The sequence below is a fragment of the Euleptes europaea genome, chromosome 1 (genome assembly GCF_029931775.1).
Source record: "Euleptes europaea isolate rEulEur1 chromosome 1, rEulEur1.hap1, whole genome shotgun sequence".
NCBI lineage: Eukaryota > Metazoa > Chordata > Lepidosauria > Squamata > Sphaerodactylidae > Euleptes > Euleptes europaea.
In genome coordinates, this window is record NC_079312.1 from 51,104,699 (window position 1) to 51,161,397 (window position 56,699).

A 56,699-nucleotide genomic window follows, 5' to 3' on the forward strand; every position below is an offset into this window, starting at 1 on the left:
GGCTATTGTTGACTGTAGTCTTTGTTAGTCTTTGTTAGTCACTTGACACTGAGAGACACTGTCCTTCAGTGTTACTCCTCTGAAGATGCCGGCCACAGCTGCTGGCAAAACGTCAGGAAAGAAAATACCAAGACTACGGTTACACAGCCCGGATAACCTACGAGAACCAATGAACTCTGACCGTGAAAGCCTTCGACAATATTCTGGAGAACCAGGTTTGATTCCCCACTCTTCCACATTAGCGGCAGACTCTAATCTAGAGAACCAGGTTGGTTTCCCCACTCCTACACATGAAGCCAGCTGGGCGACCTTGGGCTAGTCACAGATCTCTTAGAGCTCTTTCAGTCCCACCTACCTCACAGGATGTCTGTTGTGGGGAGGGGAAGGGAAGGTGGCAGCCATTTTGTGGTCAGCTCCACCTCTCAAGGTAGCCATTTTGTTGTTGCACCTACCACCTTGTAAGCCAGCTTGATTCTTCCTTAAGTGGTAGAGATAGTCGGCATATAAAAACCAACTCTTTCTTCTTCTTCTTCTTCTTCTTCTTCTTCTTCTTCTTCTTCTTCTTCTTCTTCTTCTTCTTCCTGCCTATTCCTTTGGCTAGTGGAGTGTCTCATCATGCATTACAGCAAACTGCTTCCCTCATCTTCCTAACTGAAAAATACTGCTAAAATCCACCATGAAACCACGTATGTCGGTCTGAGAATTCTGAACTCTTTGATAGTAGTAAACTCCTGTAAGTGACTGTGAAGAGCAAGCAATTGGGAGTCTCTGTGCTGCACACTGTCCTTGTATCACATGACTGAGCAGCAGCACTTCCCTGGGTAGTCTTTGGCATACACTTTCTTCTCATTGCCAAATACATAGAAGGAATGGTGCGTCCCTTTCCATTCATATTCCACCTTCGACACAGGAACCACCTCAACAGTTTGTTTCTGAAACAGAAAATAAAAATCCTAGAATATAGTCTGATTCCTGCACCAAAGAACAAGTCTAGAGGAGGAGCCATGGTGGAGCAGGGGTCCCCAACGTGGTGCCCATGAGCATCATGGTGCCCACCAAGACTTTTCTTGGCACCGACCAAGTGCTTTTAGAAACTGGGTGGGGTCAGGTAGGGCTCCTGCCAAGTTGGGCTTCTGATTTACCACTGAAGATCTGATTGGCAGCTGCCACCACAGTGTTTGTTTTATTCTCTTTTACCCCTCATTCCTAGTATGTTTTTAATTACCCCTATTCTCCCTTGCATTTGGGCTTCTTCTGAGTGAGTGGTTCTGCCTCCCATGGCAGCCATTTTGTGGTCGGCTCCACCTCCTGAGGTAGCCATTTTGTGGTTGCACCTACCACCTTGTGTCAGAATTCCAAAGCTGCTGACAGTCTCAAAAATGTTGAGGACCCCTATGCTAGAGAATGTGCTAAGCATGCAGAGTGGTCTCAGGTTCAATTCCTGGCATGTTCAGCTAAAAAGGCCCAGGTAGCAGGTGATGTGAAGGTAGGGTTGCCAGGTCCCTCTTCGCCACCGGCAGGAGGCTTTTGGGGCAGAGCCTAAGGACAGTGGGGTTTGGGGAGGGGAGGGATTTCAATGCCATAGAGTCCAATTGCCAAAGTAGCCATTTTCTCCAAGTGAACTGTTCTCTGTTGTCTGGAGATCAGTTGTAATAGCAGGAGATCTGGAGGTTGGAAACCTTATGTGAAAGACCTATACCTGAGATCTTGGACAACTGTGACCAGGCAGAACAAACCTTGGCAGGCCAATGATCTGCCTTAATATAAGGCAGCTTCCTGGGACCAAAATCTAATCTGTCATGAACATTTTGCTCCACTAGTAGCTTCATTCTCTTTCTTAGGCTGAAATAGCTGGTGTCTGCCATACCAACTGTCTGAAGGCTTATCTGATTGTCTGTGGGTCTCCTGTAGTTCAGCGCTGCAAAATAATTGCAGTGTGCAGGTTACAGACTGTGGTCTGTCATCACTAGGCTGCCAGGCAGGCAGCAGAACTGGCAGGTTTATCAAGTTCACAGCAGGCTGTCTCGGCTGAGCAGTGGGCTGCAGTCGGCCTGGTGGGTTGCAAGGTGAATTAACGACAGGTCTAAAAAGCTATGGAGCATAGAATCATAGAATCACAGAGATGGAAGGTACCACCAGGGTCATCAAGTCCAACCCCTTGCACAATGCAGGAAATTCCAAACTACCTCCCCCCCACACCCCCAATGACCAGAAGATGGCCAAGATGCCCTCCCTCTCATCATCTGCCTAAGGTCATAGAATCAGCATTGCTGATGGACAGAGGCGGATCTACTGTGAAACTAATGAAGCTTAAGCTTCAGGGGCCCCAATCCTGGAGGGGGCCCCGAAGCAACTTTTTTATAATGAGTGAATTTCTCTACAAAATCGATGGAGTTTTTTAGTGATAGAATCATAAGCCAATGGGTTGAAGTACTTAATATTGACTTTAGAATATGCTCTACTAATACCCATTTCACATGGCCTCAAAATGTCCCTGTAATTGGTCAAATTTCAAAATGTTCTTGGGGGCTTGCAGTGCTCGAACCCCGAGCTGTAAGGGCTCACTGAGCTCACCAGAATCTATTCATAGCCTACATTTTGGCAGCTGGGTTGTCAAATCCTTCGTTGGTGCACAGCTTAATAATTCTATAGCTCAGCTCTTAGGCTAGAGCCAGTCAGAACCATAAAAAGACATCTGAATTCTCAATTCAGGCTGCATTAATTTTGCTTGTGCATTTTAACACCAAAAGATCAGATTTTCACCTCTTTATCCTAACATCCCCCCTCTGATTTGTAGCCCACCTTCATTCCCGGTCAAAGCCCGGCTCAGGGTGGGTGTCATGATCCTAGGCCTCAAGTGCAGCCTACAGGCCCTAGGGAGGCCTATATTAAAGTAGTTACCAGGCCTACATCTCCCAGGTACCCTCTGGGGCTTGCAATTGGTGGAAGAGGATTTGGAGGGAAGCCTAGGGCCAATCAGGGGTAAGGGAGTGGGGCCTGGAGAGAAGGAATAAAAAGCCTTGCCTGAACAGGGAAGGGGTTCGCTCCTAGGGAGCAGGGCTGGGGAGAGGCTGCTGCAGACGGAGGGATCCCTCATCCAGGAAGGGGTGAGTTAGCCTGAGGCCTAATGCCAGGAGACGGCTAGGGACAGTAAAGATAGATGTGTTAGGGGTTTTATTTGTTTGATTGCCTGCCTTTACTGGTTTTGTCGTCCTATTGGGGCTTGAGTTATCGTTATTATTAGACCTTTTTAATAAAGCGTTTGTTATTCTGCCCTGGGTCCTCATGCCTATTGGGAGAAAAAGCAGCCAGGGGCAGGGAGGGTGCTCTGGGCCTTCTTGAGTTATGCTCACACCAGAGTCGTGGCAGCTACTGAAGATCCCCATTCCTCTCTCTTACCTGACAGCAGGTAACAACAATCATAATAAAATTATATATATCTAAAATTCTTAAGTAATAAATAAAATTAATAAAACCATTCCATACAGTTAACAAGATGGTACTCATATAATTACAGGGCCATTGGAGGCCCGACCAAGCAGCCAAATCCTCATATCAGAAGCCCAGAGGGAGAGGAGAGGGAGGCCAGTAAAGATGACAACCTGTGGTTGCCCTCAATTGTAGGCCTGGTGGAAAAGCTCTGTTTTACAGGCCCTGCAGAACTTCTGAAGGTCCCATAGGACCCTGATGTTACTTGGAAGAACATTCCATCAGGCTGGTTGAGGACAACCACACACTTTTAGAGAATGAACCAATACTTTTTTCCACACATTGATGTTGGGTTGTGTGACTTTCATTCCTCCAAATTTTATTTTCCTTCTTTTTTGGTAAGCTTTTGATTATACCTTTGCTAGTGTTTAGTGTTAAAGATGTATAGGTCAAGGTGTGCTTATAAGCTTGGTCCATAGTTAGCATGGATGATATTTTTATGTGTATATTTCTACAGGTTTCATTAACTAGCAACTAGTCCTTTGGTTCCCATATTTACCATGATATTTCTGTTTTCTAGCATAAAATTTTTATATTTTGCTTATTCAGTTGAGTTTTTTGGAAGTGGCAGACCTGGCTTATTTCTCATTTACTGTATTTCTACTGGTAGAGTTCTTTGTAGACAGTGCAACATTCACGTGGGTCATGTCAAGAGTAATGTCTTTACAATGGTTTACCCGAGTCATGGCATCTTCAGGCCTCCCCAGTGCCATCTGTTAAGTTTTTATATAACTATTATTTCACTTCTACAACTTTTTCTCCATTCCATATTAATTTTGCAGAATGTGATTGGTTTGGGGCATTTTTGAGGACAGTACTGTTTGAATAAAATATATATTTGATAAGGAATAAAGTAATAAAGTAAAATAATTGGTTCTTGTAGGTTAACCGGGCTGTGTGACCAAGGTCTTGGTATTTTCTTTCCTGAAAATTTCGCCAGCAGCTGTGGCAGGCAACTTCAGAGGAGTAACACTGAAGGACAGTGTCTCTCAGTGTTAAGTGTGTAGGAAGAGTAAAACAAACTTTCAGTTAGGTCACAAACTTTCAGTTAGGTCACAAGGTCTACCGGAAACCAACTCACACAGATCGCTACTTACACAAAAACTCCAACCACCACCCCCGACAGAAAAGAGGAATAATCAAAACATTAATGGACCATGCAAGACGGATCTGTGAACCACAGTTTCTCAAGGAAGAAATTAATCATCTAAATCACACACTGCTAGCAAACGGCTATTCCAGAAATGAAATCAGAAGGGCCATTAAACCAAACAAAAATCAGAGATCTCAGGAAAAACAGTCTCCCATAGGAAAGGTATTCTTGCCATTTATTAAAGGAGTCACTGATAGGATGGAGAAACTTTTGAAAAAACATAACCTACAAACAGTGTTTAAACCCACCAAGAAAATACAACAGATGCTACGATCAGCAAAAGACAAAAGAGATCCCCTCACTTCTGCAGGAGTATATCGTATACCTTGCAGTTGCGGACAAGTTTATATCGGGACCACAAAACACAGCATACAAACAAGGATAAAAGAACATGAAAGATACAGCAGACTTGGCCAACCTGAGAAATCAGCAGTGGCTGAACATGGACTGACCCAAACAGGACACAGGGTCTTATCCCAAGACACTGAAAGACTGGACAATTCTACCAACTATTTTGTCAGATTTCACCAAGAAGCCATTGAAATTCATAAACATCAGCACAACTTTAACAGAAAAGAAGAGAGTTTAAGAATGAATAAGGCTTGGCTTCCTGTCCTGAAAACCTCTAAACTAACAAAGACTACAGTCCACAATAGCCATGCAGATTAGCTTTGGATTTCACACATTAACAGATCACTTCAGGATACAATGGTTCCAGATTAACATACCACACCCTCATTAGCACATTATCTTGATACTTACAGGACAATGATTAGCACATTACCTTTGATACCCTTTCTGACTATGTATGTACCCTTTCTGACTATATATTACTCTTCCTACACACTTGACACTGAGAGACACTGTCCTTCAGTGTTACTCCTCTGAAGATGCCTGCCACAGCTGCTGGCGAAACATCAGGAAAGAAAATACCAAGACCACGGTCACACAGCCCGGATAAACCTACAAGAACCAATGAACTCTGACCGTGAAAGCCTTCGACAATAAAGTAAAATAACTTTAAAGGAACAACTTTATGGCTGTAATTGTATTCCTTTTTTATGTATTAGTCAATGTTTTGGCCTTTGGGTACATTTTATATTTAACTGATCAATCGTTACAATATTACCCTGTATCTATACATTTGTGTTTGCTTGTATGTATATTATTACCATATTATTATTTTATCATTGTTATTATTATTTTTACTGTATGTACAGTATGTTATTTACTGCAATAGTAATTTTGGTAATGTCGTAGTTTACGTTCATAAAATCAAATGCGAGTTGCGCGCCAATATTGTATATTTTACTTTTGAAGGGAATACTTTGTCCACATTCTGCCATAACTCTAACCACCTAATCTAACTTAACCTAACTTTTGCAGAATATAGACAAATTTTTTCCTTCACAAGTAACAGTGACGGACATGTGAGATAACCCAGTACAGCAATTTTAATCAAAATCTGAGATGTAGTAGTTAATTTTTTAAAAAAATTGTGGTGATCTGCCATAGAACAACCCTACTGAAGAAGATAACAGTGGTTACTCATTGCTGCTGGGAAAGGGCTCACTGTATGGCCCATTTTCAAGGACTCCACCCCACCACCCTGTTTTCCACCATTTGGGCCTCAAGATCCTTGCAAGGGCAGCAAGGACCTTTGGAAGTTGGATGTTGCCCTATTGTTGCTGGTTGTGAAGCTTCAGGGCCCCAAAAATGTAGGTCCGCCACTGCTGACAGATGTCCATCTAACCTCTTCTTAAAAACCTGCATGGAAGGAGAGCTTACCACCTCCCGAGGAAGCCTGTTCCACTGAAGAACCGCTCTAACTGTTAGAAAATTCTTCCTAATGTCTAGAAAATTCTTCCTAATGTCTAGAAAGAGCAGTTATGGGAGGATCTATTCCTATTGTTCAACTCCTTGAGTGGCGATCCGTTGTGACTCCTAAGAATACCTGAAGAATGAAGTTGCGTTCCCTGACCAGCCTCATGTGCCAGTGTTAATGGGTGTAACCGCTACAAATTTAGCATGATTGTTTGTCCGTTTTTAACCTTTGAAACACATATCACCCAGCATTGAATCTCAAAAGCGCACCATGTGAAAAGCTACTTCCTTTAGATTCAGAACTTTGTCTATTAATTCTTACAGGTCCCTCCTTTAAGCTTTCAACTTGCTTAAAAAAGGCAGAGTGAATCTGTTTCTGTTATCCACATATAAATTATAGTTATTAAAAATTTATTTCTGGAGAGTCAAGTTAACTGGTGGTTTATTAAGCTGGGATATTTTCAAATTTGAGTAGGTTTGGTCTTAGAGATTTCAGATGACTTGCTAACATTGTTATCAGATTATTCTCATGCTCTTTATTTTGCTGTTTACTGCTTTTATTGGTGACATCCCATGGAGTATTTTCATCTGCTGCTTTTGAGCTCTTATTATTTTCACTATATATCTGCTGCCTGTAGTATTTATTTTTGGATTTTATTATTTTAGTTATTGTATTTTATACAAATTGCGTTATTGTTATTAACAGCAACAGCCACTCTCAAGAATAGTTTTACACCTTTGGAACTCTGACACAAGGGGGTGAGCGCAACCACAAAATTGCTGCTACAAAAGGTGGAGCAGACCTCAAAAACTTTTGCATTTCAGGATACATTTCAAAGTGAACGTATTGTATAAAATTATTTTCTTGCACACGCGTTCAGTCACACAGTGAAGATCTTTGTGTCGTGGTGGCAGCTGCTGCCAAAGCAACTTTAAAAGAAATCTGCATAGTCAAGCAGATGTCCTATGGCCCTCAGAACCCCTGATGGGCAAAAGCCCCATCTGGCCCCACACCAGGAAAGGTGTCATCAGGTATCACGATGTTGGGGACCTCTGTTTTATAGGGAATGTTCCCCACCCAGTTCTGTATTTCATTCTTGTTCCCAATTCTTTATTTTATTTTCATTCTGCTCACCTGTCTTAAGATGTGACATTCCGATGCAAATTGCATTTTGTGTTGTTCAATGCACACTCGTGAACCCTCATTAATCGATGGCTCAGGGAAATTAACAATGGGGTATACCTGGAGAACAAACAAATAGACTGCTTCAAATACTTTTTGTGATTTTTTTTACACATTTGAGAATAATCAACATATGATGGTAACATTCCTTTGTTTTAAGTGACTGACGGATGACAGGCCATACTCATGGACAGCTGTAGCTTAAATGCTGCTGAAAGGCCGGAAAGTCTAGTGAAAAAAAACAAAATATCTCTAGTAATCCCATTTCCATTCCGGGTTACATACCACCCCTTTCGGAGCCTTTACGGTAGCAAAGGGGATGATCTAAAAATGAGATTCAGAATGGGAAAAAGAAGGTTTGTATCGTCTCAGGGACCTGTGTCATAATGCAAAGTGGCATAACAGGAATTCAGTGTGACAATCAAGGTCTAAATAAGGAGTATGGTTTCTTCTTGATTACAAAAGCTGAGAGTAACATTATTTTTGTAATCGTGACTTCCCCTTGTGTAAACCTTAGTGGCAAGTGGAGACACATGTGGATTTTTGCAAGAGGTAAAATCCTTTTCCACCCTGCCAGCCCCCTTTTACGAACTGGCTTGGTTCCCCTCCTTTTCTGTCTTACGCTTTCCCCCAGCCCCACCCCTGCGAGCCCTAAACTTGCCCCCCCCCAACATCTAGTTCCTCACTTCCTCCCCCCCCATTACTGATTGCTGCTTTTTCTTTCCCCTCCCTTCTCACCAGCTCTCCTGCTCACACCCTGCAGCTCAGTGCTGTCTCTTTTTCTATCCCATGTTCTCCTGGTTTCAGCTGTCCCGACAGTCAACTCTTTCTGGAGGGGGACATGATTTTTAGGGTGGTCAGCTCCAGCTTGGAAAATACCTGGAGATTTTGGGGGTGGAGCCTGAGGAGGGCAGGGTTTGGGGAGGGGAGGGACTTCAATGCCATAGAGTCCAATTGCTAAAGCGGCCATTTTCTCCAGGTGAACTGATCTCTGTCTGCTGAAGATCAGTCCTAATCACAGGAGATCTCCAGCTAGTACCTGGAGGTTGGCAACCCTAATGATTTTTCAGCATGAATTTGACTTGCTACAACTTGAAATGCTAAAGTTTTTTTTAATGTCTGAACGTGCACATGTCAGTGTTTACATTGTAGTGTTTACATTCCCCATATATATATAAATGTGTTCTATAGATAACACACACATACATATAAACACACACACACACACACACACACACATCTGTATATATAAACTCTTTTTAAAAACAATTAGGGATTCCCCTGGATTTGTAGAAACCTATATCTTAATTCTGTGCATCCCATAGGTTTTTTGACTGCATGGGGGCTGTACTTGTTTGCCCTTTTAAGAATTCTTTCTTGCACAAGGAAATTTTAGGCAGGCTCCAACCCAAAAATATCAACCCAGATCCCTCAGACTCATGCTACTCTTCAAAATGGGCAACCTTGTATGAGAAACCAAATTATTAATCCTCCCCAATGCAGCCAGAATAGAATAGAAAAATCTTTGAATGACAATTTCTCCATAAACACATAAGAATAAATAGTACCTAAGAATATAGGAAGATACTGTTATGATAAGGAAGGCAGGATACTTGTTTAACCCAAAAGACAGACTGGCCCCCAGATAGACAGATAGACAGATAGCCTCTTTCCTGGGAATGAAGCCATAAACTCCTAGGATTTAAAGATAAGAGGAGGTGGGTTCTTTTTTCTTTTTTTTGAGCCAGGCAGGATATTGATGACCATTTGCCCACCTGCCAGAATGAAGTAAAACAGATTGCTGGTTTGGAAATCCAGAGTTAGAGCCACAGAAACGTGCCTTATTATCATTGGGCAAATATTCAGGGCAGCACACGTGGGAATTCAACTCCCAGCTCAGGATAAGTTAGAGAGAAATCTTCCCAGTGGGGAGGAAAGAGTTAAGGTTTAGCACGCCTAAACAAGAGGGAGGGCACAGTCAAAGCCCTCTCACACACATGTAGCTCCCCCACTGTCTCTTGGGTACTATTGAGCAAGGAGAGTTGTATGGGAGGTGGATCATGAGAAAAATGACCATGGAAAAGCTCACCATCTAGATGCCCTTAGGAAAAGAAAGAATAAATCCAGATATATTTTATGATAGTCATATTCTCCAATAATCTCTAAAAGGTGTTAAAGCCGGCCATATATTGCTATAACTGTGACCTTCTGTATGAATAGTTATCCCTTGTCCTCACTGTCTGTAGTTCATATTCCTCTGTTCTTATTATATGCTAGGGAAAAAAACTTTTGCAATGTAAGACTATTTTTTTTAAAAAATCACTCATTTACAAGAGGCGGATGGGCCTGGCATAATGCTACGAGGATAAAAGGAGATGCTCCTACTAAAACAAATGCTGCCAAATAGGGGTGTGCACCATTTCCTCCCGGGTACTTTTTAAGGTTTGGGTTTAATAAATCTGGGGGGGAAATTGCGGGGGGGGGGAGACACCCAAAAAGCCGAATCCCCTTATCACCTTTTTCCAAAACGTTTGCCGGTCTATTAAACCCAAACCCGAAAAATTCAAGCCGCCTGCCACCTCTGAGCCCACATGGCATTCGGAGGTGGCAGGAAGCAGAGAGCTAAACACGGCTCAGCCCAGATGAAGAGCTTTTGCTGAATGCACACCCTTACTGCCTAGTGCTGCTGGTGGCTGCATTAGAATGGCCAGACAGCATGTGGTCTTTTTGTCCTGTTCATTAGAAAAGGCAGTAAACAACCTACACCTGTACCACCAGTGATTTTTAACACCCTCCAGATATTGTTTTAATGGGTTACCGAAGAGTGCTCATCAGTGAATATTTCTTTCCCAGCCACTTCTTGCAAACGGTACACTGCAAAGCCTGCGTTCTTGTCTACTACATGTTCTAATTTGTTGTTCTTCCTGTTGAGAAAAGAGAGAAGTAAAGAATGGTTGGTTTTCTTGTTGTGATACAAATTTAAGGATGAGCAAATTTGTTCATTGCTGATCCATGTCAGCCTCCACCCCCGATGGCACTCAAAAGATATATTAAATGATGGTTCAGACTGTATCCAACTTCTATGGTTATCATTTTGATGACTTACAGCACCGTCCTAAGCAGAATTACATTCTTCTAAGGTCATTGCCTTAATTGGATTTAGATGGGTGTAACTCTGTTTAGGATTGCATCATTGGTGGAAGTGTTCTGTTCAGATTTTGGATCCAAATATCTGAGATAGGGAGGCTATCCTGCTCTCTAGTCAGCTTAGCTATTTACTCATGAGAGTCCTAAGCCACAAATACTACATTGGCAAATCTGAAATACAGAGAAATCTACTTTGAAATATCACACCAGATTGTTTGTTGATTGATTGTCCACTCGTTTAAGTATTCCCTGAATGGTAATTAATATATAAGCAAACATGCACAAGATGAAGAAAGCTGTGTACTGATCTGTATTGGTACTGTATACAGGTAATATGCCTGTATATTACTTCAGAATGTTTAAGAGTTATATAAAAATCACACATCCTATTTATTAAAACATTTTTGTTAGGGTTTTTTTACTTACCAAGTTATTGTTAGCTCAGTATGAAACAGCAAGGTGCCACTCCCGTTGCAACGATAACACTTCAGCCATCCATTGCCATGGCACTTGAAACAACTGTGGAAGGGGGAAAATACTTAATCTGAAAGGGTTTGCTCTTGTGACGCCCTGCTGCTAAATTGGATCTCATGACTCTCTTCTGCTAAATTGGATCTCATGACTCTCTTCTGCTAAGATGTCCTTCAAAGGAGAAATATTTCCTCCAATGGAGAATAGCTTTTTTCATGGTAAAAGGCTGATGAGCCCTGACCTGGATGGCCCAGGCTGGCCTGATCTCGTCAGATCTCAGAAGCTAAGCAGGGTCAGCCCTGTTTAGTATTTGGATGGGAGACCACCAAGGAATAACAGGGTTGCTGTGCAGAGGAAGGCACTGGCAAACCACCTCTGTTAGTCTCTTGCCATGAAAACCCCAAAAAGGGGTCACCACAAGTCGACTGCGACTTGATGGCACTTTATACACACACACAAAAGGCTGATGAAGAAAAGTCTCTCTTTTGTTGAAGGAAGTCTTTTGTGGCCCCACCAGTAAAGGGGTGAAGAGACAGCGAGGCACCTCCAACCACAGTAAACCCATGTAATGACACAACAACCTTTTGGATTTGAAAATGGCCACAGTTTTATTGGTACAGCAGCTAACAGAGCCTTCATCCTCCATCTACGCCCCCATGGGACTGCAAAATGGGCCCCAGGTAAGCCCAGGGCCCGCTGGCTTTCTGTTGGATGAAGACTTGGTGGAAGGGAGTCATCGGATCCAAACATTTATGTAATAATTGCCTCTTCATGACAATACATTTAAACCTTTTCAAGGCACTAGAATATTGTTTTAAAGTAATGATGTTGGTTACTCATCATCATTTATTTGATCAAATGCAACAATTTAAGATCTTCCATATAGGTTCTTGTAGGTTATCCGGGCTGTGTAACCGTGGTCTTGGAATTTTCTTTCCTGACGTTTCGCCAGCAACTGTGGCAGGCATCTTCAGAGTAGTAACACTGAAGGACAGTGTCTCTCAGTGTCAAGGGTGTAGGAAAAGTAATATATAGTCAGAAAGGGGTTGGGTTTGAGCTGAGTATTGTCCTGCAAAAGTATTGTCCTGTAAGTATCAAGATAATGTGCTAATGAGGGTATGGTATGTTAATATGGAACCATTGTATCCTGAAGTGATCTGTTAATGTGTGTAATCCAAAGCTAATCTGTATGGCTATTGTTGAATGTTGTCTTTGTCTGGAGGTTTTTCAGGGCAGGAAGCCAAGCCTTATTCATTCTTAAACTCTCCTCTTTTCTGTTAAAGTTGTGCTGATGTTTATGAATTTCAATGGCTTCTCTGTGCAATCTGACAAAATAGTTGGTAGAATTGTCCAGTCTTTCAGTGTCTTGGAATAAGACCCTGTGTCCTGTTTGTGTCAGTCCATGTTCAGCCACTGCTGATTTCTCAGGTTGGCCAAGTCTGCAGTATCTTTCATGTTCTTTTATCCTTGTTTGTATGCTGCGTTTTGTGGTCCCGATGTAAACTTCTCCACAGCTGCAAGGTATACGATATACTCCTGCAGAGGTGAGGGGGTCTCTTTTGTCTTTTGCTGATCGTAGCATTTGTTGTATTTTCTTGGTGGGTTTAAACACTGTTTGTAGGTTATGTTTTTTCAAAAGTTTCTCCATCCTATCAGTGACTCCTTTAATAAATGGCAAGAATACCTTTCCTATGGGAGACTGTTTTTCTTGAGTTTTCTGATTTTTGTTTGGTTTAATGGCCCTTCTGATTTCATTCTTGGAGTAGCCGTTTGCTAGCAGTGCGTGATTTAGATGATTAGTTTCTTCCTTGAGAAACTGTGGTTCACAGATCCGTCTTGCACAGTCCATTAATGTTTTGATTATTCCTCTTTTCTGTCGGGGGTGGTGGTTGGAGTTTTTGTGTAAGTAGCGATCTGTGTGAGTTGGTTTCCGGTAGACCTTGTGACCTAACTGAAGGTTTGATTTACGGATGACAAGGGTATCAAGAAATGGGAGTTTACCCTCAATTTCCTTTTCCATGGTAAACTGAATGTTTGGATGGATATTATTAAGATGGTTTAGAAAGTCCATTAATTTTTCTTCACCATGGCTCCAAATGGTAAATGTATCATCTACGAACCTGAACCAGACTGTAGGTTTGTAAGGTGCTGATTCTAATGCTGTCTTTTCAAAATATTCCATGTAAAAGTTTGCTATTACTGGACTGAGTGGACTTCCCATAGCTACTCCATCAATCTGTTCATAAAATTCTTGATCCCATAGGAAATAACTTGTTGTCAAACAATGGTGAAATAAGGCTGTTATATCTTCTGGAAAAATCTGGTTAATCAATGAGATTGTGTCTTTTACTGGAACCTTGGTAAAGAGGGATACAACATCAAAACTGATTAATATATCCTTTGGATTGAGTCTTAACGGACTGATTTTGTTGATGAAGTGAGTTGAATCTTTGATGTAAGAAGTGGTTTTTCCAATGTGGTCCTGTAGGAGGGTGGTCAAATATTTAGCTAATTCATATGTTGGGGAACCAATGGCACTCACGATGGGTCGGAGTGGAACGGAATCCTTATGAATTTTAGGTAGTCCATATAATCGTGGTGGTTGTGCTTCAGTCTTGCATAGTTTTCTGTGTGTGTCGGGATGAAGAGTGGAATTCTTGATCAGAATGCTAGTTTTCCTGGTAATTTTGCAAGTTGGATCTCGTTTTAGTTTTTTGTATGTGGCAGGGTCCAGAAGTTCCTCAATCTTCTTTTTGTATTCTTCTGTTTTCATGATCACTACTCTGAAGATGCCTGCCACAGTTGCTGGCGAAACGTCAGGAAAGAAAATTCCAAGACCACGGTTACACAGCCCGGATAACCTACAAGAACCAATGAACTCTGACCGTGAAAGCCTTCGACAATATCTTCCATATAATTTCTCATCCTCGGTGTTTATTCTATAAAATGGGAATATTATGTGAAATGGGGTACGAATGTCTATTTTTGCAGGGGGTGAAAAAGGTAAATAGTGCAGAGGATCCTAAATTGCATACAGGAGGATTCTAAGTTGTTACATAAATGTCTTAATAAATGACAGCATTCTTCACAATTTCTCCTTGTTGAATAAGCCAAGGATGCAACAAAGTGATAACCTCCTATTGTGCAGGTTACTATAGAAAAACAGTACCAGTGGGTATAATGTATTCCTTACTCACCGAACCTTTCCTGAACCGCCACAGTATGAGCAGATATTGACGTCTTCCTGCCAGGTGGTTCCATTCCCGTTACAAGCAGAGCATGTTTTCTACACATAAAGAAAATGTGTTTGTTTGTAGTGTCTTGTTAAAATAAAATTTTAAAATAAAAAAGAAATAACACTCATTTCATTTTCTCTCTCAGAAAACTCATCCTTTAAATTCAACTCATTTTATCTTATGGGCACATTATTATCTCGTCTAATTTATGTCTAAACTTCAAATGCATTCACTTCATGAAATGTTGGCCCAATAAAAGATATCAAAACCAGAGTATTTTTTAAATAATTTCTCTATATAAAAACAAACACAAAACAATGCAAAAACCTATATATCTATACACACACGTACAAAAGCAACCTATCCTGCTCTTGCATATTTTTAATGATCAGATATATCTATTAAACATCATATTTCAATTGATAAGAAAAATTGAGCTATTTATTATCAATTCAGTTTCAGTTTCATTATAGACAATGGGCTGGATTTTATGACTCCCCACTAAGAAAGGAGCCCTACTTCGTCAGAGAAAAGCTTCTACACTGGTGCATGACTCCTGACTTGTCGTCCTAGTCTATTCTGTGCCATGATTTCTGACTGATGGGCACATTTCCAGTTTTGCACTCTCCTGTTAATTCTTGCAGTCATCAGATTTCTATTACACGATTATCTCCTACATTGCCTCTCACCAGACACAATAAACACAACACTATCATTTGCAAGGAAGTGTATTCTGTTAACCTTTCCATACTCTCTAGGATGGCTTTCCAGTGATCATTTATCATCTTGTAGTCCCACCTAAAATATATCATACTTGGTCCTGCCTAGCCAAATCTCCAGTAATAAACTAAAAAAGTATTGTACTTTTTAAAAAAAATTATCCAATGTATAACGCCACCAACACAGAATTTTATAGAAATTTTCTTTAAACCTTATAGAAATTGAATATTGGATATCACAAACACATATCAGTTACCTTCTAAATGCATGTTTATTTTTTGTTAATGAGATCACCTCATAAAGCACTCTATTTTATAAACACAATGGTTTGGATCCATTAGCGATCTGCATGGGCAGAAGGGATTTTCTTCTTCAGAGCATGATTTCTCCACCACCTACTCCAAAGCAGTTCCTGGAGGAAAGTGGAACAGCATGGGGTAGTTGGAAGTCTGCAGTGGGTTGGGGGTATTGGCGAAATCTGCAGAAATCCTGCATGGGGTCCAAACCTTTGTGTGCCCATTTCCCACAGATTAAAATGATGCATGGAAAGGGACAGACATTTGATAAGAATGTTGTAATGTTTTTGTCATAGAATACCTTGCCAGCTCCTTTACACGATGGGCATACAGTTGAACCACGTCCTTTGCAGTCTGGACAGTTCTAAAATCAGAACAAAGAAGGCATCATAATTGAGCCACTTGCAAAGCTTCTATAGCGCAGATTTTATAACAAAGACAGTTGGACACAGCCATGCAGCTAAACGATGAAATATATTTAGTACAAAGCATTCATGCATACATTAAAAACAAGCCCTTATGGCATCAAATACAGGATTGATAATGTAAAGCCACATGCTAAACATGTTTTGGCCCCTAGGCCTTCTTCAGTGGTCTAGTAAAACATATTATGCACATAGAAACCTTAATTAACAGAACAATTGTATATCAGCTTGGATATGAATTATAAGATATATTCCAAGTGGACTTGGTTGATATTGATATGCACGCTTTGAATGTAATGCCAGCCTGTTCCAGAAAGCAATATTGAGACTTCCGGATTGGGGGGGAATCGCTGCGGCTGAGCGACTGATGGCGGGCCGGCTTGAAGCTGCCGGGGGGCAGGGAAACCGCCCCCCACACACCATCTGGCAAGCGGAACCCCTTGTGCAAGAGGAGATGCTGAACGGGACGCCGGTGAGCTCCCTGTCCTAGGAGAGGTCGTTGCTGCAGAAGCGGAGATGATCACTCGGACGGGTGAACCGAGGAGCGGGCGCCATTATCGTCTTAGGCAGCCAGGAAGAGCGGCGGGGAGACCCTGATTTTCACACAGCAAGTTTTTTTCCCTACATTTCATCTATTACTAAAAATTTACATGACTGAGGTGTCTGACAGAGTATTTGTTTATAAAGGGAAAGCACTCTGGACTTTATCTAAAATGCACTAACAACTCCAAATCGAAACTTGGCTTTTTACCAGCTGTGGCGCACTTAAAATTCAGTTTTGTCAGCTTAGCCAACCATTTTAAAGAGCTCAAATAAGATTTCCGTGGTGAAGAAAAGCTGGTAAATGACAGCAGACTGAAGAAACTGATGTGCTAAAGTGTGCTCTCGGGTCTGGACTATGAACTAAGTTTGATTTCCAGCTCTTTATGTGATTTTTAAACTGATGATTTAAACAACAAGCACCCCTCCCCCTCTGGATTACAAACTGCAGCCAATCTAGGCTTTTTGGAATGGGAGACAAAGACAAAAAAAGATACAGAAAAACATCCTAAAGGACTCCTTAAAGATACTAAGCAGCTCCAGATTCAGCAAACTTCACTATCCCAGAGAAGAGCCTCTGCATCTAATATAACTGTTCCATTAACCACTTCACCAGTCCAAACAGGGATATCTGTGGCTGTAAAGATGACACCTAAACCAAAACCTGAAGTCACCCTGAACTCTTTACATGAACTGATGACTAAAACATTTCAGGAGGTGGCATCAGTAAAGCAGGAGGTGGAATCAGTAAAACAAGAACTGACTCAAAATACAGTGGCTATTGGACAAAATACGGCCGCCATTTCTGCTCTGAAAGATTCCATTTCATCTTTGACAGTGCGACAGGACAAGTTGGAGTCTAAACTTCAGAAACACTCAAAGGATAACAAAGAAACCAGAAAAAGAGTTGATACTTTGGAAATGTCAATGGAAGCAAGCCAAGAGAGAGAAGAAAAGCGTGATGATCACTCAGCGATGTTGGAACTTAAAATAAAGGAAAGTTGCATTCGCATACGTGGCCTCAAAGAAAAATCCAAAGGGAAAGATTTAAAAAATTTCTTAAAGGTGTTGTTGGCTGATTTTCTCCATGATGAAGCAATCGTGGAAGGAATGATCATAACAGCTTACAGAATCAACTCTGCTTACGCAACAAAATATAAAGTTCCAAGGGATTGTCTAGTTCAACTTTTTTCCAGAAGTCACCGGGATCTGATCTTGAATAAGCACTATTCAAATCCACTCATAATAGAAGGTAGACCGGTGAGGCTAATGAAGGAGATTCCTGGAAGACTACTCAGGAAAAGAAAGGATTTTGCAGAGATTGTAAAACGGCTGAGATTCAATGGGATTCAACACAGATGGGAATTTCCACAAGGTATATCTTTTCTCTTCAAAGCTAAAAGATTCAAGATCACAGACACTGTCAAGGCTGAACAATTTCTAAGAAGATACGAAGGGGATCTCCGTAAACCAACATGCCATCCATCCAAAGATCTTTCTGAAAAGGATCTCCCTGAAGAAGATGAGGCGGCAGAAGCAAGTGGTGGGCCAAAGTTACCAGAAACAACTGAGGAGGACTCTCAGTCAGACGATGGCTGAACTATTAAAAATAAAAATGATACTAAAAGAATTAATGGGGGGTGGGAGGGGGGTAAGATTTTTTTAAAAAGAGTTAAGAAATGAGGTTGATTGAACGTTAATATGCTACAAGTATTGTCATGGAATGTTAATGGTTTGAATTCTCCCAATAAGAGGAAGAAGATATTTTACCATTTACAAAAATCTAAGGCTAATGTTTTTTGTTTAAAGGAAACTCATATTTTACCAAAAGATACCATAAGATTGGAACAATCGAAACTGGGTAAACTTTTTACTTCATGTAATGAAAAGAAAAAAAATTAATGGAATAGCAATGTATGTTCCTTTGATATTGGAACCTAAGATTTTATATAAAGATAAAGATGGGAGGATCCTGTTGATAGAAATTGTAAGTGGTTTTCAAAAGATATTGTTGGTGAGTATCTATGCACCTAATACAAACCAAAAAATGTTTTATAATAATTCGGCATCGATATTAGCTGAATATGCTAAAGAAAAAATGATTTGGATGGGAGATTTTAATGGAGTGATGGAACCAAGGTTGGACAGATCTGCAAAGAAAAAAAAGGGTAACTGTGAGGGTAAATTACCTGGTATTTTTAACCATCTTATAGACCAGTGGGAAATGTTTGATATATGGAGATTGGTAAATGGTAATAAAAAGGGATATACATATTATTCATCTAGACATCTTACCCATTCAAGAATAGACATGTTATGACTTTCTAAAGGAAATTATAAGCTTGTCAGAAAATCTGGAAATTTTACCTAAGGTATTATCTGACCATAACACTGTTTCAATTAGAATTAAGATTGGGGACAAGAGAAATAAACCATGGTCTATAAATGAATTTGTATTAAAAATAATAAAATAATAGATAAGATAAAAATAGATATACAAAATTATTTTTCTGAGAATGAAGATAAAGGAATTTCAGATGAAGTAGTATGGGATGCCGGTAAAGCAGTAGTTAGAGGTCTTTTGATACAACAAAATTCAAGATTGTTTAAAGAGAGGGAGGTACAAAAGAAAAAGATATTAGAAGAAATAAACTGGGAGAAAGACAGCTAAGAAAATCACAAGATAAATCATTCAAACAAGAACAGATAGATAGGTTTAAAAAGTTACAATATCAATATGAATTTTAATAACTTCAGAAATAGAGAAAAAATAATGTTTAACAGAGATTTTTTGAACATGCCAATAAACCGGGTAAATTATTAGCTTGGCAGCTTAAACATAAAGAGAAGAAATTACCAATATTAAAAATTAAGAAGGAGGGTAAAATAATAACAGACAAACAAAAAATTATGGAAACTTTCATAGATTATTATTCAAATTTATTTAGACAAAATGTTGTTTCAGAGAGGGAAATGAATGTCTATTTAAATCAATTTGACTGGGATGGAATATCACAAGAGCATAAGGAATTATTGGACTCTAGAATAACTATGGAGGAATTAAAAACTGTTATAGGTAAAAGTAAATTAAATAAATCTCCAGGCGAAGATGGATTTACAGCATTTTATTATAAAACCTTCATAGAACAACTATCTCCACATTTATTAAAGGTGATGAATCACTGCTTGCAGAACGGATCCATCCCACAAACCTGGAAACAAGCAAATATAGTTTTAATACCAAAACCAAACTCGGATTTATTGGATGTCAAAAATTATAGACCAATTTCATTATTGAATGATTATAAACTTTTTGTAGCAAATAGATTAAAAATAGTATTAAATCAGGTTATACATGAGGATCAAGCTGGATTTCTCCCAGGTAGACTGATTAGTCAAAATGTTAGAACAGTAATAGATCTTTTAGAATATGCAGAATCTGTCACTACTCCTATAGCAATGATATTTTTAGATGCAGAAAAAGCGTTTGATAATGTAAATTGAAAATTTATGAAAAAAATATTAGAGTATATGGGCTTGGGGAAAATTTTTAAGTCAGCTATTCGAAATATTTATACTTATCAATCAGCTAGATTGCTGATCAATGGTAATTTGATATCACAATTTGAAATCCAAAAAGGCACTAGACAAGGTTGCCCTCTTTCACCTTTATTGTTTATTTTAGTGTTAGAAGTTTTATTGAGAAAGATTGGAAATATCCCAGATATAATAGGATGTCAATTTGGGAGAAATAATTTTAAGGTTAAAGCTTATGCTGATGATTTAGTTTGTTTTTTGACTAATCCTATTAGTCAAATTGATAATTGGAACAAAACGGTTGAGGTTTATGGAAAACTTGCAGGTTTTAAAATAAATAAAAATAAAAATAAAATATTGGTTAAAAATATGACACTTTTGCAGTAGCAAGAATTATCAAAAAGGACAGGCTTCTCTATTGAACATAAAATAAAATATTTGGGTATTTGGTTAACTTCAAACAACCTTAATTTATTTAAAAACAATTATATTAAGTTATGGCAACTAATTGTTATAGATTTAAAATATTGGGGGAAAATACCCCTATCATTATGGGGTAGAATTTCGGTAATTAAAATGATGGTATTACCTAAAATGCTTTTTTTTGTCGAAGGCTTTCACGGTCAGAGTTCATTGGTTCTTGTAGGTTATCCGGGCTGTGTAACCGTGGTCTTGGAATTTTCTTTCCTGACGTTTCGCCAGCAACTGTGGCAGGCATCTTCAGAGTACTAACACTGAAGGACAGTGTCTCTCAGTGTCAAGGGTGTAGGAAGAGTAATATATAGTCAGAAAGGGGTTGGGTTTGAGCTGAGTATTGTCCTGCAAAAGTAATGTGCTAATCATTGTCCTGTAAGTATCAAGATAATGTGCTAATAAAAAAAAAAAAAAGATAATGTGCTAATGAGGGTATGGTATGTTAATATGGAACCATTGTATCCTGAAGTGATCTGTTAATGTGTGTAATCCAAAGCTAATCTGCATGGCTATTGTTGAATGTTGTCTTTGTTAGTCTGGAGGTTAGAATGAATAAGGCTTGGCTTCCTGTTCTGAAAACCTCCAGACTAACAAAGACAACATTCAACAATAGCCATGCAGATTAGCTTTGGATTACACACATTAACAGATCACTTCAGGATACAATGGTTCCATATTAACATACCACACCCTCATTAGCACATTATCTTGATACTTACAGGACAATGATTAGCACATTACTTTTGCAGGACAATACTCAGCTCAAACCCAACCCCTTTCTGACTATATATTACTCTTCCTACACCCTTGAAACTGAGAGACACTGTCCTTCAGTGTTACTACTCTGAAGATGCCTGCCACAGTTGCTGGCGAAACGTCAGGAAAGAAAATTCCAAGACCACGGTTACACAGCCCGGATAACCTACAAGAACCAATGCTTTTTTTTTGTTTCAAAATTTACCAATTATAAAAGGAGCTCAAATATTTAAAATTTGGAAAAAAATATTTTACATTTTTTATGGGGCAAAGATGGACATAGAATAGCATATAATAATTTAATTGAACTAAAAGAAACAGGAGGTTTGGGGTTACCAGATTTGAGAATGTATTATGAGGCATCTTGTTTTGTTTGGTTAAAGACCTGGATTTTGTTAGAGAATCCCAAAATATTGGAAATAGAAGGTTTTAATTTACGTTTGGATGGCATGCATATTTGTGGTAGGATAAGGAAAAGGTAAACAAAGATTTTAATAGTCACATTAATTAATTAATTTAATTATTTAATAATCAATAATTTAATAATTAATAATTTAATTATTGATTAAAAGATTTGGTTTATTTTAAATTTGGAAAAAATATAAAAGGTTTTTTGAAAATAAAACTCCGGGATGGATTAATCCAGTAGAAGCATTTATGAAGAGAGGGATACAATTAAATTTAGATATGGATGTATAGAGAAATTATAGATTGTAAGGAAGGAGATTGGGCTTTAAGAAGTAGAGAAGAACTTAATATTAAAGACTGGTTTATGTATTATAAATTAAAAGATATATTTAACAAAGATAAGCAAGTTGGATTTAATAAAAATAAATCCAAACTAGAAAATATAATAATAAAGGGAAATAAAGGATTGATAGGAAGGATATATAGATTATTAATTGAAGTAAATTTAGAACAAGAAAGAATTAAACCAGTAATGGTGAAATGGATGAAGGAGTTAGGATATAATATTGATTTGGAAACATGGGAAAACTTATGGAAGAAAGAATTCAAATTTACAATAACCAATGAAATTAGAGAGAACTTATATAAAATGTTTTATAGATGGTATATAACTCCCGTGATGATAAGCAAAATGAAAAAAGGAGACATGGATTTATGCTGGAAATGTGGAAAGGAAAGAGGAACTTTTATGCATGCATTGTAGATATGTAAATTTAAAAAAAAATTCAAAAAAAAGTAATAAGAGAAACTAATAATTTGATTAATACGAGAGTAAAAAGAAATCCTGCATTTTGTTTATTGGGGATTCCTCAAGAAAAAATGGATAGAAATGATAGGGTCATTTGTCAATATAGTTTTGCTGCTGCAAGAATTATAATACCCAAATTTTGGAAGCAAGTAAATAAACCTTCAATTAGTGACTGGAGAGAGAAATTATGGATGTATATGAGGATGGCCAAATTAACAGAATTCCTACATGGAAAAGATATGGAAGAATTTTAAAAAACATGGGCGAAAGCCGTCACATATTGGGATAAACTGGCAAAAATGGATTTTACTATTTTAGTTAATGAATTATAGAAATAAGTTTAACTTTTTTTTTTATCTTACTGTCAATAGTGTAATCTTTAAACTGTTTAGACACTTCTCCGGAAGTCTGGTGACGGGTCACTTTTTATTGTGGGTGGTGGGTCAAAAGGATATTTTGAATTTTGTAATTTTGCAATTTTGATTGTATTAAGCAGATTATATAATTGATACTCTTTTGTATTTTCTTTTTATTATTGTATTTGTTTGTTTTGTTTTATGTGTTATGTTATAAAAAAAATTATATAAAAAAAACCCAGAGAGCAATATTGAAACTGCATTCCTTGGGTGTGTGTTTTTGAAATTCAAAACAAATTTTAGTGACATTCTGGTACTATAGGCACAAAGTCCACTTGGAATATATCTTATAATACGTACCCGAGCAGATAGAGAAGCATTCTGTTTGTTAATGAAGGTTTATGTGTGCATAATAGGTTTTACTAGACCACTGAAGAAGGCCTGGAGTCCGAAATACATTTGGCACATGGTTTTAGATTATCAACCCTGTATTTGTTGCCATAAGGGCTTGTAATAAATATACTTCATTGTTTAATTGAATTTTATTGCACCCAACCTTTCATGTACCCAACTTTGTTTTCAGGCTGGGTCATTTCCCCCTCAGTTTTGTCCATCAAAATGACCCGCTGTGCTGTGGCTCAAGCCCCCCCACCCAAAAAAAAACACGAAACATAGAGGAACTGCCAGTAGCCATGCAAGCTGACTTGGCTGTAGGGTTGCCAGGTCCTTCTTCGCCACTGGTGGGAGGTTTTTGGAGCAGAGCCTGAAGAGGGTAGGGTTTGGGGAGGGGAGGGACTTCAGTGCCATAGAGTCCAATTGCCAAAGCAGTTCCCTAGGTGAACTGATCTCTGTTGGCTGGAGATCTGTCATAATAGCAGAAGATCGCCAGCTAGTACCTGGAGTTTGGCAACCCTACTTGGCTGCCACTAATGAGAGGAGCTTTGAATATCAGGGAAGGTTTGGATGCAGAATGTTTGAATAATCATAAAGATGGAAATACTAGATTCCCTTTCCCCTTCCTGGTTTCCAGCTTGATTTGGGAAATCCTTAGATCTCTGCCTGCTGGGTGATGCTAGCCTGGTTTCAAGCAGCAAGGGGGGAGTGGCACAATATAGTGGGGGATGGCTGTGGTTGAATGCCAACCATGATTGATGGTGCATGAGAGAATCTTGGCAGTGTAAAGGCACTGCCATGCTTTATTTATAATGTAAATCACAATTCACATTTAATTCTCAGTGAAATAAATGGAAGATAATCACTTCACTGTGCATTAAGATCTATCCATTTCAGTGGGGCTTAATTATGTTTAATTTGTCTTACCATAAGGATTTACCTAAGATACTGTATTATCTAAATTAGCTATTGTTAAAAAGAACAGAAAACAAAGGAACATCTTGCATAAAAATAACCCAGCTCTGTTTTCACTGAATAGATACAAATCTCCCCACCGCCCGCCACAGTGTAACTTGCCCATATGGAATGCATAAACCAGACTTTGCAAAGCAGTAAAACAACTCCCTGCTAAAACGCCATACTAATATTTTAGCTTTTTCAGAAAATACTGTCCCACAAACTGTGAAAACAATGTTCTCTGCCAGTGTTAGAAACTGGAGGATGAAACATTTGATACAGAACAATTAGAGATTCTGCTATGGTTAAGAAGAAGAAGAAGAAGAGTTGGTTTTTATAGGCCGACTTTCTCTACCACTTTAAGGGAGACTCAAACCAGCTTAAAATCACCTTCCCTTCCCCTCCCTACAACAGACAGACACCCTGTGAGGTAGGTGGGACTGAGAGAATGTGACTTGCCCAAGGTCAACCAGCTGGCTTCATGTGTAGGAGTGGGGAAACAAATCCAGTTCACCAGATTAATGCCCGCCGCTTGGGTGGAGGAGTGGGGAATCAAACCCTGTTCTTCAGATCAGACTCCACCGCTCCAAACCACTGCTCTTAACCACTACACCACACTGGTTTCAAAAGTGGTATAATATATGTTAACATATACTTTAACTTTAAATATAATATGCAGACCTGACCTGGATGGCCCAGGCTAGCCCAATCTCATAAGCTAAGCAGGGTCGACCCTGCTTAGTTTTTGGGTGGGAGACAACCAAGGATTTCCAGGGTCACTATGCAGAGGCAGACAATGGCAAACCTCCTCTCTTAGGCCCCTTTCAAACAGCCCTTATAATCCATTTGAGAAGCTGGTTGCTAAGGGGTTTTTTGTGTCATTTCAGACACAAATGTTTTGGCTCCCTGCTGCTAATGGATTAAAAAAATATATTTTCAGACAAAGCCGCTTGTGTCCCATTGACATACTAGGACTCAGCCGTTTTTTTAATGAAAACTACTATCTCCTATTATTTAAATACATTTCCAAAAGGACCGCTTTCCCTCTGCCTTTTTCTCATGGCATGTTCTTTTTCAGCTTTTTTTAAAAAATTGTTCTAGGATTAGTGCTATAATGCTATATAGCACCATAGCAATCCAATGCATCAGACTGCTGGTGATATAGCAATTCAGTGCTATATCTCCAGCATTCAGATCCATTGGATTGCTGTCATGCTATAGTTCTATAGCACTAATTTTAGAATGTTTTTAAAAAGAAAAAAAATGCACCACGAAAAAGGTGGGGGGAAAGCATGGTGCTGTTTGAAATAGCCAGAGCGCTTCACAATACTTTAGAGACGGCTCATTAATGGATTGAAATCAGCTGTATGAAACACCCTGTATCGTTTTACTTGGAAACAGCCCAACAATGGATAGCATTTGGTTTAGAACAGTAGTCTGGAAGGGGTCTTAGTCTCTTGCCTTGAAAACCCCATGGAGTCGCCATAAATCAATTGCAGCTTGACAGCACATTCCACCACTACCACCATAATATGTAATCCATCCTTATGATTTAGGACAGGATGTTGGAATGAATGAGCAGTTTCCTTTCACTAGATGAAGGATTATTCTCTAGAACAGTGATGACTAACCTTTTAGAGACTGAGTGCCCAAACTGCAACCCAAAACCCACTTATTTATCGCAAAGTGCCAACACGGCAATTTAACCTGAATATGATAATAAGGAGGTAGCACATACCCATCAGGGCTAGTAACCCGTGATGGACTTTTCCTCCAGAAATTTGTCCAATCCCCTCTTAAAGGCATCTAGGCTAGATGCCATCACCACATCCTGTGGCAAGGAGTTCCACAGGTTAATTACATGCTGGGTAAGTGGGTGTTCCTCTTTTAGTAGGGGATTTCACTGAAAGGTGGGAGGCGCCACAAAGCCTGCGCTGCTCCCCTCCCCTCCAGCTCTGCCACGCTGTGAGCTATGCTCCCTTCCAACCTAGCTCCTCTCCAACCCCACTACGGGAATCACCTTCGCCACAGACTCAACAGGCTGCGCCGCACCCTCACACCCCATGTGAGCCGCCCTGCCACATGTGACAGGGGAGGGAGGAAGAGCTCCCATTGGGCTGCTGGGCAGAGTGGCGGGTGATGTGAGAAATGCCCTCAGGGGCGCATGGAGAGGGGGAGGGGAGCGGCCCAGCCTCGTGTCCCTCTGGCTTTCTAGTAACAAACTCAGGCGAACTCTGTGCTGGGGCAACGGCGTGCATGCGCGTGCCATAGGTTCGCCACCACTGCTGTAGAATAAGCATTGTAAACAGTCCCTTTGAGTTGTTACATTTCCAGATCTCCTATCACACATACTGACAGTTTGCTACATGCAAGTGTCTCAATATGCACAATTGCCATTTTGTCTGACCTGTGTACATATGTTCCAGCTTCCATAAGTGCAAATGTATAACCTAAAAAATAAAGGTTTTTAATCAACTGTACCAAAGTCAGAATATATACATGTTGCCCCACTCAGGCAAAATGGCAACTGTGAGTACTGAGACAATCTCATCTATACACGGTAGGAGTGCTAGAAGGTAATCAATGGAAGGGTTATAGACTCAAAAAACCTGAGCATCATTCTCTATTCAGCCACTGATGTGATACACTACATTGATTTCTAAGCCCTTGTAAGGTACAAAGAAGAAGAGTTGGTTTTTATATGCCAACTTTGTCTACCTTTTAAGGAGAATCAAACTGGCTTACAATCTCCTTCCCTTCCTCTCCCCACAACAGACACCTTGTGAGGTAGGTGAGGCTGAGAGAGCTCTAAGAGAACTGTGACTAGCCCAAGGTCACCCAACTAGCTTCATGTGGAGGAGTGGGGAGACCAACCCAGTTCACCAGATTAGAGTCCACCGTCATGTGGAGGAGTGAGGAATCAAACCCAGTTCTCCAGATTAGAGTCCACCGCTCCTAACCGCTGGAGCACACCTGCTTTAAATAAAATAAACACATCAGGGAAAATCACTTAAACCTGCATCGCACAGGAGTGTCAATGCTAAAGTCCTAAATACAGAAGGCAATGTTTGGTGATTTTACCTCCGCTGAATATGTATGGGGTACTGGGATATGCATTTCACAGTCTGTGAACAACGGAGGAGGATCCACTACTATTTCCCAAGGGGCAGGAGGGGGCGCAACAGCACAAGAGTCTACGAATCCACCTGGAACAAATTTTTAAAATATTACTTTAAAAAATGATGCACATTAAGACAATGTCAACCATGTTCCCGAATTTCCTGGCTTCTACCTTGCTACTGCACCCATGCATCTGGCATTCTTCTGTCAGCATCATAGTGTTCCTGAATCCCATACATCCGGTAAATTGCTTTAAATGTAGTTCCACTACAGCCTCAATTCAGTCCTATTTCCCACTTCTCACTACCACTGCTAGTACAATGGGCTATATACAAAAGTATTTAAAAAAATATGTCAGCAGCTCAACCAAAAAACATTCCTAATTAAAATTGCCAAATAATTTATAATAGACTAAAATTGACCAAATTATAATTTATCTAAATTGCAATTGCCCAACATTAGGGGTCGAACTTTATCTGCTATTGCACAAAATTTGGCTACCTGTTTTCCATCTGGGCATTCCCTTCCCAGAGGTGACTCTTAATTCTCCCTTCATCTGAGCTGACTGCGATTTGGCTGAATACAAAAGTATTTAATGTTTCTGCCCCAAGTTAAGGGAGAACTGTCCAGCTAACTTTAGATAAAGAATCACGGGAACAATGTCTTCCATTCATTCACTGAGTTGCTAAAAGTTTCTACAGGCTTTCAAGATTGGATCTCCTTTACAGATGAATGTTCACAGAAGCATATTTATACTGGCGCTTCGCTCTTTAGCTACCATCGAAGGAAGGAAGTCTCCATATACCTTCCGTTCAGTAGCAAAACTCAAGAATTATCATGGGAAGGCATCTGTAGCACATGATGTCCTTTGAAGGCAGATAGTACATCATTAATTAATTTTCTGTTACAGCAACCCAATTGCTCTCAACCTCCTGGCTCCACTCTTTCCTGAAAGGAAGGATGTTCAAAATCTCATGCTCTGAGCACAGAGTAAACTTAATTTCATTGTACAGGAGCTGATAGGAAATGAGCTGCGTACAAGGAAATGAGAAACCTGCCCACAGCTATTCAGAAACTCACATCTGCCACTGGAAAGAGAAAGAAAAGTCAGTGTTGCAAGGTGGAATCCCTTCTGCAAAAATAAGGCTCGATCTGACTTCCTTCTTATTCCCCATATAACTCACCACCATAAAGCTCACTGGCCCAGTGTGTTTCTCGACGTTCAGTGAAGGTCTCTAGACGATACTGAGAATGCAAAAGAGCAATTACAGTATGTACATAAGCTATAGGAGAAGTGGCACTGAAATGATTTTAATGCAAAAAAAACCCACCCACGCACCCAAAAAAACTTGCTGTCCTGGGGGGGGGGGTGGGCAGAGTGGTAAGCAAAACTGTCTTCTCTCAGTGTGGCCTTAACTGAAGCCAAACTTCCACTGAATATAGGTTTTGACATTCAACTTTGGAACCCATGAAGCTAAGAAGAACAGAGTGTTTTGAGCTTGTGCAAACTGCTTTCTCTCATTAGTAAACATGTCTAAGAGCCAAACTACACATGGTGGCATCCTCAATGGTGCCACAAGGACGCTGCTGCCATTTTAAAGTCATTTAAAAATGCTGTGAGGCGTTATTCTCCCCTGCACCTTTTCAAGTACTGAAACAGCCTGTGGTGGGGGTGTCTGTTTCAGCACCTGCAAAGGTGTAAGGGGGGACCAGAACGCCTCAACCCACTATGTTGCAGGCCTGATCAGGACTGGCCCCTCACAGCATTTTTAAACGACTTTAAAATGGTGGTGGTATCCCTGTGGAGGCCATGAGGATGCTGTCATGTCTAGTAACACAAGATTATCAGGGAACCATGGCCATCAATCAACCAGTTAATACATTCATCTGTATCTCTTGCTATCTCAGCCAGGAACTGGTCCTCAGGCTGGCTTACACATGAATCAAAATTCACAGTAAAAAAAATCACTTTGACTATCACTGTCTGAAATAGCAGAAAAAATATAAATGGACATAGTGTGTAAAAGGAGCAATTTCTTTAAATAAAATCAATGATAAAATCAAATCCACAAAATACCAGTGAAAATAAATGGGTCTTATCCAAAAAAACAAAATCTTAAAATGTCCAGCACCAGGTAAGCAGTTACAGGGAAGGTGGTCCAAACTCGGGGACACAACCCAAAGAGCCTAGTTTGTTTGTCATGCCCTGCCTCACTTCTGAGAGAGGAGGGAGATGGAATGGGGTCTCCAAAGAGACCCTCAGTTGACAGGCTGGTTTGTAATTCGACTGAATCTCCGGAGTCAAGATAAACTGCAGTGCAAAACTTGACAGAGCTTTTTTCTTTTTCTTCTTAAAGAAAAGGTTAGTTCACTTTATGCAGCTATGGTACTTAAGACCATAAGAAAGGCCCTTCTGGATCAGACCAAGGCCTATCAAGTCCAGCAGTCTGTTCACACAGTGGCCAACCAGGTGTCTCTAGGAAGCCACTAACAAGATGAGTGCAGCAGCACCACCATCCTGCCTGTGTTCCACCGCACCCAAAATAATAGGCATGCTCCTCTGATACTAGAGAGAATAGGTATGCAGCATGACTAGTATCCATTCTAACTAATAGCCATGAATACCCCTCTCCTCCATGAATATGTCCACTCCCCTCTTAAAGCCCTCCAAGCTGGCAGCCATCACCACATCCTGGGGCAGGGAGTTCCACAATTTAACTATGCGTTGTGTGAAAAAATACTTCCTTTTATCTGTTTTGAATCTCTCAACCTCCAGCTTTAGCAGATGACCCCGTGTTCTAGTATTATGGGAGAGGGAGAAAAACTTCTCCCTGTCCACTCTCTCCAAACGCTGCATAATTTTATAGACCTCTATCATGTCTCCCCTCAGCCGCCTTCTTTCCAAGCTAAACAGCCCTAAGCGTCATAACCGCTCCCCATAGGACAGCTGCTCTAGTCCCCTAATCATTTTGGTTGCTCTTTTCTGCACCTCAAGCTCTGTAATATCCTACATACCCTGTATGTGTTGAGAGGGGTGAGATTCCGGACTTTCATATGCTTTGCAGGGGCAGTCCTATAGAAATGCTTCCTGGATACATACTGCAGAAGAGCGTCTTTAACATCCTGCTCAGAAACGTAGAGGGTGCTAGGAAATGAAACAGATAACTTACTATTCTTCATTTTTTACATCAGTGTGAAGCAGTATAGAATGTAACAAACATTGCATATTTCTTCACAAGAAACTCTCACGCACACGGGCACATTTAAAAATCTCATGTATATCCATTTCTCTAGATGCATGTACGGTTGACATGATCTAGGAAGCTTCAACCAATGCAGGGACTAGGGCTTTATCAATGCATATTGATAAACCCGAACAAAAAATAAATCAGGTTTTACCTGATACCAAAACCTGGGAATAAAGGCGAAGCTGAATAGCTGATTGCCAAATCAGCTGAATAGGTATTCGGCTTTTTTCAGCTTTGGCTTTCCCCAGGCTTTTCCCTATGGGAATTTTTTTTTAATGAGCTCTGGGGGAGCTCATTTGCTTCTCTTTGGAGGAGGGGCAACCCCTTCGGGGGCTCATAAAATTGGACCCTCTAGCCCAATCTTCACCAAAATTTAGGGTTCATGCAAGGAGAGTTACCCTCAAAATTTGGGAACTCTACCTCCAAAAGTGGCCACACAGGAGCTTCGAAAAAATCCCTATAGACTATAATGGACCCAGATTTTTTTTTGGGGGGGGGACCCGGAAATAAAGCTGAAATACCCCTTTACCGGTATAGGTATTCAGCTTAATCCGAGTTTACTGGAAAAAAATCGGGCCCAATAAACCCGAACCCCGAACCCTAGCAGGGACACATCAGGCCTCCTCAGACAACATACCCGGGAAGACAAGATGTGGCAATGGGGAGCCATAATAAGCATGCTGCCTCACACCTGCCCTTGTTAGATCTCAACCCTCACTATGCTGGAACAAAAGCATGACACCAACACCTGGTCTAATTGTGCACACTTAGTCCCCATCTCCACGACCAGGAAAAATGAGTGTGTACATGATGGGGTGGCTCTAGTATGCTCATTCCTGCTCCATATTTATGCATGCTGTCTTATCTCTGGTTATGCCCTCTGAGGAGGGCTAGTGTTGTAGACCAGTACACAGTCATTGCATGTGAAGAACTATGCTTGAGATTTATTTTCTGTAGATATTTATACCCCATTTCTTCCTCCACACACATTGGGACCTAAGATGGCTTACAACATCCCTCTCCTCCACTTTATCCTCACAACAATAACCTGTAAGGTAGGGTAGAAGGACAGCAATTGACTGCCTGGCCTCTTTTGTTGTGGAGATATAACAGTAAAGGCATAGGTGCAAAGTGAAGTTGGGAAAGATCACAGGAAAGATGGGGAAACCTCTGGAGGTACATTGAAGCACCCTGATGCTGTGAAGAAGCCAAGGCAAACAACCCATATGCAAGTGATCAAGATTTCACTCCATGGTTTTAAATATTGGTAAAAATTCATCCTATCAGCACAAATTAAAAAATAAATAACAGAAGTAGTTTTAAAAAATTATTACTTTAGGCCTGTCTGGTATGGACCAAATTCTTCATGTTCCTTATTGGGCAACTGATCAGCTTGGCCAGATTTGTCTCCTGCAATGGTACGGATGAAACATAATATGATAGACAAGTTAATACCTTCTTCTCTTACTACTAGTTTAGAGACAGCGGTAGGGCTGTTGAAAAAAAATTCGGTATAGTTCGGCTTCGGCAAAATTCGGCCCGTTTTTATTCGGGCCATGCCGAAGTCCGAAGTCCCCCGCTTCGGATCCCCGGAAATTCGGGGGGATCCGGAGTTCGGGGGAAAATTCGGCCCCCCGCGCGCCTTCAGGGGGATTCCCTCTGAATACCCTCTGCGCTGTCTGCGCAGGCAGCGCAGAGGGGCTTGCCAGCCCCCAGCCAGCCCTGCCGGCAGTCCCAGCAGGGCTGGAGGGGGGCTTTAAATAGATCTGGGCCTCCCGGCCGGGAGGCACAAATCTGTTTAAAGGGCTCGCCACGCCTCCAGGGAAGCTCCCTGGAGGCGCGGGGGGGGGAACAGATCTGCGCCTTCCAGCTGGAAGGCGCAGATCTGTTTAAAGGGGCCGAATTCACCGAATTTATTCGGGAACACCCCGAACTCGGCAAATTTGGCTCCCCGGTTTCCCCCCTTTTTGAGTTTGGTTCGTCCGAACCGAAAAACCGCCGAATTGAGGGAAATTCGGCTGTTTTTCAGTTCGGACTGAACCGAATCAACAGCCCTAGACAGTGGAGCTGAAGGCATTGTTTAGTGATCAGTAATGAACAATCTGAAGGTCTGTGATATGGTGCAGGAATATGTGGTTTTCCATTTCTCCTCTTTTCTTGCCCATCCAGCTTGAAGAAGAGTTGTGTGTGACTCAAAATTTGCATCCTGGACCGCATAAAGGTAGTTGTGACATTTTTCTCACTGAAATTCAGTATCTTTTCCTACCTCTTTTAATTCCCACAAACAGTGCCACCAGGATCACGCTGGATTCATACTAGCATGAGCGTTACCCCTGAAACCATTACTTTTAGGTTTCGACAGAACTGTTGGGGACATGTTGATTATAAAATAAGGTGAATAAGAACAAACTTTGTTTTTATAAACATAGAGTTCAAAATACACAATAAACCCAACCTTTCCTAATCCTATCACAAATACCTCCCTTTCCTAACTACCTCACTTTATTTTAAAACAAAACAAAACACCTGCCTACCTATCCCAGGCCTACTTCTCTCTCAATCACATCATCTGTCATCCAATTAGAATACTTCACTCCTACCACTTTTCCTCATTGCTTCTTCCTCTCATTCTGTTAGTCAAAGTCACTCCACTTCACATGCACCCTCCCCCACCCAACCAACATTCTTACATTTGAAACACCTGCCAAAAACAGGTAGAGCAATCCTGCGGGGGGTGGGACAGAGCTGCATAGGAGGCAGCGTGACCCCTACTCCGGCATCCATGCTACTTGCTCTATGGCATGGATACCAGCGTAGGACAACTAACGCCAGCCAGGGAATGACACCGCAGCGCAGGCCTCTGGCACCGGCAAAATAGCTGGCGTAGCCCCGTGAAACTCCATGGTGGAATTTCATGGGTATTGTATTTTCAGGCGATTTATTTCTGATTTTACCAGCTGGGAAACCCCTTAGGAGGTGGCGCATCTGCACCGTTCCCGACTGGCATCAAATTAACCCCCCTTAGGGGGTTACAATGTGCTGTATGTACACATTGTGTGGCACGACCATTCTTAAATGCATTAGATTACAATTCATCTCCAGGTGACAGAGATCAGTTCACCTGAAGAAAATGGCCACTTTTGCAATTGAACTCTATGGCATTATACCCCACTGAAGTCCCTCCCCTCCCCAAACTTCACCTTCCTTGGGCTCTACCCTCAAAATCTCCAGGTATTTCCCAACCCAGAGCTGGCAACCCTAGTGGTGGAAAAAGGGGAAACAAGGTGCAAGGGAGACTTTGGTTAAATAAACACGGTTTCCAGCCTTTGTAGGTAGAAGCAAATTTTCAAGCAGTATAGTTTGAAATCAGATATTCTAATATGCTTCCAGATTTCTTGATTTAGCAGTTATTGGTGCATGTTTTTAGTCAGTTCTACAAATACATAGCAATGCCAGGGCTTTAGCAGGCATCGATTGATAAGCACCTATATCCATCCAATTTCTAAACTCAGTCAGTCCATGTGTGGATAGCTAAAGACCAAAACTGCAGGGTCAGGCAGAGTAAGAGAGCTCTACCACAGGAAGTTAGATTGCTAAAAAGATTAACTTTAAACTCTACTTAATATCCTTTATCTCATCAGAAGTGTAATCAGACATTTTAAACAAGAATAACTTCCAAATAGCAAATAACTAGAAGCTGATTAAACAATTGCAAAATATACATACATTTCCAAAACCTGTAGTTTTAAAGTTTGCATCTTACAAATTTTGGTACAATTCAGCTTTCTGACAGCCCCCTCCCCCAAATCTAAATTGCAAATCCTTTTGTAAGCATCAAGGCAATGTATTGAATTTAAAACCTTTAGCTTTTCCAAAACCCTTCAACCTGATAGCAGTCATACACTGAAATGCTGTTGGGAAGGGGGATCAAAACTAAAATAAATTAAAATGCATGAAAGCACATTTGAGTCAGAAGTATTTGCATGAGATTCCCCTCCCCCTATTTTCTAGCCATGCAAATAATGTGAGTAATTGAGCCATGGTGCAATCCTAAGAAAGTTATAGCCTGTTGAGCCCATTTACTCCAAACAATTTAGAAGGGTATAACTCAGTTTAGGATTGCACTGTCAGAGACTGAGAGTATACCATCTTCCAGGCATGAAGTAGGGGCCACTGGAGGTGTGTGGGGGTAGGTAGTTGTGAATTTCCTGCATTGAGCAGGGGGTTGGACTAGATGACCCTGGTGGTCCCTTCCAACTCTATGATTCTATACCTACCAGTATCATTCATTTCATTGTCCACTAGCTCAAAAGGGGGTGCAGAGGTTCCTTCATAGGCAGAACATGGGTCAGCTGTACCTATAACACAGAAAGTCAAAGTGTCGCAAAAGGAAACCATCCACAGACTCAAGGAATCGCTCTTCCCCTTGCTCATTTATCTACATGTTGGGGATACAGCAGGACAACCCATCTCCTATTTCACAGTAAATGTATCATTACCAGCAGGTACACATGAAGCTGCCTTACACTGAATCAGACCCTTGATCCATCAACGTCAATATTGTCTACTCCAACTGGCATAGGGTCTCAGGGAGACTCTCTAGGGTCTCAGGGAGAGGTCTTTCACATTACACACTTGCCTAATCCCTTTAACTGGAGGTGCCGGGGATTGAACCTGGGACCTTCTGCATGCCAAGCAGATGCTCTACCACTGAGCCACAGCCCCTTCCAAAGGTAATTCTTAAATTTTTAAGCTTGCTAGCTCTGTGAATCATACAGAGATAGATCACGGCCCAAAGGTCAGAGTGTTAAATGTTGGGTGGGGAGATGAGTGATTGGATACCACGGCTAAAAGGAAATCACTTCCTTTTAGTTTATAAAAGAAACATCGTAACCTGGACTCACAAGGTGGTCGCAGTTGGAAGAGATTAGGAAACTACTTTCCAAATTCAAAGGTTAAAATTTTCCCCAAGATCAGAAATGTTATTGTAATGATAAATGTTAATGGATCAGATTACACTGGAATCTGTACAATTACAGGTGTCTTTATAAATGAAAAAGTCCATCATTACCTACTTGGAACAGACAGCAGTGCCCTGGACTAACTCCTTCCAGGAAAGTTACTCTGAACCAGTTTTTAAAAATTCTTTCTTGAACGATGCCTCTGGAAGGATCAAGTTATGGGACGGGCTAAAAACCAATTTAACTCATCATATGCTTAATTCACCCTGTTTCAAGGTTTAATTCAAACCAGGGCTCACTGTGGAACCTTTCTTAAAATGAAGATGGGCCCTGGTCTTGGGGGTGAGGGGGAATTGCAATCAAGTTGAAGTCGATTTATGGTAACCCTATAGGGTTTTCAAGGCAAGAGAAGTGGTTTGCATTTCCTGCCTCTGCTTAATGACCCTAGACTTCCATCCAAACCAGGGCCAATCCTACTGAGCTTCCAAGATCTGACGAGACCAGGCTATCCTGGGCCATCCAGGTCAACTTGGTCTACACTTGGTCTATACCAAGTTACAATAAACAAAAGCATGCATTTGCTGAGTACCTCCCACTCACTGCTGAGCAACAGGAGTAGGACATGTGGATTTCAGACTTCCTAGGAAAAGGCTAGATTTTTCTGCAGGCTTAATTGGCAACTTCTACATCAGAGAACAGCAACATGATGTGAAGATCTCCCATGTCAAACGCACAGTCAGCACCGCCAGCTGAAGACAAAGGTTTGAAATCAGCAGGATTCCACTCTGGACTATAATGAAGAGGGGAAGCATGGCATAGCAGTAGAGCATGCATGCAAAAAGTCCAAGATTCAGTCCCTAGAATCTCCAGTTAAGTAGACTACATAGTGTGTGTGTGTGAAGTGACTGTGTGTGTGTGTTAAGTGCCGTCAAGTCGCCTCCGACTCATGGCGATCCTATGAATGAAAGTCCTCCAAAATGTCCTATCATTGACAGCCTTGCTCAGGTCCTGCAAATCGAAGGCCGTGGCTTCCTTTATCGAGTCAGTGTATCTCTTGTTGGGTCTTCCTCTTTTCCTGCTGCCCTCAACTTTTCTTAGCATGACTGTCTTTTCCAGTGACTCTTGTCATCTCATGACGTGACCAAAATACGATAGCCTCATTTTAGTCATTTTAGCTTCTAGGGTCAGTTCAGGCTCGATTTGATCTATAACCCACTGATTTGTTTTTTTGGCAGACCACGGAATCCGTAACACTCTCCTCCAACACCACATTTCAAAGGAATCTATTCTCTTCCTATCAGCTTTCTTCACTGTCCAGCTTTCACACCCATACATAGTAATGGGGAATACGATGGCATGAATTGTAAAGTGACTACATAGTAGATAATGTTACAGTTCTGTGCCTGAGACCCTGGAAAGCCACTGCCAGTCAAAGCAGACTACATTTACCTTGATAGACCAATGGTCTCTCTCAGAACAACGCAGTATAAGTACGAAGTCATCTGCTGAACTGGAAACAAAATCCTGTTTTTTTTTTTTTTTTTTAAGAACATTCATTTGTGACACTCAGAAAGAATGGGGGGAAAGGAAGCCTTAAAATTAAAAGGAGTGTGTTTTCTAAACACATGCAGTGGAACATTCTCTTAATTACACCATCACAGCATCTCATATTCTCCAGAGCTTCTTGTATGCCCGTGAGCCAGCAAATAATCATAAAGCCATTAAAAAAAAAAAAACTTTGCGATGTTTGTTGCTGACGACCAATGAGAACATCAGCAGCTCTTTTTGAATTTTTTGTTCCAAATGGAGGATTTAATCATTTGTTCTGCATCTCTCATTTTTGTGAGGACAGTTTGACAACCGCACTTCTGAACAGTCTTGGCGCACTAGATGCCACTATTGAATTTAGCTCTAAAACTGAACAAAGTAAAGAGGCAGCTCAAGCTCCCAGTTTACATACCTGTAATGCCCATTGGGTCACAACCGTCTCTGCATACCTTCTGTCGCATATGGAAGAATTTGAAAATATTCTCACTTCCAGAGCAGCCCAGGTAACCATCAGTAGGTCTGTTGTTACTGGAGCCAAACTGATTTTTCACTGGGCCAGAGTATGTGTAAATATTTGAGCATAACTCCACTTCCCGTTAGGTGCTTGGGTGGAGGAAGGTATGGAGGAATTTTCTGAACAGGAACCAAAGCTTAAGGATGTGGAATTTCACAACACATGTAATTGCAGTAAAAGATGTGTTTGAGCAAGAGGGAGGCATTCACTGCTTTAGATGGAACTTGGTGGTGCTCACATGACGTGGGTTCTATTGCTGGAACACATGCGGGTTCTTCTGAAACTGGGAGGCCTTGACTTTTGTCCCAGCAAGTCAGTAAAGGCAAACTTTTTGCTTTCCACAAGTTTCATTTTGAAGGAATCAAGATTCTTTGAGAATGTAAAAATCCCAAATGTCCTTAAATTCAGTTGGATTTTTACGTATACATTGTAACACTGCAATAAACCAGCAAAACAAATATACCCATCACAGTGGCACAATTGTGAACAAAATGAATGGAGCACGATGCATTTCCTTTTCTTAGAAAAGAGTACATTTGGCTATGACCTAAAATATGGCACATACATTGCATTCCCAAGGAGAGTTACTCCAGTAGGGTTGCCAACTGCCAGGTAGTAGCAGGAGATCTCCTACTAATTCAACTGAACTCCAGCCGATAGAGATCAGATCACCTGGAGAAAAATGGCCGCTTTGGCAATTGAACTCTATGGCTTTGAAGTTCCTCTTCTCCCCAAACCCCGCCCTCCTCAGGCTCCACCCCAAAAATCTCCCTCCGATGGCGAAGATGGACCTGGCAACCCTATACTCTAGTCTAAGCCCATTCATTTCAATGGGCTTAGACTGGAGTAACGCTCCTTAGGAATGCACTGATATTTTGAAAAAGGCAGCATCTTTGTATATATTATGTTGTTAAAGTAAGGAGTTTGAAAGTCCCTTTCTAATAGGATTTTCAGTCAAAACTAAACATTGAAGTTACTGTGACTGCCTGCAATCTCTTTTTCAAATTTACAGTATTTGATGGCTGACACAAACTATGGGGACTGAAATCAAACAAGTCCATGGAGTCATTAATCATTCTTTCTTCCTTAAAAGGAAAGCAGTATGATCCAAAGCAGGGTTACATCCTTCTAAACTTATGGGGTTGGATCCAGCCAATTTTTCCATTCATTCTCACCCTAGTCCCTTTTTGTGAAAGCACTTGTTCCACATAACTTTCATTCATGCAGGTCCCATGATATCCAGAACAGCTTTCTTGGTTAGATTCAAGTCCAGTAGCACAGTAGAAAGTCAAAGCTCCCTTTGTCAGATGAAGGGAGCTTTGGCTTTTGTAAGTTTATATCCCCCAAAATCTTTTTGGTCTCTAAGTTGTTACCGGACTCGAATCTAGCTGTTCTACTGCAGACCAACACAGTTACCCTCTGAAACTAGCTTTCTTGGTGGTCAATGGTGACACCACTCCCCTCTTCTCCTATTTACCAGCAGAAAAGCTGGCTGAACCCAAACTGTTTAGTTCAATGGACTAAGAAGGGTGTAACTGTATTTAGGATTGCACTGTGGGGTTTTTTTCCTGTTATGTCCACAATTATAATTATATTGTCTCTTTGCTCTTTCCCCATCTCCTTCCTTCCTTCTCTCTTGCTCTGTGTTGGGTAACCCAACAAACCAACTAGCTGACCAACCAGGAGACTGTGAATTCTCTAGCCATCTAGCTAACCTCGCTTGAAAACCGCTTTCAGATCTTATCATAGTCTAAGGCTGGCTGAGTCAGTCATACCTTCTGCAGTCCTTGCAGGGAGGAGGTGGTTACTTCCATAGCTTGCACAGTGTTTATCTCTGTCAGGAAGAATGCAAACAAAGAGTGTCATGGACCATCTTTTGAAAGAAGATTTGGATATTCGAGATTCACTGTGTCAGTGGAACACCTTGGTGTAATGTTCTCTGAGGTCAAAAGTTAGATCATTTAAATGCTATGGGGATATTCCTGTCCTGTAACTGCCTGAGTTGTACTTCTTGACTGTGCAGATAAGGACTGTTGGTTTTTTCCACAGTGATTTTTTCCCCACAATACACAGTTGCATATTTCTGAATCCTGTATTGACAAAGTAGATGAAAATGTACATGTGGTGGAGGAGGAGGAGGGGAATGGTATTTTATCTGCTTTCCTTGTCCTTGACCTTCATGTTTTAACTGCAACCTGTACAGGGCCTACATTGTATGGCCAAGACACATGAAAAAAAAATTCGGTAAAATTCAGATTCGGCAAAATTCGGCCCGTTTTGATTCAGGCCGTGCCGAAGTAAGAACTCCCCCACTTCGGATCCCCGAAATTCGGGTGAGATCCGGAGTTCGGGGGGAAATTCGGCTGTTTTTCGGTTCGGGACGAACCTAATCAACAGCCCTATTCCTGGCCTCTATGAGCCCACTTACTACACCAGGTGGGAGAGGGGTGTCAACCCTCCCCATCCAAACCTCCCCCGGTGACTTCCTGCTGTCAGAAGGGCAGGAGGGAATATCCGAGGTCTTGGATGCCAAGCCACTCCACCCCACCCCGTTCCCTCTTCACCTTCCCCCAGCACGTCCCATCCCGGACTCCAGGCCAGGTTTGCAGTGGCGCCAAGAGAAGAGTGGCAGAGCTGAGATTTTGGGTGGTGCTGCCTGGGAGGGAAAAGTTTGCTTGGGCCTAAGTGGCAGGGTGTGGCACATGCAGCAGCTGGGCGGGCAGCGACAGCCTTTGACCTGGCTGCCGCTGCCCCCTCTTTGCCTGCCACCCAGGCCAACTACCCCACTTGCCTCCTCTAGTTCCAGCCCTGGTTATCTGTTTCAGGATTAAACTGAAACATTACATTACTATGTAAACAGTTTCCTCAGATGTGGAGTACATAAAAGGTGCAACAATATTTTCACATTATTTTCAAAATTATGTATTTAAAAAGGAAGTTGAAAGATATTTTTAATAAACAGGCCCACCTGTTCATATTGCTGGTGTGGGTGAATTCTAGGAAACCTTAACATCCATGAAACCCACAACGTTTCTGCCTTATTAAGTGCGTGTAATGTGCTGTCTTATCACAGCTGAGTTATGGCAACCTCAGCAAGGGGTTTTCAAGGCAAGTGAGAAGCAGAGGTGGTTTGCCATTGCCTTCCTCTGCAGTCTTCCTTAGAGGTCACCCTTCCAAGAACTTGCCCTGCTTAGCTTCCAAGATCTGACGAGATTGGGCTATACCATGCTGCCTTCCCTCTTGCCTTATTAACTTGGACTTCATCAAAGACATTTACTAAGATGGCCCACATTACAATGCATTCTTGTCTTGGTGGTAGAATGGTTGAGCTGAACAAGTCAGAGGATTTAAAAAAGAAAAGTGGCCTTGAAGGTTGTGAATAACAGAATGGCAATTGTGGTGGGAAAAGATGCATAACCATTTTTCCTCCTAGCAAAGATATTTTGATTATAACAACACATAATGCAGAGAGAGTTTGGACACACAATAAAGTGGTTCTGTAATTGCTTCATTCAGTCATCATTTTACTCTGCCACTACTGATTACAGTTAGGGTTGTGCAAACAAAAAAATTCGTTACATTTCAGGTTTATTGGGCCCGATTTTTTTTTTTGTAAACCCAGAATAAGCCGAATACCTAGTCAGCTTTTTTGGGAATCTCCTATGCAGCTTTGGGCAGATTCCCATGTTTTGGTATTCTGTAAAACCAAAACCTGAATATTACAGAAACAGCTAATTTCAGGGTTTTTTCGGTTCTTGTATATCGATATGCGCAACCCTAATTACAATATTTATGGGAATGGTCCAGGTTTTGAAGGAGGCCTGATCACATGCCAATTCATAGCACTCCACAACAAGTCACAATGACTTGACCCTGAGGGAAACAAGCAAGCAGACTTGTGAGCAGCGGCCTAGCTGTTCATAGCTGGCAACGCATCACCACCACCTGCTTCCTTGCGAAGAAGCAAGGTACAGTGGCAACTAGAAGTAGCCATTACCACCACACACCCACCTGTCTACTCAGAGTGAGATTCAATGTGAACAGACTGCTGGACTTGATGGGCCTTGGTCTGATCCAGCAGGGCCTTTCTTACGTTCTTATGTTCTTATTAGGTACAATGCCGTAGAGTCCATCTTCCAAAGCATCAAATGTCTCCAGGTCCCTCTTCACCACTGGCAGGAGGTTTTGGGGGCAGAGCCTGAGGAGGGCGGGGTTTGGGGAGGGGAAGGACTTCAATGCCATAGAGTCCATTTGCCAAAGCAGCCATTTTCTCCAGGTGAACTTATCTCTATCATCTGGAGATCAGTTGTAATAGCGGGAGCTCTCCTGGCTGGATTTGGCCTTCCTCCCTGCTTTGGGGCATGCGTGCATGCACACTCCAGTAGCAGTGGCATGTGGTCTGTTCTTTTCCTCCTCCTGAAAGCTGCTTGCCACTGTTGGATGGCTGTTGGCAGTGAGTCAGAATTCAACAGTGGGGTGAGGCCCCAGAAGTTGTGCAGTGATGCTGACCCTTGATGCCATCTCTAACTTCTACAGTGGTACAACAAAAGAGCAGCCTATGCTTAAAAATTTGGATTTGTAGAGTCGATAAGTCTATTATAAAAACTGTTAAGACACTTCTTCAGAAGTAGGGTGAAGGGTCACTTTTTGAGGTGGGTGGAGGGTGAAGGGGTATCTTTTTGGATTTAATGGTTTGGTTAACATGATAGTAATAATTAGTATATAGAGATACTCTTTTGTATTTTTGCATTTTTGTATTTTGTTTTTCTTTTATTGTAATCTTTTTTTCTTTTATTATTGTTTTGTTTTGTGTTATAAAAATTTATAAAAAAAATATTTTGGCTTTGTAGTGAAACAACCACAGAGAAGTCTTCCAACCAAGATGGGTTACATTAGGGCAGGTGAATCAAGCATTACTTTAGAACTGCTGCACTCTTGGAATGTAGGAGATGGTCTCAGATGAAGATAGATGACATACTTGTGTTCACTTTATTTGGGGTAAAAACAGCTACTTTAAAAACCTTCTCTCTGTCACTTTGAAAAACTTTCCAACTTTCATCCTTTAAATTTTTTTTTTTAAAAAATCCTGCTTTTCGACTGTCATAAAAAGAGGAGTAGGACTTTGGTCAAATAAAGATCTAGAACATGTTTTGGGAAGATGCTGAAAATCTTAACATTAGTCCAGGTGGATGCTGAAATACCCAACCTGCTGAAAATACCGGGCCCTTGTTAACATCAGTAAAGCAACACACATATAATTTCAGGATGGAATGTTCCTAGGCTGTGAAAGAAGGATCTGAATATTCAGATTGAATCTAAGTATCCAATGACGGAAGAAACAACTCTGCCTTCATTATTCTGTGTCGAAATCCCAGTGATATAATTACACAAAAGCTGTTACGTCTCTTTGGAAGTCAGTTATACTAAAAACAGTGGCAACTGATCCAAGTGGATGGATTGAGCATTTCGGATATTACTTCATACAAACTGCAGGTCAGGAGCGAGTCCACTTTTGGGACTTGACCATTTCAGATTGCAGGTAGGGAAAACAAATTCCTTGCAGACTGAAAACTAGCTTGGCAGCAAAAAAAAGCTAGGCTAGAGCCCTCGACATTGAATTGGACCAGATTAAACTGGGAATGTCCACCCATTCCACCTTCCCACTGCAGAACTCCCTCATCTCATTCTTCAAGGTCCTCAATCCCCTGGAGCAGAATTTCATGGAGATTAATGGGCTGCAGTGGTAGGGTTGCCAGGTCCCACTTCACCACCGGTAGGAGGTTTTGGGGGGCAAAGGGGTTTGGGGGAGGGGAGGGACTTCAATGCCATAGAGTTCAATTGCCGAAGTGGCCATTTTCTCCAGGTGAGCTGATCACTATGGGCTAGGGATCAGTTGTAATAGCAAGAGATCTCCAGCTAGTACCTGGAGGTTGGCAACCCTATGCAGTGGGGAGGGGGAAGGCAGGAAAGTGGCATTCTGCCATTGGAAAATTTCATCTGGATCCAACCTGTTTTTCCCTATATGCAGGGCATTTTTTTGAAATACAGAAAACATTTGCCTGCAGAAGTACAGTTAAAAAAGGGGGGGTTGCATTGTTAGTATGAACTACACCTGATATTTTGGGTTTTCCTTTAAAAAATAAGGCTGGAAAGAATTTAACATTACAGGCATATTCCCTACTTGGAAATGCAGCTTTTAACCCTACAAACATATGAAGATGCTAAACTGGACCACTGGCCCATTACAGTCTGCTCCAAATGGCAGCAGCTTTCAGAGTCTCAGGCAATGACCACGTTTGGCTTACTGAAGAAACTCTGTGGAGGAATACACTGAGATGGCTCAGTGCTTGGGACCTGAGATCCTTAAACTGGAGATTCTAGGGATTGACCCTAGAATGTTTTGAATCCAAAGCATGAGCTCTAGCATTAAGCCATGGACATTCTGCCTGCCAGGAGTAGGGTTGGAAACCACATCTCTTTGAAAACACCAGATAGGGTTGGCAGGTCCCTCTTTGCCACCGGTGAGTTTTGGGGGCAGAGCCTGAAGAGGACGAGGTTTGGGGAGGGGAGGGACTTCAATGCCATCAAGTCCAATTACCAAAGTGGCCCTTTTCTCCAGGTGAACTGATCTCTATCAGCTGGAGATCAGTTGTAATAGGAGCTCTCCAGCTACTACCTGGAGGTTGGCAACCCTAACACCTGACCACGCAAGGAAAAGCAAAGCTGTGCCTTGAGTCAAGTGACTAAACCCACTCTGACATACCAAGGCACAAGTAGAGATGCCAGCCTCCACGCGGATCCTGGGGATCCCCTGGAATTATAACTCATCTCCATAGTACAGAGATTAGTTCCCCTGCAGAAAATGAATGCTTTGGAGGGTGGACTCTACGGCATTGAACCCCACTGAGGTCCCTCCCCTCCCCAGATCTGCATTCGAAAATCTTCAGTAGTTTCCCAACCAGGATCTGGCAACCCTACCCTCCAATCCCTGCCGGTGGCCAGGGGGAACCTGGCAACCCTTGGTGCAAGAGACTTCCTCAGAATACGTTGTTTCTCTTTCAAACTAAGGTGTTTGTTTGTCCTACTTATTCAAGAGGTAGGAAAATGTTTTGGGGAAATGAGTGGCAAAGTAAGATGCAAATAAACACAGAAAAAAATATTTAGGGAAATGAGTAGTAAAGTATGGTGCAAATAAACATAGCAGTGAACAAATGCGCTGTTACGTTTGGAACAAAAGAACCTCCCACACCGCTACACTTAGCATATGGAGAAAATATATATAACTCCTAGCAAGAGGTTCCACTGAAACACTGTGAAACCAAATATCCCCAGCTTAGATTTTATCAATGTCATTCACATACAAAAAATATTACTGCTGTATTATTCACTAAATATATTAAGAGCTGGACATTTTGGAGATGTTACCACTGATAGCTTTATTTGGTTAAAATGAAATCATTGTTTTTTAAATAACACTCACCCAATAAGCAATCCTTTCTCCATTGCTGTTTTGGCTTGAGAGGGGTGGCAGAGAGGAAGAAGGTTCCTGCTTCCCAAAAGGCCTTGGTGTGCTTGATGGGGGGGGGGGGGGAAGAGATGCGTACGCCCAAACTCTGGAGAATAGCAGTTTGCTGTTCAACTGGTACGAAAGTAATCAGGATGGTTCCACAAGGTTCAAAAAAGAAAAATTCTTAGCTTTTCGGTGAAAGCAGGAAGTCAACTGTGTAACGATATTTCCTCATTGCACACAAGGTCATTAGTAACACAGCAGTGCTGGAAGTTTCAGCGTGAAGATAGTTAGCCAGAATGTACAGATAATAGCATGCTATTGTCTGTTGGGGGGGGGGATCTGTTTGTGTGCGTTCTTCTCCCCTCCCACTATCACGTCACTGTTGGTCAAATGCTTTAAGGCAGGGCTTTTTTGTGGCAGTACTCAGTGGTACTGAGTACCAGCACCTTGGGGAAGGGGAGATCTGTCCTGAAGGGGAAATTGGTGGAAATCAGTGCAACCTAATGTGTGAGTCCTGTCATCTTTTTGTTGTTGTTTTACCAACAACAACAAAAAAGGCCTGCAATTAGGAAGAAAATAAATATCCCCCGGAGAAAATGGCAGCTTCAGAGGGGAAACTTTATGGGGTTATGCACTGCTGAGGTAGGGTTGCCAACCTCCAGGTGGTGTGGAGAAACAAACGTATCAAGTTCATAATAGTAATGCAAAAAGTGCTCTATTATTACAAGTGCACGCGTCAAAAATATTACGAACATATACAAACATAACACAGTGACAATGTGTAGCTGAAAGCTACCCATTGTCATTGTGTTATGTTTGTAAATGTTCATGATATTTTTGACGCTTGCACTTGTAATAATAGAGCACTTTTTGCATTACTATTGTGAGCTTGATACCTTTGTTTCTCCACAGTTCGCTGTTGGTATCTGTGCTGTATTTTTGCTAATCTCCAGGTGGTAGCTGAAGATCTTCTGCTATTACAACTGATCAGTGTCCCTGGAGAAAATGGCCGCTTTGGCAATTGCCAATTCCCTCCCCAAACCCCACCCTCCTCAGGCTCCATCCCAAAAACCTCCCGCCAGTGGCGGAAAAGCAACCCTATGGGGAGGTCCCTCCCTTCCCCAAACCCCTCTCTTCCAAGGCTCCAGTCCCAAATCTCCAAGAATTTTCCAACCCAGAGATAGCAACCATGGGGTGGGAATGGTGGCAGCAGCAAGGGGAATGAGATTGCTGTGTGTAGAAGCCATTCCCACATACTGCCATATTTCTTGCTGCTGCTGCTGCCATGGCAGGGGCTTGTTTTTGTGCCCCTGTCTGGAATAGGGTTGCTAACCTCCAGGTAGTATCACAAAGTGCAGGAAATACAGCACAAGGCTCACAATAAATGACAATAAACTGTAAAACCCCGGCGCCACAGGGAGGAGAGGCGTCACGAACGAAGAAGGGAACGCTTATCCGGATACGTTTTCGCCAATAAGCTTCATCAGCCAATTCAGCCAATTCAGAATTGGCTGATGAAGCTTATTGGCTCCCAGCTCCCGCTCCGCCCAGTCCTTGCGGGGTGAAGACTTGTCAGCCTTCGGGCGTTTTTGCTGCTGTGTGTTTGGGACGCTCATTGATCACACTGTGACTCTGTCGCTCTTGCATTGCACCTTACCACAGCCTTAACATCACTTCACCAATTACTGGGAAATGCATATATCTTGGTCTCTTTCGCTTTGTTTCAAAAGAACTTTGGAATGCCTCTGTGCATATGTTCCTAAATGCTGTAAATATCTATGTAAATAATAGTGATAAGAATAAGATTAATAACCATCCATTGTGATATATTACAGTTTATTGTCATTTATTGTGAGCCTTCTGCTGTTCATTTCCTGAACCTCCAGGTAGTAGCTGAAGATCTCCTGCTATTACAACTGATCTCCAGCTAACAGAGATCAGTTCACCTGAAGGAAATGGCTGCTTTGGCAATTGGACTCTATGGCATTGAAGTCCCTCCCCTCTCTAAACCCCACCCTCCTCAGGCTCCACCCCAAAAACCTCCCGCCAGTTGAGAAGAGGAATTTGGCAACCCTAATCTGGAAATACCCTTGGTGACCTTCAACTGAGCTTAGCTGCCAGGGTTGTTGTGAGGATAAAATGGGGAGGGAACAACTGCATATGCCCCCTAAAATCCTAGGAGGAAGAGTGGGATAAACATGAGCTAGACGGATGACTAGTTGTGCTAGAATGTGGATGGAGGTTCTTTTTGAAATGTCCATCCCTGAAAAGCAATAATCAGTACAGAATAAATTGTATGATTGACATGAAGGGGGGAGGAGATACAAAGTGAAAATACTGAGAACTAAAGGAAGTACATGGCTCAGTGCTTAGGGTTGCCAGGTCCCTCTTTGCCTCCCGCAAGAGGTTTTTGGGCCGAACCTGAGGAGGGAGGGGTTTGGGGAGGGGAGGGACTTCAATGCCCTAGAGTCCAATTGCCAAAGCAGCCATTTCATCTAGGTGAACTGATCTCAATCAGCTGGACATCAGTTGTAACAGCAGGAGATCTCCAGCTAGTACCTGGAGGTTGGCAAGCCTATCAGTGCTCCAGACAGAAACTTCCCAGTGCATTGGTTCCACCTCATACAGAAGATCAGGCACTTCAGACTGGGAGGAGGGGGGGAAATCAGATGATGGGAATTTCATGTTTGAAGAGCAGCGGTGTTCACATCATTTGTCCCTCCTTCTTGTCCCTGTCATAATTCCTGGAGAGAAAATATTATATTGAGGATAGCCACTAGATGGCAATATAGAACTGGTAAAAACCACAAGACAGGCAACTGTGCTTTATACATACTTTTCACCTTTGGTTAACCGTGGGATGTTTGCCTGTGGTTACAGGCCTGCTGGAAGCATTACAAAATGGGCACAGTCCCTGATGCACACCTTAGTCAAAGAGATGCATCAGTGGAAAGTCCCAAGCATCTGCCTAGGACTGCTGTGATTTATTGTCAATCGTATTCATATTAGGAGTGCCAGAAACTTTGAGGTGAGGATAACACATTTGACGGCTGTGATCTCTCATGAACTGTGCCTTGACTCTTCTTGTCCCACCACTGTCCAAAAGCTGCTAAACAGCTCTGTGGCTGGTCAGGAACTGTGGCGGTAGAGCTTTTTTTCCTTCTTCCTTGAAGTTGTTGCTGTTGTAACTGGGACTTAAAGGTAAAGGTAAAGGTCCCCTGTAGAAGCACGGGTCATTCCTGACCCATGGGGTGACATCACATCCCGACGTTTTCTAGGCAGACTTTGTTTTACGGGGTGGTTTGCCAGTGCCTTCCCCAGTCATCTTCCCTTTACCCCCAGCAAGCTGGGTACTTAGCAAACTGGGACTTACATGGACACCAATTGGTAGGATTTTAAAAACAACAACAACAACACTGTTTAATTTGTATTCACTGGATGGGTTATTGATTTGACCCCTGTACATTTATATGATCATCCACTGAGTGATGACAGGTGTGACAGACAGGTATAGATCCACCTGTCTCAGAGCGCAGTCATTGAGAGTTCACGCAATGTTGGGGGACGGTTGACAGTGGACACGACAGTTAGAGAACAGGGAGAGCTGTGTGAGAAGGAGATGGGTTTGAGAATGTGAGTAGGGGTGTGCACTGATTTTTTCCTGGTGTTTTTTGGGTTCGGGTTTATTAAACCTAAAAAGTTTCTGACATTCTATCCACTGCATGACACTGCCTGCCTGTGTGAAACACATTGAGTCTATCGCTTGCATTGTTTGTTCTCAATAAACTTGGAACTATTGGGGCACCAGTTTTAAATCACAGATTTTCACGTTTTCCATCTCCTAGTTATTTTAGTTTGGACACATGAACATGTGAGTCTGCCTTTGTTTAGTTAGTGAAAATGATGCAGGGCTAGGTGGATCACCGGCACTAATTCCCCAAGGCCTCAAGATGAGGTTTACATTTAACTGGAGATGCTAGCAATTTACCAGGGAATGAATGCACACAAAATAGACACCCTACCTCTAATAAGTAGAACCTTTTCTTAGCAACATAGGCACTTTCCAAAGGTGATTCCTTGTTTGTAGAATTCCCATTAATATGGCTTTCTGTACTACTTTATAAAGTGGTCCATTTTAGCAATGACCCCATCCCCACTAAAATTAGCCATGATGAGCAGTGTAGTCCTATGCAAACTTACTCCAGTCTAAGTGCCTTGGTGCTAAGGTAACTGTGACGGACCAGTCCAGTTGCGCCTTTCCCAGAGGCAGCCAATGGGAGCTGATGGGATGTTTGTGGTGGGGGGGGGGAGTCTGGTAGTTGAAGACAGGGAGTTAGAAAGAAGGGGAAGAGCAGTCAGTCTGGGGAGAGAGAGGATTTTGAGTCTCTGGAGGAAGCAGCCTGTATTAGTGCTGACTTCTGAGAATGGATACTTCCTAATTTGTGACTGCCGGAGTGATCTGAGATCCTAAATTCAAATACTAGGAACAATGTATTTCTGTTGTTGGAGTTGTACATAAAAATAAACTCTGTTTTTTTCTGTTTGAACCCTGTTGACTGGATGTCTAGTGTTTCAGGGAAACTACCACTCACACACCAACTACCACGACCAGTGAATTTAACTAACTGGATGGCGGCAGTGAATAAGGGAAAGAAGTATCAGGTTCCCTGACTCCAATAGCCCTTTACAGTAGTTGGGTGAGGGGGTGAATAAAAATGGGCACTGAGCTGTCGTCTCTGGAAACATCTCCTTGAAAGAGGAGAGAGGGGAGCCCATGTCTGGAAAGGGGTTCATACCTGTTAAAGGGAGACAAGATGGGTGGTGAGTTGTGACTGCCCTGACCTGCCAGTTTACCTGAACCTGTGTGAAGAGAGGTTAATGGTGGGAGTGGTGTGGGGATCACATTGAAAGCAGTGGGATCAAACATCTAAGGTGTTCCACTGGTTTCAACAAGACACACAGCCTGATCTTCCACGCTTTGACTCAGAACTAAGTCCGACTTGTAAGTACGTATGCCTAGAACTGCAACCTTATACAGGTAGAGTACCCCTTACCTGGAAATGCCATGTCTAGACTGATCCGAAAACTGGACCCTTAGAGCCGGCATGAAGGCAGATCTGTGCGGCCTGCTTTCAATGTTTCCTCTCACCTAAAAAAATAAAATACAGTGTACACTGCATTGTAAGTGGAGACTGGAAGCCTGCCGTTGTTAGTTAGCTTGTTGTTTGTTGTTGCTCTTGTTTAACAGCTGATACAGGTATTCTGGTGAGATAGCTACACTTTTGCTTTCTGATGGTTCAATGTACACAAAACAATTAAAAATATTGTTTAAAATTTCATTCAGGCGGTGTGTATAAAATGTATATAAAACATAAGTGAATTTGGGTCCCATCTCCAAAATATCTCAAAAATTCCAAAAAATTCCAATATATGGAAAGATCTGAAATATAGACCATTTCTGGTCCCAAGCCGTGCGGGTAAGGGCACTACAACCTGTAGTGCCATCTTAAGCAGAGTTACACTGTTCTAAGCCTATTGAAGCCAATGGGCTTAGAAGGATGCAATTCTGTTTAGGACGGCACTGCAAGTCACAATTAACTTTCACTGCTTTGTGAATTAAGTGCCATCAACTTATGACTAGTTACGGAAAGGGAAAGGATATTTTGGAACAGGTTTGAGCCACTAGGTGGCAATACACTACCAAAAAACCCTTCAACAGTACACACACACACACACACACACACACACACACACACTGCCTATTCCATCAACCCCCCCAAAGAAGGCATTATTAAACGAGCTTGTCAGAGCTAGGCACTATATTAAAACCAAACAATTGACAAAGCAATTAATGATGGAAGCAAACCCACCAATTCTGAATTGCAAATGTTGCTTGAGAAGAGTTCACACAATAATTCCTCATGGTGATCTCACTCATCCCTATTTAAATCTTATTTTTAAAGACACTGAAATTTGTGAAGCTCTCCGTCTCGCATAGATAGGACTGCCTTCTCAAGCAGTGAGAGCACTTTAATCAAAATGATTGTTTCTGAATTATCTCCCTATCCCACTAAAATATTCCTCCGGAACCATGGCTCTCCCGTAGCCTTACTGTTTCTCTGACAGCCACTTTGCTCCCGTTTGTTTTATTAAATACCTTTACATTGATGTTGTTTTTCCCCAAAAATTTTAAGCATCCCTTTAGCTTTACACTTCATTTGTCCATTCATCCCTTGACAGAAATGCTCCACCTATACCCAGAAATGTCTAATGGTGTAAACCAGTGGTTCTCATCCTTTTTTGCTCCATTCCCCCCTTTCACCATTGTTCAGAATACAATTCCCCCCTTCCCACTCTAACTCAAAATTAAAAACAAACTACAATTTTCAGATAGCATAGAATCTACAGGACATCACACTTTGCTGAACAGTGGTCCCGATTCCCCCCACCAGAACCCTAAAATTCTCCCCCCAGGGGGGGATTCCCCCCTTTTTGAGAACCCCTGGTGTTAACAGAGCTTTATCCTGCGTATAGAAGAAAACTGGGAAGTCTCTGCATTACATGGAGCTTCGTGCATAAACTAGAAAATCAATATGTTGGATTCAGGGAAATATTTCTGCTGATGGAAGGGGGATATTTTTTCTTTGGTTACACCCTCTTACTGCAAATCTCCAGCTACCCCTTCATGCACTTCCTGGGGGTGGGGGGCGTCTCATCCTCTAGGAGCAATATTTCATCACAGTTATCTTAATTCTAATTTTTGGACCACAACTGAAGGAGAGAGGCAAGGAAGTCATGTTTTCCCCTCATGGTAATTCCTTCCATGGGCAAAGACTGCACTCAGGATCTAAGCCAGCAGAGTTATTGTTTTGCTTCCCCCCCCCATCTTGTAAAATAAGCTAGATGACCTGACAAATACAAAATGGTGTTTCTTTCCTCTTTTGGTATAGTTCTGATCTGTGGAAATAACAGCTTTCCAACAAGTTGGGGACCTAACTGAAATTCCAAGAGGGAAAAGACCCATTCCTACATTGAACGGGATACTTCCAATAGAAATTGGGAAGGGGTGTGCGTGAATACCCAGTACTGTGTATTCCCCTATCCCAATTTCTCCTCAAATAATGTTTTCAGAATTTCAGAGGACTGACCATAGTGTTTTTCCTTCTAACCACAACCGATAACTTCCAAAGAACCTTTAAAGTGCAAAGAGAGCAGATCCTCTAATATTTTAGAGAATCCTGGAATTGGAATGTGTCTCAGGAACACTGCATATCTCCCAAACACATCTTAGTAGGCTATAAGGGGGGGAAGCAACTGACAACCCCGCAATCTGATGGCTTGCGTCAGCACTTTATCTTCTCGCTGCCAGGATTCTAGGGCAATTTGAGTGTTTTTTTCTTTTTTTGAAAAAGCAGGATTTATATGCAAATGCCACCTTTGTGTTTCCAGAGTATACGCAGTCTTCTGTCTACCTGGACTGAGTCAGTGCTGTACTGGTTGGCAGTGGCATTAGGCCGCTCAAGTGTACAGAGATGATATTTTTAATATCTTATTGGATTCAGCCATGTGCTGGATGCAATAAAGCAGGGGTGCCCAACACTATGCGCACGGCACCTACCAACCCTTTTCCTGGTGCCCACCAAGTGTTTTTAGAAAGTGGGTAGGGCCAGGTGGGGCTCATACCCAGCAGGCCTTTTCATTGGCCGTTGGAGATGCAATTGGCTGTGCAGATTAAAGTAACATTATTTCAGTGGCAAAAGCCACCACAGTGCTGGTTCTATTCTCACTCAATACCCCCCTTTCCCCCTGTGCATGGGCTTCCAGCATGGTGAAGTGGTTAAGAGCGGTGGTTTGGAGCGGTGGACTCTGATCTGGAGACACAGGTTTGATGCCCCCTCCTCCACATGAGCGGTGGAGGCTAATCTGGTGAACCAGGTTGGTTTCCCCACTCCTACATACGAAGCCAGCTGGGAGACCTTGGGCTAGTCACAGCTCTCTTAGAGCTCTCTCAGCTGCGCCTACCTCTAGGGCTGTCAAAAAAAAAAATCGGTACAGTTCGGATTCGGCCGAATTTGGCCCTTGTGGGTTCGGTACGTGCCGAAGTCTGAACTCCCCCACTTCGGATCCGTTCAATTCGGTGGGAATTCAAAGTTCGGAAAAAAAATTTGGCCGAATAAAGCCATTAAAAACACAATCGTGCCTTTCCGTGGCTCTGGGGGGGCATTTTTGGGCTTAGAGGTCCCAAACTTTCAGCAGAGCTTCAAAGGACGTATATTGAAAGACTCCCCAAGTTTTGTAAAGATTGGGTCGGGGGGGCTGAGATATGGGCCCTGAAAGGGGTCCCCCCACCCTTAATGTGCATCTCTCAGCAGAGCTTGCCACCCACGCACAAAGCTCCCAGCCCCGACAAACAGCTGATGAGAGCAAGGGCTGGGCAGGTGCTAAGAACTTTGCAAAGCAACACAACTGAAAAGCAACACCTTTGCAAACATGCAAAGGGCAGGGCAGGTGTGAAGAATTTTGCAAAACAATACAACTGCAAAGCAACACAAGCACGCAATGCAACACCTTTGCAACAGTGCAAAGCAACACCTGACACCTGGGAGTTTGCATACCATGGAAAGGGACAGAGGCAGCTAGCTATGCATAATGAGCAGGAGGGGGTGGAATTTCTCCTTTTGCATTGGACTTGGGACCAGGAAGATGCATTCTTTAAGTCACCATTTGAAAACCAGTTTTGAGCAAGCATCAAAATAACCTAACTGATCTTATGAATGAGGAAAAACCTGAAGAATAAAAATGAAGCCCCCCCTCAAACCAGGGAGAGAGAGACTGGAGGGGGAACACACACCCCAGGCAGAACCGGCAAAAGCCCCCTTTGGCTTCCCCCCCCACCCACAGAAACTGCTCCCTCCCCACACACACACACAGACTCTGCTTTCCCCCACACACACACACAGAAAAGAAAAATTATAGATTAAAGCCCCCAAAGGGGTCTTACTGTGGCTGTCTTCTGTTCCAGCAGGAGGGGCTGGGAGACTGGGTAATCCAATATGATTCCATTTGTATCCAATATAAGATCCATATGTATGCATCTCTCGAGGGTGATCCATTCATCCCAATAGGGAAAAGGGGAAAGCCCATATCTCGGGGGGCCCTGACCCAATGTTTACAAAACTTGGGTGGTCTCTTAAAAAGCCTTGTCTGAAGCTCCGCTGAAAGTTTGGGGTCAGCACACCCAAAAATGCCCCCCTGCAGCCACGGAAAGAGAAAAGGGGGGGAGCCGATATTTCAGCCCCCACTGAACCCATCTTTACAAAACTTGGGTGGTCTCTTAAGAGGGATTGTCTGAAGCTATGATAAAAGTTTGGGGGCTGCACCCCCAAAAAAGCGCCCCCTGCAGCCCCAAAAATGGAAAAGGGGGGAGAGGAAAAAGGGGTGGAGCCCATATCTCGGGACCCCCTGACCCAATGTTTACAAAACTTGGGGGGTATCTTAAGAAGCCTTGTCTGATGCTCCGCTGAAAGTTTGGGGTCGGCACACCCAAAAATGCGCCCTCTGCAGCCATGGAAAGAAAAAGGGGGGAGCCCATATCTCGGGACCCCCTGACCCAATGTTTACAAAACTTGGGTGGTCTCTTAAGAAAACTTGTCTGAATATCCCCTGAAAGTTTGGGGTCTGTACCCCAAAAAATGCGCCCCCTGCAGCCACGGAAAGGAGCGAATGTGCACAAGCACCCCCTCACACACACATGAGGATTTCCCTCTCTCTATCTCTTTCCCCGGCCGGCCGCACATCAGCTGATTCCTCCAGTACTCAATCCTGACTGATTGGCCAGAAGAAGACCCAGCTTGGCCACCGATTAGCCGGGGGAGGAGAATGCTGCTTACTGAAGGTTATGCTGCTTACTGACGGCCCCGAATTGGCCGAATTTATTCGCGAACTCCCGAACTCGCTGAATTCAGCCCCCCCGGTTGCCCGCCAGTTTTGAGTTCGGTTCCTCCCGAACTAAAAACCGCCGAATCAAGAGAAATTCGGCTGATTTTCAGTTCGGGCCGAACCGAATTGACAGCCCTACCTACCTCACAGGGTGTCTGTTGTGGGGAGGAGAAGGGAAGGTAATTGTAAGCCAGTTTGAGTCTCCCTTAAGTGTTAAGAGAATGTCGGCATATAAAAACTAACTCTTATTCTTCCTCCTCCTGCAGCAGCCATTTTGTGGTTATACCCATCACCTCGTGTCAGGATGCTACAGGCTCCAAAAGGTTGGGGACCCCTGCAATATAAACCCAGATCATACTGTGTCAAGAACTCTCAAACTTCCATGTGTTGATAATGAATGGATTCTGTTTGGTCCAATATTGTTAGGCCGCACCGTTTAATCTTTAGAATCTAAAACTTTCTCCCAGCAACGATATATGAAAATGGGACAAACCCATTTCACATTGTGTGTGTGTTAAGTGTTGTCAAGTTGCTTCTGACTCATGGCGACCCTATGAATGAAAGTCCTCCAAAATGTCCTATCTTTGACACATTACCCATTTCACATTACTCATCTACAATCCTATCAATGCTGTACCAACATCTGAAAAAACTGAAGTTGATGTGCTGCATCCACAGCCCCACACTCTGCTACTGCATGGTGAGCCTGGGCAGTGGATACAGGAAGAGTGCTTCAGTGGCTGATATCCTACCACCAACCTCTGCTTCTTTTTCCACTGCCTCTGCCCCCACCTACGTGTCTTCTTTGAACTGTGCCTCCAAGTATGCAGTACCAAGCTTTACTCAAGTGTATTGTGAAATTCCCAGTTAAGAGGGGCCATGGCTCAGTGGTAGAGCATCTGCTTGGCACGCAGAAGGTCCCAGGTTCAATCCCTGGCATCTCCAGTTAAAGGGACCAGGCAAGTAGGTGCTGTGAAAGACCTCTGCCTGAAACCCTGGAGAGCTGCTGCTGGTCTGAGTAGATAATACTGACTTTGATGGACCGAGGGTCTGATTCAGTATAAGGCAGCTTCATGTGGTCAAGAACAAATCACTCCCTGATTTATCCCTGGTAAATGGGTAATAGGCAGGATAAGTTAGCAGGACACTCTTAACAGGTTTCTTTAGAAACAATTTATTATGAATATAAACACATTGAATATACATTTATCTTACTATTAAAATCAGCTTTAGCCCTCTAAACAGGTTGGTTGATTCAAACATTAGCATACATACTACACATCATGATAAATCAACCAAGGTAGCGTTGAAATATCTCAGTACTCAGACATTCTAAACAGAACCTTTTCTGTTCAGTACTGTGTTTTAACATTTTCATCTAACTCCCCAGATTTCATTGATCTGTTCTCTTCAGCCCTGGCCAGTCGGTCATTCCTCTTAAGTGTCACTCTACAACTCTCTACTTCAGCTTTTAATCCCCCAAATTCTAAAAGGTGACAGAGCTGTGCATTTAACAAATCATATGCCGTTTCTTTTCCAACAACGGGCTGTATCACAACAGAACACATTATTCATTCTAAACATGCATATCAAAAAGCTAAAGTATGTATTTTAAAACCTAAAACATATGGAAAACAGATTATGCCATTTTATCACATAGATAAGGTCCCAACTTTTACAAGGTTA

At 42.0% G+C, this 56,699-nt stretch overlaps 1 protein-coding gene across 1 annotated transcript; it reads right to left on the bottom strand.

Moving 5' to 3' along the window:
- Positions 1 to 791: 791 nt before the first annotated feature.
- LOC130493346 (protein SSUH2 homolog) lies at positions 792 to 34,846 on the bottom strand. The gene is made up of 11 exons (XM_056867061.1): positions 34,819 to 34,846; positions 31,876 to 31,951; positions 30,309 to 30,438; positions 28,478 to 28,538; positions 27,255 to 27,379; positions 15,821 to 15,883; positions 14,465 to 14,553; positions 11,223 to 11,315; positions 10,468 to 10,573; positions 7,602 to 7,709; positions 792 to 932 (listed from the first exon to the last, which is right to left on the bottom strand). The coding sequence occupies exons 1-11, from the start codon at positions 34,829 to 34,831 to the stop codon at positions 792 to 794; spliced, it is 1,005 nt and encodes a 334-aa protein (XP_056723039.1). The 5' UTR covers positions 34,832 to 34,846.
- Between the last annotated feature and the right edge of the window lie 21,853 nt (positions 34,847 to 56,699).

Excerpts from the sequence above, each read along its gene's own strand:
- LOC130493346 (XM_056867061.1), bottom strand. Across the intron at positions 27,380-28,477 it reads GGCCAGTGAGCTTTATGGTG|GTGGATTCGTAGACTCTTGT; the intron begins GTGAGTTATATG and ends AATTTGTTCCAG. Across the intron at positions 11,316-14,464 it reads GGCGGTTCAGGAAAGGTTCG|TTGTTTCAAGTGCCATGGCA; the intron begins GTGAGTAAGGAA and ends CCCCTTCCACAG.